The sequence below is a fragment of the Triticum urartu genome, chromosome 2A (genome assembly GCF_056163025.1).
Source record: "Triticum urartu cultivar PI428250 chromosome 2A, HENAU_Tu73, whole genome shotgun sequence".
Taxonomy (NCBI): Eukaryota; Viridiplantae; Streptophyta; class Magnoliopsida; order Poales; family Poaceae; genus Triticum; species Triticum urartu.
In genome coordinates this window covers 517,428,677-517,500,765 of record NC_141874.1, presented here as the reverse complement: position 1 = coordinate 517,500,765, position 72,089 = coordinate 517,428,677, and positions in this window count along the sequence as shown.

Sequence of the window (72,089 nt, the reverse complement as noted above, 5' to 3'; positions counted from 1 at the left end):
GCCAGCTGTCCCAAAATATCTACCCACCAAACGGTCATACCATTGAAGGGCATTTATGTCTTATCATGTTGGGCTGCTCCCTAGGCTATAAATAGCCGCCCCCTACTACCACTAGCTGGTTGGCTGCTCCGAGAGAAACTGACACTTGTCATTTGAGAGCATCCCATCCTCCGAGGAATTTGAGCGAAAATCATCAAGTGAGGAAACCCAAACCAAAACACCTACAAACCCCAAGTGATTACGCATCACTGAAGAGATTGATCCTGCGTGGATCCGACGCTTGTTACCTTCGAAGAATGTGCTTCTTCCAGACGGTTAGGCGTCAAGGTCTAGAGCATCCAAGAGAAATTGTGGATCGCCGAGTGACCAAGTTTGTGAAGGTTCGGAAGTCACCTGAAGACTTAACACGAGTGATTGGGCGAGGTCTGTGTGACCTTAGCTCAAGGAGAATACGGTGAGGATTGTGTGTCCAGGACTGTGTGTCCTCAGTTTTAAATACCTAGCTGCTCCAACCAGATGTACAACTGAGACAGCAGTTAGAATTGGTCTACGAAATCATTGTCTTCACCAAGCTCACTGGTTCTATTTCCTCAACTCTTTCATTTCCTCATAACTGTGTTGAGTGCTTGTTCATATCTGTGTTTGAAGACTTTGACTGAAGACTTTCTCAAATTCCTCAGTTCATTTCTTTAGTCTGTTTGTCTTCATCCTGTGTTATCATGTGCTTATGCTTACTGTTCTTTGTGCTTGTCTTCATTTCATCATGATGACTATGCTTGTGCTCTGTTATGTTTACTTTTGAGTACTTATTCCGCTGCTAGTAGTTCTTCGCTAAGGAATTTCCTCACCTGCAAATTCCTCGGTGAAGATTTCATAAAAATCGCCTATTCCCCCCCTCTAGTCGATATAACGCACTTTCACATCGGTCTCGGCAGCTTGAATTGGCTCCTCCTCCTCCTCTGACTCAGACCACTTGTAGCCCTACTTCGCTATCCAGGCAGCCTTAGGAGTGATAACCCTCTCGGACCCGCTCGACACGTGCTCGCCGAACATCCTCAAGATCATCTTGTCGCGTTGGCGACTCTGCTTCTGAGCAACATGAGTCATGTACTGTCCCTTAGCCTGCATGCAAAAAAGAGTCTTCATCTTGTCCTTAAGCTTCTTAGCCCAAGATGGCTCAGCAGAAGGAGGAGCAGACCCCTCAGCACGACCAGCAGCCACTTCCTCCTCAGCCTATTCCTCATCACCCTCCATCCTTGCAGCCTCAGCCCTGGTAATGGTATTGGCCCACTTGTTCTTCTGGCGTAGTCAGATGGGCTCATGACGAACCCAGTCTGGAGCATGAAACTCTTCTTGAGGAAAGAGCTTCTCCCAAGTCTGCTAGATCAGGAGCTGCAGGTATGGTCCATAGATAGGCACTTTGTGATTGAGGACTGCAAACTGGAGTTCACACCACATGATGTGAGAAACATCAAGAATACCAGGAACTTGGACACGAGCCTTCTCACAAAGAAGCATCATATCAACGAGATAAGAACGCACCTTGTCCTTGTCACCAATGCATGGAAAGAGGGTATTGCAGAAGATGTGGTACATGACATCAAGATAGGAGTTGAGCACCCATGTCTTCTTGTTGTTGGCCAACTTCTTCTCCACATAGTAGGGCTGAAGCTTGTTCTTGTTGTCGGACTCTGAGTTAGCATGAGGGCAGGCACCAACGGGCTCATTGAGCCCGTTATCAAGAATGTTCAGCATATTCATGAACTCCTTCCAAGTAGCAGACAACCTCTTCCCATTGGTCATCCAAGTCATGGTCCTTGCCTCATCCGTATGGAAGTGAACAGTGGCAAAGAATTGAGCCACGATCTCGGGGTCAAAATCCTTGTGGAACGAGATGAAGTCTTCAATGCCAAACTGCTCCACGGCATCCAATGCCTCACCAAAGTATGGTCAGTCCTACCTCATATGATTCAAGTCAATCCATTAAACAGGAACATAGATGTTCTGCTTGGACTTAATCACATCGAGGTAGATGAGAGCCTGCTGCTTGGTCCAGAAAAGATCATAGCCTCGAACATTCTCACGAGGTTGCACATAGGGGTTGATCCTCATCCGACGGATGAACTCAGAGAGAGGCAGCTCATCCATGTTCATAGTGGGCTCCTTCATCTTGGATGCGGTGGTCTTGGTGCGGTGTTGTGGGGCATTGGAGCCCTCCGAAGCCTCTCGGTTACGCAGACGCTTGGAGCCTATGTCACGACTGGGTTTCGAGCGCCGAGCCTGCGAACCGTAGCCACCACCTAAGACACACACAAGAACACATGAGATAAACGAGTAGAATCAAAACAAAGACCACAGCCAGGCGAGAAAAACATGTAGAAGAAGATTGGGTAGTTGCCACAAGGTAGTTTCGAAGTCAACGGTAGTACCGCACCCCTAAGCGGAAGTAAAATTTTACTGCTGCTCTAGCTACGGTAGTACCATGCTGGGATGGCATGTTAGTACCGCGCCTGGAGCGGAAGTAAAATTCTACTTCCGTTCCTCGGGCGGTAGTATCGCTCCAGAGGAGCAGTAGTACCGCACAAGGTAGTTGTCGAACCCGTAGGGTCCGCACGCTTAAAGTTCTGTGACGATTGATTTTATGAGTTTATATGTTTTGATGTACTGAAGGTAGTTCGGAGTCCCGGATGTGATCACGGACATGACGAGGAGTCTCGAAATGGTCGAGACATAAAGATTTATATATTGGAAGCCTATATTTGGATATCGGAAGTGTTTCGGGCGAAATCGGGATTTTACCGGAGTACCGGGGGTTACCGGGACCCCCCCTCGGGGGGGGGGGGGGGTTAATGGACCAAGATGGGCCTTAGTGGAAGAGAGAAGGGGCTGCCAGGGCAGGCCACGCGCCCCCTCTCCCTCTAGTCCGAATTGGACAAGGAGGGGGGCGGCGCCCCCCTTTCCATCCTCTCTCCCTCCTCCTTCCCCCTTCTCCTATTCCAACAAGGAAAGGAGGGAGTCCTACTCCCGGTAGGAGTAGGACTCCTCCTGGCGTGCCTCCTCCTGGTCGGCCGCCTCTCCCCCTTGCTCCTTTATATATGGGGGTAGGGGGCACCTCTAGACACATAAGTTGATCATTGAGATCTCTCCAGCCGTGTGCGGTTCACCCTCCACCATAATCCACCTCGGTCATATTGTAGCGGTCTTTAGGCGAAGCCCTACTGCGGTAGCTTCATCAACATCGTCACCATGCCGTCGTGCTGACGAAACTCTTCCCCGAGCTCTACTGGATCATGAGTTCGTGGGATGTCACCGAGGTGAACGTGTGCTGAACGTGGAGGTGCCGTACGTTCGGTACTGAGGATCGGTCGATCGTGAAGACGTGCGACAAAATCAACCACGTTTTCGTAACGCTTCCGCTTAACGGTCTACGAGGGTACGTGGACGACACTCTCCCCTCTCGTTGCTATGCATCACCATCATCCTGCGTGTGCGTAGGAATTTTTTTGAAATTACTATGTTCCCCAACAGTGGCATCCGAGCCAGGTTTTATGCGTTGATGTTATATGCACGAGTAGAACACAAGTGAGTTGTGGGTGATACAAGTCATACTGCTTACCAGCATGTCATACTTTGGTTCGGCGGTATTGTTGGATGAAGCGGCCCGGACCGACATTACGCGTACGCTTACGCGAGACTGGTTCTACCGACGTGCTTTGCACACAGGTGGCTGGCGGGTGTCAGTTTCTCCAACTTTAGTTGAACCGAGTGTGGCTACGCCTGTTCCTTGAGAAGGTTAAAACAACACCAACTTGACCAACTATCGTTGTGGTTTTGATGTGTAGGTAAGAACGGTTCTTGCTCAGCCTGTAGCAGCCACGCAAAACTTGCAACAACAAAGTAGAGGACGTCTAACTTGTTTTTGCAGGGCATGTTGTGATGTGATATGGTCAAGACATGATGCTATATTTATCGTATGAGATGATCATGTTTTGTAACAGAGTTATCGGCAACTGGCAGGAGCCATATGGTTGTCGCTTTATTGTATGCAATGCAATCGCCCTGTAATTGCTTTACTTTATCACTAAGCGGTAGCGATAGTCGTAGAAGCAATAGTTGGCGAGACGACAACGATGCTACGATGGAGATCAAGGTGTCGTGCCGGTGACAATAGTGATCATGACGGTGCTTCGGAGAGGGAGATCACAAGCACAAGATGATGATGGCCATATCATATCACTTATATTGATTGCATGTGATGTTTATCATTTATGCATCTTATTCTGCTTTGTTTGACGGTAGCATTATAAGATGATCTCTCACTAAATTTCAAGCTAAAAGTGTTCTCCCTGAGTATGCATCGTTGCCAAAGTTCGTCGTGCCGAGACACCACGTGTTTATCGGGTGTGATAAGCTCTATGTCCATCTACAACGGGTGCAAGCCAGTTTTGCACACGCAGAATACTCGAGTTAAACTTGAAGAGCCTAGCATATGCAGATATGGCCTCGGAACACCGAGACCGAAAGGTCGAGCGTGAATCATATAGTAGATATGATCAACATAGTGATGTTCACCATTGAAAACTACTCCATTTCACGTGATGATCGGTTATGGTTTAGTTGATATGGATCACGTGATCACTTAGATGATTAGAGGGATGTCTATCTAAGTGGGAGTTCTTAAGTAATATGATTAATTGAACTTAAATTTATCATTAACTTAGTACCTGATAGTATTTTTCTTATCTATGTTGTTGTAGATAGATGGCCTGTGCTATTGTTTCATTGAATTTTAATGCATTCCTTGAGAAAGCAAAGTTGAAAAATGATGATAGCAATTACACGGACTGGTTCCGTAACTTGAGGATTATCCTCAATGCTTTACAGAAGAATTACGTCCTAGAAGCACCGCTGGGTGCCAGGCCTGCTGCAGATGCTACTGACAACGTTAAGAAAATTTGGCAGAGTAAAGTTGGTGACTACTCGATAGTTCAGTATGCCATGCTTTACGGCTTAGAACCGGGACTTGAACGACGTTTTGAATGTCATGGGGCATATGAGATGTTCCAGGAGTTGAAGTTAATATTTCAAGCAAATGCCCGGATTGAGAGATATTATGTCTCCAATAAGTTCTATAGCTGCAAAATGGAGGAGAATAGTTCTGTCAGTGAGCATATACTCAAAATGTCTGGGTATCATAATCACTTGACTCAACTGGGAGTTAATCTTCCTGTTGATAGTGTCATTTACAGAGTTCTTCAATCACTGCCACCAAGCTACAAAAGCTTCATGATGAACTATAATATGCAAGGGATGAATAAGACTATTCCCGAGCTCTTCACGATGCTAAAGGCTGCGGAGGTAGAAATCAAGAAGGAGCATCAAGTGTTGATGGTCAATAAGACCACCAGTTTCAAGAAAAAGGGCAAAGGGAAGAAGAAGGGGAACTTCAAGAAGAACGACAAACAAGTTGATGCTCAGGAGAAGAAACCCAAGTCGGGACCTAAGCCTGAGACTAAGTGCTTCTACTGCAAACAGACTGGTCACTGGAAGCAGAACTGCCCCAAGTATTTGGCAGATAAGAATGATGGCAAGGTGAACAAAGGTATATGTGATATACATGTTATTGATGTGTACCTCACCAGAGCTCGCAGTAGCACCTGGGTATTTGATACTGGTTCTGTTGCTAATATTTGCAACTCGAAACAGGGACTATGGATTAAGCGAAGACTGGCTAAGGACGAGGTGACGATGCACATGGGAAATGGTTCCAAAGTCGATGTGATCGCCGTCAGCCCGCTACCTCTACATCTACCTTCGGGTTTAGTTTTAGACCTAAATAATTGTTATTTGGTGCCAGCATTAAGCATGAACATTATATCTGGATCTTGTTTGATACGAGACAGTTGTTCATTTAAATCAGAGAATAATGGTTGTTCTATTTATATGAGTAATATCTTTTATGGTCACGCACCCTTAAAGAGTGGTCTATTCTTGTTGAATCTCGATAGTAGTGATACACATATTCATAATGTTGAAGCCAAAAGATGCAGAGTTGATAATGATAGTGCAACTTATTTGTGGCACTGCCGTTTGGGTCATATTGGTATAAAACGCATGAAGAAACTCCATACTGATGGACTTTTGGAATCACTTGATTATGAATCACTTGGTACCTGCGAACCATCCTTATGGACAAGATGACTAAAACGCCGTTCTCCGGAACTATGGAGCGAGCAACAGATTTGTTGGAAATCATACATACTGATGTATGTGGTCCGATGAATATTGATGCTCGCGGCGGGTAACGTTATTTTCTCACCTTCACAGATGATTTGAGCATATATGGGTATATCTACTTAATGAAACATAAGTCTGAAACATTTGAAAAGTTCAAAGAATTTCAGAGTGATGTGGAAAATCATCGTAACAAGAAAATAAAGTTTCTGCGATCTGATCGTGGAGGAGAATATTTGAGTTACGAGTTTGGTCTACATTTGAAACAATGTGGAATAGTTTCACAACTCACACGCCACCCGGAACACCACAGCGTAATGGTGTGTCTGAACGCCGTAATCGTACTTTACTAGATATGGTACGATCTATGATGTCTCTTACTGATTTACCGCTATCGTTTTGGGGTTATGCTTTAAAGACGGTTGCATTCACGTTAAATAGGGCACCATCAAAATCCGTTGAAACGACGCCTTATGAACTATGGTTTGGCAAGAAACCAAAGTTGTCGTTTCTTAAAGTTTGGGGCTGCGATGCTTATGTGAAAAAACTTCAACCTGATAAGCTCGAACCCAGATTGGAGAAATGTGTCTTCATAGGATATCCAAAGGAAACTATTGGGTACACCTTCTATCACAGATCCAAAGGCAAGATATTAGTTGCTAAGAATGGATCCTTTCTAGAGAAGGAGTTTCTCTCAAAAGAAGTGAGTGGGAGGAAAGTAGAACTTGATGAGGCAACTGTACCTGCTCCCTTATTGGAAAGTAGTTCATCACAAAAACCGGTTGCTATGACATCTACACCAATTAGTGAGGAAGCTAATGATGATGATCATGAAACTTCAGATCAAGTTACTACCGAACCTCGTAGGTCAACCAGAGCAAGATCCGCGCCAGAGTGGTACGGTAATCCAGTTCTGGAGGTCATGTTACTTGACCATGACAAACCTACGAACTATGAAGAAGCGATGATGAGCCCATATTCCGCAAAATGGCTTGAGGCCACGAATTCTGAGATGGAATCCATGTATGAGAACAAAGTGTGGACTTTGGTTGACTTGCCCGATGATCGACAAACCATCGAGAATAAATGGATCTTCAAGAAGAAGACAGACGCTGACGGTAATGTTACCGTCTACAAAGCTCGACTTGTTGCAAAAGGTTTTCGATAAGTTCAAGGAGTTGACTAAGATGAGACCTTCTCACCCGTAGCGATGCTTAAGTCCATCTGAATCATGTTAGCAATTACCGCGTTTTATGATTATGAAATTTGGCAAATGGATGTAAAGACTGCATTCCTGAATGGATTTCTGGAAGAAGAGTTGTATATGATGCAACCTAAAGGTTTTATTGATCCAAAGGGAGCTAACAAAGTGTGCAAGCTCCAACGATCCATTTATGGACTGGTGTAAGCCTCTCGGAGTTGGAATAAACGTTTTGATAGTGTGATCAAAGCATATGGTTTTATATAGACTTTTGGAGAAGCCTGTATTTACAAGAAAGTGAGTGGGAGCTCTATAGCATTTCTAATATTATATGTGAATGACATATTGCTGATTGGAAATGATATAGAATTTCTGGATAGCATAAAAGGATACTTGAATAAGAGTTTTTCAATGAAAGACCTCGGTGAAGCTGCTTATATATTGGGCATCAAGATCTATAGAGATAGATCAAGACGCTTAATTAGACTTTCACAAAGCACATACCTTGATAAAGTTTTGAAGAAGTTCAAAATGGATCAAGCTAAGAAAGGGTTCTTGCCTGTATTACAAGGTGTGTAGTTGAGTAAGACTCAATGTCCGACCACTTCAGAAGATAGAGAGAAAATGAAAAGTGTTCCCTATGCTTCAGCCATAGGCTCTATCATGTATGCAATGCTGTGTACCAGACCTGATGTGTGCCTCGCTATTAGCTTAGCAGGGAGGTACCAAAGTAATCCAGGAGTGGATCACTGGACAGCGGTCAAGAACATCCTAAAGTACCTGAAAAGGACCAAGGATATGTTTCTCGTTTATGGAGGTGACAAAGAGCTCATCGTAAATGGTTACGTTGATGCAAGCTTTGACACTGATCCGGATGATTCTAAATCGCAAACCGGATACGTGTTTATATTAAACGGTGGAGCTGTCAGTTGGAGCAGTTCTAAATAGAGTGTCGTTGTGGGATCTACATGTGAAGCGGAGTACATTGCTACTTCAGAAGCAGCAAATGAAGGAGTCTGGATGAAGGAGTTCATATCCGATCTAGGTGTCATACCCAGTGCATCGGGTCCAATGAAATTCTTTTGTGACAATACTGGTGCAATTGCCTTGGCAAAGGAATCCAGATTTCACAAGAGAACCAAGCACATCAAGAGACGCTTCAACTCCATCCGGGATCAAGTCCAGGTGGGAGACATAGAGATTTGCAAGATACATATGGATCTGAATGTTGCAGACCCGTTGACTAAGCCTCTTCCACGAGCAAAACATGATCAACACCAAGGCTCCATGGGTGTTAAAATCATTATTGTGTAATCTAGATTATTGACTCTAGTGCAACTGGTAGACTGAAGGAAATATTCCCTAGAGGCAATAATAAAGTTATTATTTATTTCCTTATTTCATGATAAATGTTTATTGTTCATGCTAGAATTGTATTAACCGGAAACATAATACATGTGTGAATACATAGACAAACATAGTGTCACTAGTATGCCTCTACTTGACTAGCTCATTGATCAAAGATGGTTATGTTTCCTAACCATAGACATGAGTTGTTATTTGATCAATGGGATCACATCATTAGGAGAATGATGTGATTGACTTGACCCATTCCGTTAGCTTAGCACTTGATCGTTTGTTTACTGCTATTGCTTTCTTCATGACTTATACTTGTTCTTATGACTATGAGATTATGCAACTCCCGAATACCGGAGGAACACTTTGTGTGCTACCAAACGTCACAACGTAACTGGGTGATTATACAGGTGCTCTACAGGTGTCTCCGATGGTACTTGTTCAGTTGGCATAGATCACGATTAGGATTGGTCACTCCGATTGTCGGAGAGGTATCTCTGGGCCCTCTCGATAATACACATCACTATAAGCCTTGCAAGCATGATAACTAATGAATTAGTTACGGGGTGATGTATTACGGACCGAGTAAAGATACTTGCCGGTAACGAGATTGAACTAGGTATTGGATACCGATGATCGAATCTTGGGCAAGTAATATACCGATGACAAAGAGAACAACGTAGAATATGTAGAATATGTAGGAACCAATATGAGCATCCAGGTTCCGCTATTGGTTATTGACCGGAAACGTGTCTCGGTCATGTCTACATAGTTCTCGAACACGTAGGGTCTGCACGCTTAAAGTTCTGTGACAATCAGTTTTATGAGTTTACATGTTTTGATGTACCTAAGGTAGTTCGGAGTCCCGGATGTGATCACGGACATGACGAGGAGTCTCAAAATGGTCGAGACATAAAGATTTATATATTGGAAGCCTATATTTGGATATCGGAAGTGTTCCGGGCGAAATCGGGATTTTACCGGAGTACCGGGGGTTACCGGGACCCCCCCCGGGGGGGGGGGGTTAATGGGCCAAGATGGGCCTTAGTGGAAGAGAGAAGGGGCTGCCAGGGCAGGCCACGCGCCCCCTCTCCCTCTAGTCCAAATTGGACAAGGAGGGGGGCGGCGCCCCCCTTTCCTTCCTCTCTCCCTCCTCCTTCCCCCTTCTCCTATTCCAACTAGGAAAGGAGGGAGTCCTACTCCCGGTAGGAGGTTGACTCCTCCTGGCGCGCCTCCTCCTGGTCGGCCGCCTCTCCCCCTTGCTCCTTTATATACGGGGGTAGGGGGGCACCTCTAGACACATAAGTTGATCATTGAGATCTCTCCAGCCGTGTGCGCTTCCCCCTCCACCATAATCCACCTCGGTCATACTATAGCGGTGTTTAGGCGAAGCCCTGCTGCGGTAGCTTCATCAACATCGTCACCACGCTGTCGTGCTGACGAAACTCTTCCCTGAGCTCTACTAGATCATGAGTTCGCGGGACGTCACTGAGCTGAACGTGTGCTGAATGCGGAGGTGTCGTACGTTCGGTATTGAGGATCGGTCGATCGTGAAGACGTACGACTACATCAACCACGTTGTCATAACGCTTCCGCTTAATGGTCTATGAGGGTACATGGACGACACTCTCCCCTCTCATTGCTATGCATCACCATGATCCTGCGTGTGCGTAGGAATTTTTTTGAAATTACTACGTTCCCCAACAGCTCCTTAAACTTTGCATTCTCCTCAACAAGATGCACATGCTCACAACAAGGATTAGTAGCATTTGCGTTATCAATTAAAACCATATCAGGAAAAGTGGCTTTCTCCTTGGTTAGCCTCACTTGGAGTTGATAATGAGACTATTTAAGACTAGCATGAGTACTCTTCAAGGCCTTGTGAGCCTTGTCAAGTATATCAAACTCCTCCCTGAGTCTAGCAAGATCAACACCAAGTTTGGCCTTCTCGGAATTTAGCACACGAGACACAACAAGAGTATGATCAAGAGCTTTCTTTAATTTAGCATGGTCATCGTTGTGTGACTCCTCAAGAGCCAAGCGATGCCACACTCTTCCTCAAGAGCATTAGAAAGATCCGATATCTCATCGGCATAGTCACGACTATGCCCCTCCATCTTAGAGATGGTGTCTTCATGAGCCTCGATCATGTCATTGGCTTCACCAAGTTGTTCCAAGAGAGCAACGAAGTGCTTCTTGGATTTACCCTTAAGCTTACTCATAAAAGACTCAAACTCATTTTCCTCCACGTTGGACCCCCCACTTTCATCAATGCAATCCGTCAAAGAAGGATGAGTAATTATGGTAGTTTTGATGTTGGGTGTTTGAAAGTGCAACTATCCCTAGGTGGTTTTGGTAATTCCTAACAACATATAGCTCATTGAGCTAATGATATTCCAAGATTAATATTTCAGGAAAAGCTCAATGAATGGCATGGCATGGATGAGGAAAGTGGACCCCTCAAAATACTAAGGACAAAAAGATTGGCTCAAGCTCAAAGCTCAAGACTCTACATTTTATATTTTAGTGATCCAAGATCACATTGAGTCTATAGGAAAAGCCAATACTATCAAGGAGGGATGAGGTGTTGCTTGATGAGGTTCTTGCTTCATAGTGCTTAGTGATATGCTCCAAAACCCTCAACTACCTTCCCACATCCACATATGACCTACACCAAAAGTCAAACTCGGCCCCACCGATTCTTTCTATCCGGCGCCACCGAGTTTAGATGTCATAGCCACTCCCACAAACCCTAGGCAAATCGGTCTCACTGATAGGGATCTCGGTCACACCGAGATGGGGTTGTAATCTCTCTATTTCCCTTCGTAACATTTCGGTCCTACCGAAATGAGCGATTGGTCCCACTGAGATTGCAATGTAAACTCTCTGTTTATCTTCTGTAACATTTTGGTCCCACCGAAATGAGCGATCGGTCCCAACGAGTTTACCTAACCAACTCTCTGGTTAGCTTATTACCAAAATCGGTCCCACCGAGTTTGTGTAATCGGTCACACCAAGATTACGTTATGCCCTAACCCTAACCATATCGGTCCTACCGAGTTGCATCTCAGTCCCACCAAAAATCCTAACGGTCACTAGGTTTGCTAAATCGGTCTGACCGAGTTTCTCAATTCGGTCTCACCGAGATTGGTAAATTGTGTGTAACGGTTAGTTTTTGTGTGGAGGCTATATATACCCCTCCACCCACTCTTCATTCGTGGAGAGAGCCATCAGAACATACCTACACTTCCAATACACATTTTCTGAGAGAGAACCACCTACTCATGTGTTGAGGCCAAGATATTCCATTCCTACCATATGAATCTTGATCTCTAGCCTTCCCAAGTTGCTTTCCACTCAAATCTTCTTTCCACCAAATCCATATCCTATGAGAGAGAGTTGAGTGTTGGGGAGACTATCATTTGAAGCACAAGATGAAAATGCATATTCTTGGACATAACCCCGCCGTTTGGGCTACTGTGTGTGTTTTCTTGCAAGGTGAATTCTTTGATGGGAGAGAACCGAATCGTGAAGCTACCACGGATGATTTGAAGATGCTACAATACAATGCTCAAGCTTGTGATATCCTCTTCAACGGATTGTGCCCCGAAGAATTCAACAAAACCAGCCGTCTTGAGAATGCAAAGGAAATTTGGGATACTTTTATTGATATGCATGAAGGTACCGACTCCGTCAAGGAATCCAAGTTGGATGTGCTTCAAAGTCAACTTGACAAGTTCAAAATGAAGGATGGTGAAGGTGTCGCTAAAATGTACTCTAGGCTTGCTCTTATCACAAATGAGTTTGCCGGCTTAGGAAGTGAAGAGATGACCGACAAATTCATCATCAAGAAGATCCTAAGAGCCTTGGATGGAAAATACGATACCGTATGCACATTGACCCAAATGATCCAAATTACAAAGATCTCAAGTCAACGGAAGTCACTGGAAGAATTGTTGCTCATGATATGTCACTCAAGGATAAGGAGGAGCTCCATAACAAGTCAAGTGGTGCATACAAGGCCTCATGTGAAGCTCCCACATCATCAAGTGAGAAACAAACCTTCAATGAAGAATTGAGCCTAATGGTGAAGAACTTCAACAAGTTCTACAAGAATAGAAGCAAAGAGAGAAGTTCCAAATCAAGGTCCTACAATGAAAAAAGATCTTCTAGTCGAGAGCGAAACTGCTACAATTGTGGAAGACCCGAACACTACTCCAATGAGTGTACGGCTCCCCACAAGAGAAGAGAAGATTCTCCCAAAAGAAGAAGTAGAAGAGAAGAATCACCATCAAGGGAGAGAAGGAGTAGGGATGATCAATATGAACGAAGACCCTCTCGGAGAAGCAAGGATTCAGAAAGGAAGGACAAGTCATCAAGGAGCTACACAAAACGAAGACATCAAGCTCATGTTGGTGAATGGGTATCCGGCTCCGACTCCGACAATGACTCCGAGAGAAGCTATCACTCCGACTCTGAATATACTCAAGATGAAGGTGTTGCCGGTCTAGCACTTGTGTCAACCAACTCCTACGAAATATTTGATTCACCAAATGAAGGAATTGGAAGATGCTTCATGGCTAAAGGCCCAAAGGTATCACACCCCGAGTATGTTGATTTCAATAGTGATGAAGATGACTTGTTAGGTGATGATGATTTACTTGTTGACAACTATAGTGATGAATACAATGATGAAACGAATGACAATGATAAGGAGAAGATTGAGTCTCTAACTAAAGAACTAAACACTCTTAAGTTAGCTCATGAAACTATCTTAGGAGATCATCGAGAACTTTTAAGGACTCATGAGAAATTACCTTTTGATAAGCTCAACCTTGAGCAAGAGCATGAGTTCTTGAAGGCAATCAATGATGATCTTCGCAAGAAAAGTTCTTCTTACATTGCCAAGCGTTTACTCTTATCCACTTACATGCCTCAAGTCAAGTCTAGTAACAAGAACAAGAAATTCTTCTTGTAGTAGTAACAATAATCATGATAAATCCAATGTTGTTGCTTCTAGTAGTTCTCTTGATTCCACTAATGATTCTCTTAGTGTAGCGACCAGACCTCAAACAGTCTGATCTCTGTGCTCCGGTGTCATCCCTGGATCAGTAATGCTGACACCACACAGTACTCGGAGGATTTATAGCAGAGTAGCAATCACACACTTCTTACATCGAGTGTCTCAAAAGAGAACTTATTACAATAAATATGGCTTAAGGCCATCTAATAACGATAACAGCGTAAGGCTTGGAAGATAAGTGAGTCCATCAACTCCAATGGCATCACTGAGTATAGAACCACGACCTAAAAACTCCTTAATCGTCGTCTAAAAAGTCTGCAACATTAACGTTGCAGCCCGAAAACGGGTCAGCACATGGAATATGCTGGCAAGGTAACACATAGAGAGTAATGGAATGCAACAGCTATACTATATGCATATTTGGCTGGTGGAAAGCTCTATGGTTACAGTTTTTGCGTAAAGCCAATTTTTCCCTACTTCAAAGGAATAAATTTAATTACTATCATGGTGGTTGTTAAACATTGAGAATGGTTGACAGCATTCTCAATCCCAATTAAGCATCATTAAACCCAACAAAATTAATTTTAGAGTAACATGTTGAGATTCACATGATAATCCAGGTACTAGATACTCAAGATGTCCATAACCGGGGACACGGCTAACCATGATTAGTTTATTACACTCTGCGGAGGTTTGCGCACTTTTCCCCACAAGACTCGATCGCCTCCGTTTGGTTTCTCGCACTACAAGGTGTTTGAGAAGACGGATGACCGAGACATAGTCTTTTAGAAGTGCTAGGACCTTACGATCGGGTAGACCGTACCACCTACATCCCCTACATCTGCTATTCTACCACTATAAGAGTTCGCACAACTTAGTCAACTATGCCAGAGCCCATAATGGCTTGTGGCTGCACACGGAAGTTTCTAGTATGAATAATCTCATGATCCCTTTGAGCCTGGGTGGCGGTCCAAAAGAAAAACAGGCAAGTCCTGGAAACTCCAGGTGCCTCAATCCACCCAGATGTGTGTTTAGGTTGCCACCTTAGATAAACCATTAATTATCAATCTCACATCTGTCATGGATTTCACTCACCCAATCCACGTCTACTAGCATAGCATGGCATAATAAGCAAACATAGAAGTAACTCCCAAAGGTTTGATAATAAACAGGTAATAGGTACTACCTCATCTACTTCCCATCCCACAATTTAATTAGATCCTAATCATGCAATGTGTGAGGATTGATCTAATGCAATAAAACTGGGTTGTAGAAAAAGGTATGATCAAAGTGTTACTTGCCTTGCTGATGATCCGCGAAACCTAGAGATTCAACGTAATAGGCGGCGCACTCCGGGTATTCTATCGCAGACAAACAAACAAGTATACAATAAGTACTCATCTAATGCACAGGTAAAACTCAAATAGAAGATCTAACCAGAAAGTTCAACTTAAGAACCCTGGTTGGCAAAAAGAATCAAATCGAACGAAGCAAAAGAAATCAAAAGGCGAAAGAAACAACTTCGTTCTAGTAATATGGATCTAAGTCAAATTTTATAGTAGCAAAAACATGTTTAAGTTGATTATTCGGAAAGAGGGTTTCGAGACGAAACTCCAGGCGCTTGAATCGCCTGATTCCGATAAACGAGCGAAAAGTTATACTAAAACGAAAATCGGATCAGAAATCGCGATCAGAAAATAACCGTGAAAAATCCGACGAAAAAGAAAAACGACGAACAAAATTTTTTTTAGAATGGCACGGAAAACAAGGCGGTGGTGAACCTCGGGCGGCGCGCTGCTCCGGCGAGTCGGCGGCGGCGGCGGCTGGGACGGCGACTGGCTAGGGTTAGGGTTTCGGGGCTGGCGGCTGGGCTCTCTCTCTCGGGCCGGGGCGGCGGCTTATAAAGCCTCGACCGGCGGTGTCCTGGCCGAGTACGGCCCAAAGTCAGTTTCGCGGTTTTTTTAATAATTCCGCTCGGAAGAAAAATAAAAAGAAATACTAAACGGACTCCAAAATTCACAAAATAAATTTTCCTGGGTTTCTAAAATCAAGCCCGAAAAAGTGAACATTTTTCTAGGCCCAAACTATGACTTTGAAAAACGCGCATTTTTCCTAAATTCAAATAAAATACCGAAAAACTCTGAAATAAATCTTATTTGATTTTTTATTAAATCCTCAATATTTCTATATTTTGGGAAAGTCATTTTATTCCCGCTCTCATATTTTTGTAATAGAAATAATTGATGATAAAATAAATAAAATCAAATGATCCTGTTTACATAATTTTGAGAAAACTCAAATATGTAAATAACGAAATCCCCAACTCTCTCCGTGGGTCCTTGAGTTGCTTAGGATTTTCTAGGATCAAAACCAAAAGCAAAATAAAATATGATATGCATGATGACCTAATGTATAACATTCCAAATTGAAAATTTGGGATGTTACACTTAGCCAAGTTACACTTGAGCAAGAAAATAGCTTATTGAAGGGAATTATAGAGAAAGGTGTTTACAAGAGCCTTGCTGAGAGTAAGCAATTCGAGGAAATTGTACGCAAGCAAGGAAGGCACCGGAAGAATCAAGATATTGGTTTTGAACGAAAGTTCAATGCCAATGGAGTTGAGTGAGAAGAAGATCAATACCCCAAGACGAAGTTTGTTCCTCAACAAGAGAAGTGTGATCCTACTTCTTCCAAAGGGACACAAGCTCAAGATGATCTTCCACCACAAGAACACAAGCAAAGAGGCAAGGACAAGCTTCAAGAGGAAATTGATGCATTTAAAGAAGCTCCTAAGGCCTTGGTCAAGTGGGTTTCCAAGACTACATCAAGTTCCACTTAATCAAGTACAACTAAAACTCCGAGGATTCCCATCAAGATGGTGTGGATCCCGAAGAAGAAGGACTAGAGAGTTCTTGAGGGTGACTCCGCCAACATACTTCACTCTTATCATTTTGGCAAGAACAAGTGCAATCAACTTCCACATCTTGCACTAGTTCAAGGAGTCACAAACCCTCTTGTTGGTAAGACAAGGGACAAGGTAACTTAAAGCTTTCATAGACATCATCGTGTGTGTGTATCACTCTATGTCTATGGATATCCTTGTTTGTTCCTTGTGGGACTAACCCGTGTAGGTATTGAAAGTGCAAATCACTCCAAAGGATAGCCCCGAATGATCTACATCAACTTAGAGCATCCACATCTTCAACACCTACATGAAGTCATCATCGACAAAACCCAAGGTTAGTTCATCCCTCTTAGGGGGGATCTCACATCTAGGGGGAGATTTACTCTAAGAATTGAGCTAAAGCAACTCTAATGGTGTGAACACAACAACGCTTTATGTAAAAGTGGTAACCCCACTTGTGCTTAAACGATGAGTATGACCTATGATCAAATGTTCTCATTTGACTCCGAAGTCAATATACTCATATATAGATGACCTAGTCATCGCCAATTGCTTGATAGATGCTAGGATTGTTTGTGCATGCTTTGCCACATATTTCAATTGCCATTTTATTGTGTGAGCATGTTGATTGCATAATTTACTCATTCGAGGACATCCACTTGTTGTTTTGATTGATTGCTTTCCTTTTCTTTTGGCCAAGTGGATGGACAAGAATGCCTAAGAACCTTCTCTAGCTATCTATGCTTTTCTCGTCTCAAACTCTATTCATGCTACATCACAAAATTTGATCAAGTCAGATTCGAACCACTCTATGTGAGGAGCACTTGGAGTCCCCGATTCGTCATAGACTTAAACTTCCAAAACTTCTTTATGTGTTTTGGTCTGACCGATTCAACCATTTCGGTCATACCGAGATCACTAAGTCGATCTAGGTTTTCAATCTCGGTGCAACCGATTCGAACTTTTCGGTCACACCGAGTTTCAGTAACTGCTTGCAGTTATGAATCTCGGTGCCACCGAGTTGTTCCACTCGGTCACACCGACAAGGTCGGGCTATATATACCCATGGGCAAAATTTTGGAAATTTTCTCCGAACTCTTTCGCTCGCGCTTAGCCCGCTCTGCCTCCAGGGTCTCCGGATCATCCTCCTCGTCGCCAGTTGCCTCCTGCCGCTGGTGTCTGCCGCCGTCAACGGGAATCATCCCCGCCGTTGCCACCGTAGCGAGTTCATCGCCGAACTAGGGTATGAACTCGATCACTGTGCTATCCTTATCTAATTCCTAGCACATTGTGTTCTCCATGTATCTTGCCATGATTGAGATCATTCTATCCATCGAAAACACTCCGTAGTTTAGTCATGAATTAAGAATTTAGGGTTAGGTTTCCGCCGAAACCATCTCGGACCCATCGAGTTGTGGAACTCGGTACCACCGATTCAGCTCAGGCCATTGCACATGTGATTCTCGGTCTAACCGAGAATTGCAAATCGGTGTGACCGAGTTCAGGACTTTGTGAAACCCTAGCAGTCTCGGTGCCACCGAACTGTGACTCGGTCTGACCGAGTTCACTAGTTTAGGTTCCAACAGCTGCTTCGGTATCACCGAGTTTACAAATCGGTTGATCCGAAATGTTTCTGTGGAAAACTAAAACTAAGTTTTTGACTCATTCTTCTGCAAAAAACCTCTGTATTTTGTGATGCTCATCCACTCTACCTCATCTATAATCTATTCACAGGGTTAGCTGTCAGTGTTTGCATTATGTCTGATCAAAGTGACAGTCAGAACAAGTCAGAGGAGCAGGTTCACTTGAGTGAGGGCACTAGTCCCTCTAGCAGCTCATATGATGGCGGCAGGAGCACACCAAGCAATCTACCAAAGGCTGCCACCAGGGCCAGGAAGAAAAGAACCTCAGAGTCAGAGGATGAGGACTATGTGGCTGAGGAAGAAGAAACCACCTCAAAGAGGAAAGTCCTGAAGAAGGAATATGGCACAGCTGCTGCCACCAAGCCAGGCATGAAGCAAAAGGTTCCTGCCAAGAGAATTCCAATGTCTAAGGCCAGAGCATCTACTCAAGAGACTTTGGGATCTGCACCCAAAGAGCAGGTTGTGGCAGAGAAGAAGAGGAAAGAGAGGGTCAAAAACACCACTGCCAGAGTGCTTGGGAGATCTTCAATCATGAGAGATTCTAAAGAGGAAGAGGAAGAAGATGCTGCACCAGCACCCAAAGCTCAGAAGCTTATGGGTGATGCCATCAGGGCAGGGGCTATTCCATCTAAACCTAAGACAGCTCCTAAGGCTGCTGCTCCAGCTCCAAAGCCAAAGCCAAAGAGGAGCACCAGGAACATCCTTGCTGAGGAGAAGAACAAGGCCCCAGTGCCTGAAGCTAAAATGGAAAAGGAAGATGATGAGTCACATGTCTTGAGGAAGTTGAAGCCAAAAAATCCAGATCACAATGATGCTCATCCAGTAGCTAAGAACATGAAGATAAGGAAGGATTCAGGATTGAGGCTATGGAGAGAGTCTGATCCATATGCCACCAGGAGAAGGACTACTGTGGACTACAGGTTCCATACAAAGGAACAACAGGACTTCTATGAGACCATCTTGCTTGACAAGAAGCCCATAGTGTGTGACATGAGATGGGTCGATTGGACATTCATTGATGAAAACGAGGATCACTTCCCTAGTGTATATGACAGTTTCAAGGCTTGTGGAGTTGATGAGTTTGTGGCTCAGAAGCTCACAAAATGGAATGATGAGCTCATCATGCAGTTCTACTCCATAGCTCACTTCTACCCAGATGGAAGGATTGTCTGGATGTCTGAAGGCACTAGGTACCAGTCAACGGTTGCTGAATGGGCGAAATTGATCAATGCTCCAGAAGAGAGTGAAGATGACTTGGATGTCTATGCCAAGAAGAAGAAGGATCACAAAACCATGGCACACATGTACAAGGAGATCCCAGATGCTGCTCTTGAGACACACAAGTTTGGATCTGTACATTACCTTCTGTCAGGCTTGCCAACTATCAACTGGATCCTCAGGCACACTCTCCTGCCAAATTCAGGTGATCACAGGATGATCAAAGGTCACTCCATCAACTTGTTGCACATCTTTGATGTCCCACAGAAGTTCAAAGTCATGAGCCTAATAGTGGAAACTATCAAGAGGACAGCTGCAGATTAGAAGAGGATTTGTGGGTATGCCCCACAGATCCAGGAGCTGATTAACTCCAAGATGGGCACTGGCACATATCTGCTAGACAAGGAGCACCTGTCCATCTACCCAGAATTTGAGGACAACACTGTGGTGATGGATGAAAATGAACCATCTTCTATGCACGCACAAGCCAAGAGGGAGAAGACAAAGGCTGAAAAGGCTGCAAGGATGCCAACTACTGAAGAAGCATCTTAGTATCTTTTGAAGAGCAAGCAAGATCAGCTTGGCTACTTGATTGCCTCCACTCTGAGGATTGAGAAGGGACTGGCCACCCTGACTCAAAACTAGGAGAGCATGGAAAGGATCATGGAGCAGAAGTTCTATGACTTGGATGTGAAGGTAACTAAGATCCAGTCTGTTGTGGAGCAACTTCAGGATGATATGCAGGAGAGGAAGGGCAAGACAACCACTGATGCATTTGCCAGAGTGCCTAGAGCTCAGAGGTCTGCTGCAGTGCCTGTTCCAGACACCAGAGCAACTTCATCTGCACCAGCTACAGCTTCAGTTCCACCAGCTCCAGCACCTACTCCATCAGCTCCATCTATATCGACTAAAGCCTTCGTTCTTGGAGTTATCCGGACACCACCACCTGAAGACCAAGCCTGAGAAACGATTTAGTGCTATGCATTTTCTAGGAACTTTTTGGTAAATTGTTGCCAAAGGGGGAGAAAAATGTATAGATCATAGGCTTCGAGAGAGAGCGTTGCTTTTTATTCTCTCTTGCTTTGGTGGTTGAACTTTATTTGCTTGTTTGAGATACTTTCTGTCTGCGTGATACTTGGATGATCATGTGTGTTTGATCATATGCTACATTAATGCTTGTTGGATGACATTATCATTCTAGCCCTATATGATCATTCACTTTGCTTGGTGATGAGTGCATGTATTTGATTATTATCATTTTGAGGCTCCACCAAGATGTATGTGACATGGAAGAGTAACCCATGAGCCTAACTCTCCTATGCATTTGCAGTGCAAAGCAAATCATAAACTATGCACAAATTTAGGGGGAGCTCTTGCTTTTTACATACTTCTCAAAGCGACAATGTTTTTCACTCTTATTATCATTTGTCGAAGCTTTGATCTATATGTTGTCATCAATTACCAAAAAGGGGGAGATTGAAAGTGCAACTATCCCTAGGTGGTTTTGGTAATTCCTAACAACATATAGCTCATTGAGCTAATGATATTCCAAGATTAATATTTCAGGAAAAGCTCAATGAATGGCATGGCATGGATGAGGAAAGTGGACCCCTGAAAATACTAAGGACAAAAAGATTGGCTCAAGCTCAAAGCTCAAGACTCTACATTTTATATTTTAGTGATCCACGGTCTATAGGAAAAGCCAATACTATCAAGGAGGGATGAGGTGTTGCTTGATGAGGTTCTTGCTTCATAGTGCTTAGTGATATGCTCCAAAACCCTCAACTACCTTCCCACATCCACATATGACCTAAACCAAAAGTCAAACTCAGCCCCACCGATTCTTTCTATCCGGCGCCACCGAGTTCAGATGTCATAGCAACTGCCACAAACCCTAGGCAAATCGGTCTCACCAATAGGGATCTCGGTCACACCGAGATGGGGTTGTAATCTCTTTGTTTCCCTTCGTAACATTTCGATCCTACCGAAATGAGTGATTGGTCCCACCGAGATTGCAATGTAAACTCTCTGTTTCTCTTTTGTAACATTTCGGTCCCACCGAAATGAGCGATCGGTCCCACCGAGTTTACCTGACCAACTCTTTGGTTAGCAAATTACCAAAATCGGTCCCACGGAGTTTGTGCAATTGGTCACACCGACATTACATTATGCCCTAACCCTAACCATATCGGTCCTACCGAGTTGCATCTCAGTCCCACCGAAAATCCTAACGGTCACTAGGTTTGCTAAATCGGTCCGACCGAATTTCTCAATTCGGTCTCACCGAGATTGGTAAATTGTGTGTAACGTTATTTTTTGTGTGGAGTCTATATATACCCCTCCACCCACTCTTCATTCGTGGAGAGAGCCATCAGAACATACCTACACTTCTAATACACATTTTCTGAGAGAGAACCACCTACTCATGTGTTGAGGCCAAGATATTCCATTCCTACCATATGAATCTTGATCTCTAGCCTTGCCAAGTTGCTTTCCACTCAAATCTTCTTTCCACCAAATCCATATCCTGTGAGAGAGAGTTGAGTGTTGGGGAGACTATCATTTGAAGCACAAGAGCAAGGAGTTCATCATCAACACACCATTTGTTACTTCTTGGAGAGTGGTGTCTCCTAGATTGGCTAGGTGTCACTTGGGAGCCTCCGACAAAGATTGTGGAGTTGAACCAAGGAGTTTGTAAGGGCAAGGAGATCGCCTACTTCGTGAAGATATACCGCTAGTGAGGCAAGTCCTTCGTGGGCGATGGCCATGATGGGATAGACAAGGCTGCTTCTTCGTGGACCCTTCGTGGGTGGAGCCCTCCGTGGACTCGCGCAACCGTTACCCTCCATGGGGTGAAGTCTCCATCAACGTGGATGTACGATAGCACCACCTATCGGAACCACGACAAAAACATCCGTGTCTCCAATTGTGTTTGAATTCTCCAAACCCTTCCCTTTACATTCTTGCAACTTGCATGCTTTACTTTCCGCTGCTCATAGACTCTTTGCATGCTTGCTTGAATTGTGTTAAGATTGATTGACTTGTGCTAAGATAGCTAAAATCTGCAAAATACTAAAATTGGGAAAAGGATAGATTTTTAATTGGTCAAGTAGTCTAATCACCCCCCCCTCTAGACATACTTTCGATCCTACATTGTTGCTGGCTTTAGCCATGCGTCACCTGGCGGTGATGTTCTCATTGGGTGAGTCGAAGAGGGACGCCCGTGGGGTTGTCACAATGGCCACGGAGGCCATGGCAACCATCTCACCGTCTTCATCATCATCATCCTCATTGTACTCTTCTTGTGCCACCAATCCCTTGGGAGGAGCCTTCTTGGTGAAGTGGTTCTTGTTGGGGAAAGACCTGGCCTTGTCCTTCCAGATGAGCTTGCCACCATTGTCTTCCCTCTTCTCATAGGGGCACTCCGCAACAAAGTGGCTCACATTGCCAATAGCAAGTCCTCACACGTTGCTTGCCCTTGGCGCCACTTGAGTTGCTCTTGTTGAAGTTGGGCCTTGAGTTCTTATTGATCCAAAATTGTCTCGAAGCGGGAGCCATGTGCTCATGACAATCATATTTTGTATCCTCGGGGTTACTCTCACCTTCTTCCTCTTCCTCCTCTTCTTCCACACTAGCCTTGGCTTACAAAGCAAGGTTGAGTTCTTTGCTCTTTGATAACGCAATACCGCATTGTCGGCGGTCTTGTCCAAGATACTCATTGCCACAAACTCATCCAACACTTCACTTGAGAACAAGGTGTGGAAGTCCGGCCTTTGACGGATGACGGAGGACATGGCCTTATGGTAAGGCATCATGGCTTTAAGAAATTTCTGCTTGATCCAATTGTCATTTGTATCCTTGCTCCCATGATCTCGGAGTGAGAGCGAGAGTGTGGTTAGTCTCCGGTAGAGATCACGAGGTTCTTCACCTTCATTCATAGCAAATTCATCGACTTCATCTTGCACCGCTTCATAGTTGGACCGTTGAATGCTTGCTCTTCCCTTGTAAAGGGAAACAACATGTGTCATGCTTCCTTTGCCACGGTGAATGGTCGGAGATGCGCAATATCTTCGGGAGGGATTGCATCTTGGATGATGAAGAGAGCATTCTCGTTGAATTGATGATCCGCGGCTTCTCTTGGGGTGAAGTTACTTGGGTCATGCGGATAGAAACCTTGCTCAATGATTCTCCAAAGGTTAGTATTAACATGATTTAAATGACGTTTAAAGCGATAGACCCAAGCGTTAAAATCCTCATTTTTCACAATCTTAGGAGGAGAACCGGCATGGTTTAAATGAGTGGAGGGAATCGGTCCTCCATAGGTAAGTGGAGGTTCCACATGGGCAAAGATGCCATTTCCACTTTTACCACTAGACAAAGGAACTTTATCACTAGAAGCTTCCCCCTTGTCGAAGTTAGCAACCATCACCTTGTTAGTGGGATCAACCACTTCCAATGGTGCGGTGGACAAGTTAAGACCATCAAGAAAATCCTTAATCACGCCTTTGACCTCGGCCATCAGGGATGTTTTAAATGTGTCCAAGGCCACATTGAGCTCCTCGCGTGAGACCGAGGTTCCCCCATCAGCCGTAGACGAGGACGGAATCACACCGGGGTGCTCCTCCTCACCATCTACGGTGTCAACCATACTCTTCGAACGGCAAAGTCCTTAATAAAGAGACGAGGCTCTGATACCAATTGAAAAGATCGATATAGTTGACTAGAGGGGGGTGAATATGCAACTAACATTTTTTAGCTTTCCTTCACCAATTTAAACTTTGAATCAAAGTAGGTTGTCTAGATATGCAACTAGGTGAGCAACCTATATGATGCAACAACAATAAGTACACAAGCAAGCAAGGGATGTAACACAAGATAAGCTTGCACGAGTAAAGGGATGAGATAACCAAGAGTGGAGTCGGTGAAGACGAGGATGTGTTACCGAAGTTCCTTCCCTTGGAGAGGAAGTATGTCTCTGTTGGAGCGGTGTGGAGGCACAATGCTCCCCAAGAATCCATTAGGGCCACCGTATTCTCCTCACACCCTCACACAATGCGACATGTCGTGATTCTACTATTGGTGCCCTTGAAGGCGGCGACCGAACCTTTACAAACAAGGTTGGGGCTATCTCCACAACTTAATTGGAGGCTCCCAACAACACCATGAAGCTTCACCACAATGGAGTATGGCTCCGCGATGACCTCAACCGTCTAGGATGCTCAAACACCCAAGAGTAACAAGATCCGCGAGGGATTAGTGGGGGGAATCAAATATCTCTTGGTGGGTGTGTAGATCTAGGACTTGTCAACCAATCCCTAGGAGATCAACAAGTTTGATTGGCTAGGGAGAGAGATCGGGCGAAAATGGAGCTTAGAGCAACAATGGAGCTTGGGGCTGGAAGAGGTAAGTCAACTCGGAGAAGAAGACTCCCTTTTATAGTGGAAGAACAAATCCAACCATTATCCACCAACTCAGCTTGTGACGCACGGTACTACCGCACCGGAGACGCGGTACTACCGCCCGGGCCCACGATACTACCGCAGGGCACTGCAGTACTACCGCCCACACATCAGTATCCAAAACAGCCCTGATGCGATGAAGGAGAGGGCTGTAGAACCGCTGGCGCGGTACTACCGCTCCCCCTTGCGGTACTACCGCAAGGCAGGGATAGTTCAGATTTGGGAAGGCACGGATATATAAAAATACATCCATGGCAACTTCCGCTGAGATAAGATATGTGCTAAAATCCAACATGGTAGTACCGCAAAACTGGAGCGGTACTACTGCGTAGGTCGTGGATGTAAAAAATTACATCCGCCCCTACTTCCGCTCATGCTGCTGAGCCTGCCTGAGGCCACGGTACTACCGCACACTAGGAGTGGTACTACCGTGGGCACCTGCGGTACTACCGCACCCGCGACCGGTACTACCGCAGGGGCCTGCAGTACTACCGCTTTGAAGAGCAGTACTACCGCCTGCCCCAATTCAGCCACACTAGGAGTCCTTCATTTTGCAAAGACAAGGAGAAACGGAGGATGCTCCAAAGAGCCAAAGGAAAGGTGGTGCAAAAGGAACAGACGTGTACGTGTTGATTCCACTCAAACCTTTCCAACGCGCACCCCCTCTTAATAGTACGGCTTTCCTATGACTCAAACCGCCGAAAAGAAACGTAGAGAAACACCGTCTTCAATATTCTTCGAGGGGCACCCAAATCGTCTTATGCCTAGACATGATATATCTGAAATGCTCAATGCACATGATTAGTCCGCAAAAGCATTGTCATCAATCACCAAAACTACTAAGGGATAAATATGCCCTTACACACTTGCACTAGAGTCAATAATCTAGTTCACATCGTCATGTGATTTAACACCAATATACACATGTTTATGTGATTAGTTCACATCTCTATGTGACTAATACCCAAAGGGTTTAGTAGAGTCAATAATCTAGTTCACATCGCTATGTGATTAACACCCAAAGAGTGATCATGTTTGTCTTGTGAGAGAAGTTTAGTCAACAGGTCTGCCATATTTAGAGTCATATGTATTTTGCAAATTTTCTATGTCTACAATGCTCTGCACGGATCTACTCTAGCTAATCGCTCCCACTTTCAATATGTATCCAGATTGAGACTTAGAGTCATCCGGATCAGTGTCAAAGCTTGCATCGACATAACCCTTTACGACGAACTTTTTGTCACGTCCATAAGCGAGAAACATGTCCTTATTCCACTAAGGATAATTTTGACCGATGCCTAGTGATCCACCCCTGGATCACTATTGTACCCTCTTGCCAAACTCATGGTGAGGTACACAATAGGTCTGGTACACAGCATAGCATACTTTATAGATACTATGACTGAGGCATAGGGAATGACTTTTCATTCTCTTTCTATTTTCTGCTGTGGTTGGGTTTTGAGTCTTTACTCAACTTCACACCTTACAACTCAGGCAAGAACTCCTTCTTTGACTGATCCATTTTGAACTCCTCAAAATCTTATCAAGGTATGTACTCATCGAAATTCTTATCAAGCATCTTGATCTATCTTTATAGATCTTGATGCCCAATATGTAAGTAGCTTCACTGAGGTCTTTCGTTGAAAAATTCTTATTCAAGTATCCTTTTATGCTATCCAAAAATTCTGTATTATTTCCAATCAACAATATGTCATCCACATATAATATCGAAAATGTTACAGAGCTCCCACTCACTTTCTTGTAAATACATGCTTCTCCAAAAGTCTGTATAAAACTATATGCTTTGATCAACTCATCAAAGCGTATATTCCAACTACGACATGCTTGCACCAGTCCATAGATGGATCGCTGGAGCTTGCACACTTTGTTAGCACCTTTAGGATTGAGAAAACCTTCTGGTTGCATCATATACAACTCTTCTTTAATCAATCCATTAAGGAATACAGTTTTGACATCCATTTGCCAGATTTCATAAAATGCGGCAATTGCTAACACAATCCAGACAGACTTTACGCATCGATACGAGTGAGAAAAACCCATCGTAGTCAACACCATGAACTTGTCGAAATCCTTTTGCGACAATTCGAGCTTTGTAGATAGTAACACTACTATCAGTGCCCGTCTTCCTCTTGAAGATCCATTTATTCTCAATGGCTCGCTGATCATCGGGCAACTCAACCAAAGTCCATACATTGTTCTCATACATGGATCCCATCTCATATTTCAAGGCCTCAAGCCATTTCGCAGAATCTGGGCTCATCATCGCTTCCTCATAGTTCGTAGGTTCGTCATGGTCTAGTAACATGACTTCTAGGACAGGATTACCATACCACTCTGGTGCGGACCGTACTCTGGTTGACCTACGAGGTTCGGTAGTAACTTGATCTGAAGTTTCATGATCATCATCATTAGCTTCCTCACTAATTGGTATAGGAATCACTGGAACTGATTTCTATGATGAACTACTTTCCAATTCGGGAGAAGGTACAATTACCTCATCAAGTTCTACTTTCCTCCCACTCACTTCTTTCGAGAGAAACTCCTTCTCTAGAAAGGATCCATTCTTAGCAACAAATATCTTGCCTTTGGATCTGTCATAGAAGGTGTACCCAGCAATTTCTTTTGGGTATCCTAAGAAGACGCACTTCTCCGATTTGGGCTCGAGCTTATCAGTTTGAAACTTTTTCACATAAGCATCGCAACCCCAAACTTTAAGAAACAACACTTTGGTTTCTTGCCAAACCATAGTTCATACGGTGTCGTCTTAACAGATTTAGATGGTGCCCTATTTAACATGAATGCAGCTGTCTCTAATGCATAACCCCAAAACAATAGTGGTAAATCGGTAAGAGACATCATAGATCGCACCATATCTAATAAAGTACAGTTACGACGTTCGGACACACCATTATGATGTGGTGTTCCAGGTGGCATGAGTTGTGAAACTATTCCACATTGTTTTTAAATGAAGGCCAAACTTGTAACTCAAATATTTGCCTTCGTGATCAGATCGTAGAAACTTTTATTTTCTTGTTACGATGATTCTCCACTTTACTCTATAATTCTTTGAACTTTTCAAATCTTTCAGACTTGTGTTTCATTAAGTATATATACTCATATCTACTCAAATCATCTGTGAAGGTTAGAAAATAATGATACCCGCCGCGAGCCTCAACACTCATCAGTCCGCATACATCGATATGTATTATTTCCAATAAGTCAGTGGCTCGCTCCATTGTTCTGGAGAACGGAGTCTTAGTCATCTTGCCCATGAGGCATGGTTCGCAAGCATCAAATGATTCATAATCAAGTGATTCCAAAAGTCCATCCACATGGAGTTTCTTCATGCGCTTTACACCAATATGACCTAAACGGCAGTGCCACAAATATGTTGCACTATCATTATCAACTTTGCATCTTTTGGCATCAATATTATGAATATGTGTATCACTACGATCGAGATTCAATAAACCACTTATATTGAGTGTATGACCATAGAAGGTTTTATTCATGTAAACAAAATAACAATTATTCTTTGACTTAAATGTATAACTGTATTGCAATAAACACGATCCAATCATATTCATGCTCAACGCAAACACCAAATAAGATTTATTTTAGGTTCAACACTAATCCTGAAGGTAGAGGGAGTGTGCGATGGTGATCGTGTCAACCTTGGAATCACTTCCAACACACATCGTCACTTCGCTCTTAACTAGTCTCTGTTCATTCTTCAACTCCTCTTTTGAGTTACTAATCTTAGCAACTAAACCGGTATCAAATATCGAGGGGCTACTATGAACACTAGTAAAGTACACATCAATAACCTGTATATCAAACATTCCTTTGTTCACTTTGCCATCCTTCTTATCCGCCAAGTATTTGAGGTAGTTCCTCTTCTAGTGACCATTCCCTTTGCAGTAGAAGCACTCAGTTTCAGGCTTAGGTCTAGCTTTGGGCTTCTTCAAGGGAGTGGAAACTTGCTTGCGATTCTTTTTGAAGTTCCCCTTCTTTCCCTTGCCCTTTTTCTTGAAACTAGTGGTCTTGTTAACCATCAACACTTTATGCTATTTCTTGATTTCTATCTTCGCTGATTTCAGCATTGCGGAGAGCTTGGGAATCATTTCCGCCATCCCTTGCATATTATAGTTCATCACGGAGTTCTAGTAACTTGGTGATAGTGACTAGAGAACTCTGTCAATCACTATCTTATCTGGAAGATTAACTCTCACTTGATTCAAGCAGTTGTAGTACCCAGACATTCGGATCACATGCTCACTAGCTGAGCTATTCTCCTCCATCTTGTAGGCAAAGTACTTATCAGAGGTCTCATACCTCTTAACACGGGCATGAGCCTGAAATATCATTTTCAGCTCCTGAAATATCTCATATGCTCCATGGCGTTCAAAACATTTTTGAAGTCCCGGTTCTAAGCCGTAAATCATGGTGCACTAAACTATCAAGTAGTCATCATATCGAGCTTGTCAAATGTTCATAACGTCTGCATCTGCTCCTGCAATAGATCTGTCACCTAGCGATGCATCAAGGACATAATTCTTCTATGCAACAATGAGGATAATCCTCAAATCACGGACCCAGTCTGCATCATTGCTACTATAATCTTTCAACATAGTTTTTCTCTAGGAACATATCAAAAATAAAACAGGGGAGCTATACGCGAGCTACTGATCTACAACATAAATATGCAAATACTATCAGGACTAAGTTCATGATAAATTAAGTTTAATTAATCATATTACTTAAGAACTCCCACTTAGATAGACACCCCTCGAGTCATCTAAATGATCACGTGATCCATATCAACTAAACCATGTCCGATCATCACGTGAGATAGAGTAGTTTTCACTGGTGAACATCTCTATGTTGATAATATCTACTATATGATTCACGTTCAAACATTTGGTCTCCAGTGTTCTGAGGCCATGTCTGCACATGCTAGGCTCGCCAAGTATAACCCGACTATTCTGCACGTGCAAAACTGGCTTCCACCCATTGTATGTGAACGTAGGGCCTATCACACCCGATCATCACGTGGTGTCTCGGCACGAAGAACTGTCACAACGGTGCATACTCTGGGAGAACACTTATACCTTGAATTTTTTAGTAAGGGATCATCTCATAATGCTACCGTCGTACTAAGCAAAATAAGATGCATAAAAGATAGACATCACATGCAATCAAAATATGCGACATGATATGGCCATCATCATCTTGTGCCTTTGATCTCCATCTCCAAAGTACCGTCGTGATCTCCATCGTCACCGGCATGACACCATGATCTCTGTCGGTGTCAAAACCGACGGATCTCGGGTAGGGGGTCCCGAACTGTGCGTCTAGGCCGGATGGTAACAGGAGGCAGGGGACACAATATTTTACCCAGGTTCGGGCCCTCTTGATGGAGGTAAAACCCTACGTCCTGCTTGATTAATATTGATGATATGGGTAGTACAAGAGTAGATCTACCACGAGATCAGAGAGGCTAAACCCTAGAAGCTAGCCTATGGTATGATTGTATGTTGTGGTTGTTGTCCTACAGACTAAAACCCTTCGGTTTATATAGACACCGGAGAGGGTTAGGGTTACACAAGGTCAGTTACAAAGGAGGAGATATCCATATCTGTATTACCTAGCTTGTCTTCCACGCCAAGTAGAGTCCCATCCGGACACGAGACGAAGTCTTCAATCTTGTATCTTCATAGTCCAGCAGTCCGGCCAAAGGATATAGTCCGGCTGTCCGGAGACCCCCTAATCCAGGACTCCCTCAGTAGCCCCTGAACCAGGCTTCAATGACGATGAGTCCGGCGCGCAGTATTGTCTTCGGCATTGCAAGGCGGGTTCCTCTCCAAATTCCGTGTACCTGTCGAAATAGTGCCCGGCCTCTTGTGAATGTTGCACTCCTTGGCTTCCACGCCAATAATGGCCACTTTCCACGTGTCGAGCGAATGTGAAGAGCCAGGGTGTTTTTACATTTACCCCCCTAGTTGTGTGAATGACCTGCCTATTAAAAAGACGAGGATTCAAATCCGAATCACACCATCCTCCCTTGGCGAGCCTTCATCGGAGCGCATTCGACAGAGATCCATTCCATCATGGCCGGTCGACGCAGCTCCTCCTCTCGCTCCCCTAGCCCCAAGCCTGGAGATTGGGAGAGATGTTCCGTCCCGCGCAGCAAATTAGTGATGCTTCAGACTAAGGGATTTCTTCCCCCAGCGTACATGGTCCTGGTTCGAGCCGGGCTTGCCACCTATAATGGCGGAGAGCAAGCGGAGAGCCTTCCCAATCCCTCCAAGGGAGAGCGGGTATGCCTTGTCCCTTATTTGGTAAGAGGGCTAGGATTTCCAATTCATCCGTTTCTCCGGGGGCTCCTGGAGTTCTACGGCCTCCAGTTGCATAACCTTACGCCTGCCTCCATGCTGCATATCATGGGATTCGTAGCCCTTTGCGAGTTGTTTTTGGGCTGTGAGACTCATTTTGCTCTGTGGAGGAAGCTGTTCTGCCTTGTGCCCCGTTCTCAGAAGAGTTCAATATATCAAGTGGGCGGAGCCGAAGTGTGGCGTATTGCCGGGACCGGATACCTATCCGGAACCCCAAAGAAGACGTCGGAAGACTGGCCTTCATAATGGTTTTATATAGAAGACGTCCCCCTCCCAGATCCTATTAGAATCGGCCTTCCCGAGTTCGACAACGCCCCTTTGAAGAAGCGCCGGAGCTGGCGTCCATGGAGCTCCCTGGAGGAAGATGATAGGGACGTTCTTTACCTGATGAGTCGGATAAGTTTTTTAGCTCGATCCGGATTGACCATGATTGAGGTCATGGCCATATGTATTATGCGGGGGGTGCAGCCGCTTCAATATAGAGGCCACCCCATGTGGGATTTCAATGGGGAGGATGACGCCACCCGCCACGGCCGCAAAGGGCCGGGATCGGCTGCTGATCTAATAAAGATCTTATCCACTTTGTACAAGGGAGAAGAGGAGGAATTCCTTCGTGTCAACCCACAGGGCGGATTTTCTATGTACAATCCTCCGAGCTAGGTAAGCGGAGACTTTTTCTCGCCCGTCCGTTTCATATTCCCGTAGTTAAGTATTCAGTCTAGCGATTTCCTCATAGGAGCTGCGCCAGGCTGTAAAGGAGATAAACAGCCCTCCTCCACAACCCGAGGACCCTGGACGGTCCCTTGACCCGGCCTCCCAGGAGGATCCGGACATGTCTGTGGAGCTGTTCGATGGGGTATTTTACCAATCGAGTAATGGCAACGCTTTGGTGGCCATTACGGCCGATTACCCTGGGCTACTTCCAGCCTCACAAGTGACTGAGACCGAAGTCCCAGCACTTCAAAAGGGGATCCGTCCTTGCATTTTTTTGATTGTCGTATAACAGCCGTGTTTTGCAGGGGAGGTCCTCGAGGTGGAAGGCCAAGCCTGCGGCGACTAGCCAACAAGGGGCCGCGAGGCCAGGCAGGCTGACAAGACCCGCAGTCCGGATTGAGACACCAGCGCAGCGGTACGGCGCGCCGTCTTTATTGCAAGACATTATTCTCAGAGGCATATTAACGCCCATGCCTTCTTTTCAGGAAAAAGAGCGCTCGCCGGACTATACCCGGAGAGGCTACCAATCGCGCCTCCACCAGCCAGGCTCCAAGGCCGGATTCGGAAGCGGGAACGAATACGAGGCGTGCGCCGGGCACTCCTCCGACAGAGGATGCGGATAAACTATCCGCCACCAATTCCGAGGTGGAAAGTGCCATGAACCACAGGCGTCGCCGGACTGTTCTTCGTGACGCTTGTTTCTCCCAAGAGGCATTGGATGCCTTCAACTCGAGAGATGCGTACCTCCATGCCGCTCAAAATGGTCTAGCCAGAGCCACGGAGCAGTATGTAAAAGACATACGGGTGAGAAAATTTGGTGATTATATATATCAGTAGCCCCTGAGACTTGAAACAGTTAGGATAATTGATTTAAGGATCATTTGTTATGCAGCTTCTTACAGAAAAGAATACTCAACTGTCCCAGGAGCAGGAAGAGTGCAAAGCCCAACTTCCGGCCGCACTGGCCGCAGCAGGGGAGCCCAAAGAGACCCCCTCTGGTAACATATCCTTCGAATGATGAGTATCATATAGAATGCGGCGTATATGCAGATCTGACGATAAAATTGCAGATGACGCTGGAGTAAATCCGGGTAAGCAACAGCTCCTACGCCAGCTAAAGGCCGGTGAGAGCGTGCTTATGAGGGTGAGGCAGGAGAAGAATGATCTCCTAGATGCCAACACCAAGCTGGGCATGGAACTAAAAGATGTTCGTGCCCAACTGTCGGACTCTGTTAAGGAGAATCGGCGGCTTCGACGCGGCATATTTAGTAAGTGCTTGAACGAACTTTGAAAAAGAGTTCGGCGAGGAAGCTGGCTGACAGAGTTATGTCTGTAGGTATGCTAACAGGTCGTCCTGCCGAGGAAATGTCCGGTTCAATGGGTGACCTTCTTCCCGAGCTCTCACAGCTGCATGAACGAGTTCGGCAGGTGATGCAAGGCGTCGCCCAGGCCTTGTGGCCATCCGTCTCCATACCCGAAGGCCTTGGAGAGCTTGCAGAAAAGCTGAAGGGAGCGCGGCGGCGCTTCCGATTATGGAAGATATCGGCCTGCCCTCAGGGTGCCAGGGAAGCCTGGGCAATGGTGAAGACACGGTACACGAAGGCTGACCCGAACCACATGGCCGATGTTGGACCTATGGGGCCCGATGGGAAGGAGATCCCTGTGAGCTTCGTGTACGGCCAAGTAGAATTGGCCGCAAAGTATTCCCAATAGGACTGTAGACTAGACAGCCTATTGGATGGTATTGAAGAGGAATTCAACCAGTCAAATTGACTATGTAATTTTAAAGTGGCATGTATAATGCCTTCTAGCCGGATTGTAGATCGTTTGTCGTGGCGGACCTTTTCGCTTCAACCTCGGGACCCGACGGTCCGGAGTGTATCCGAATACCCTCTCGGTTATGTAAGAACCGGGGCATGCGTGGAGACCAGGCGTAGGGGTCATTAGTGCTTTATCAGACAAGTGCCCAACTAGTTATGTTATATTACATGGGTAGTAAGAAACATCTTCCAGGGAGAATAGTTCCATTAAGGGTTCCTTTCCCTGGGTAAGCATGCCCTAAAGTGCATGTCCGGACTGCGATAAGAAGCGCAGAAAAACCATCTGGGGGCAGATATGGATAATAAATAAAAGTCATCTTTTGTTCACCGACTGAATATTCCCTTAAGAACGCTAGCTTTCGGCTTCACCCAGTCTGAGGTACACGTCCGGCTGACCCGGCGATAACAATCGCAGAGGTGCTCCCCTTATGCCCTAGCCGAATTAACGGGAACGTAGGGCATATATACAAGAGCCAGGCAACCCAGCTTGGCCAAAACTTAAGTCATATCGATGCATATAATGGTGAAAAAAGGTACATGCGGAAGTATAACACATGTGTTGGGCGTGAGGCCGAGGTAAATAATTTAAGCTTCTGTGAAAGAAGCCCCCAGGTATGAAGAGTGTGGCTTGTTGGGTTTCGTAGTAATTTTAAAAAAAATTCCTACGCACACGCAAGATCATGGTGATGCATAGCAACAAGAGGGGAGAGTGTTGTCTACGTACCCTTGTAGACCGCAACGGAAGCGTTGACGCAACGTAGAGGAAGTAGTCGTACGTCTTCCCGATCCGACCGATCCAAGCACCGTTACTCCAGCACCTCCGAGTTCTTAGCACACGTACAGCTCGATGACGCTCCCCGGGCTTCGATCCAGCAAAGCATCGGGGAGGAGTTCCGTCAGCACGACGTAGTGGTGACGATCTTGATGTTCTACCGTCACAGGGCTTCGCCTAAGCACCGCTACAATATGACCGAGGTGGAATATGGTGGAAGGGGGCACCGCACACGGCTAAGAAACGATCACGAAGATCAACTTGTGTGTCTATGGGGTGCCCCCTGCCCCTGTATATAAAGGATGGAGGAGGCGGAGGCCGGCCAAGGCTAGGTGCGGCCAGGATGTGGAGTCCTACTAGGACTCCAAGTCCTAGTAGGAGTCCACCAAGAGGGGAGGAAGGGAGAAGGAAGTGGAGGAGAAGGAAAGGTGGCCGGCCCCCTTTTCCCTAGTCCAATTCGGACTAGAGGGGAGGGGGGGCGCAGTAGGCCCTTTCTCCTCTTCCCACTAAAACCCATCAAGGCCCATTGCTTCTCCTGTAACTACCCGGTACTCCGAAAAATACCCGAATCACTCAGAACCTTTCCGATGTCCGAATATAGTCGTCCAATATATCGATCATTATGTCTCGACCATTTCGAGACTCCTCGTCATGTCCCCGATCTCATCCGGGACTCCGAACTCCTTCGGTACATCAAAACTCATAAACTCATAATATAACTGTCATCGAAACCTTAAGCGTGCGGACCCTACGGTTCGAGAACAATGTAGACATGACTGAGACACGTCTCCGGTCAATAACCAATAGCGGGACCTGGATGCCCATATTGGCTCCTAAATATTCTACGAAGATCTTTATCGGTCAGACCGCATAACAACATACGTTGTTCCCTTTGTCATCGGTATGTTACTTGCCCGGGATTCGATCGTCGGTATCCAATACCTAGTTCAATCTCGTTACCGGCAAGTCTCTTTACTCGTTCCGTAATACATCATCTCGCAACTAACTCATTAGTTGCAATGCTTGCAAGGCTTAAGTGATGTGCATTACCGAGAGGGCCCAGAGATACCTCTCCGACAATCGGAGTGAAAAATCCTAATCTCGAAATACGCCAACCCAACATCTACCTTTGGAGACACCTGTAGAGCTCCTTTATAATCACCCATTTACGTTGTGATGTTTGGTAGCACACAAAGTGTTCCTCCGGCAAACGGGAGTTGCATAATCTCATAGTCATAGGAACATGTATAAGTCATGAAGAAAGCAATAGCAACATACTAAACGATCGGGTGCTAAGCTAATGGAATGGGTCATGTCAATCAGATCATTCACCTAATGATGTGATCCCGTTAATCAAATAACAACTCTTTGTCCATGGTTAGGAAACATAACCATCTTTGATTAACGAGCTAGTCAAGTAGAGGCATACTAGTGACACTCTGTTTGTCTATGTATTCACACATGTATTATGTTTCCGGTTAATACAATTCTAGCATGAATAATAAACATTTATCATGAAATAAGGAAATAAATAATAACTTTATTATTGCCTCTAGGGCATATTTCCTTCAGTCTCCCACTTGCACTAGAGTCAATAATCTAGTTCACATCGCTATGTGATTAACACCAATAGTTCACATCTTTATGTGATTGGTTCACATCTCCATGTGACTAACACCCAAAGGGTTTACTAGATTCAATAATCTAGTTTACATCACTGTGTGATTAACACCCAAAGAGTGATCATGTTTTGCTTGTGAGAGAAATTTAGTCAACGGGCCTGCCAAAGTCAGATCTGTATGTATTTTGCAAAATTCTATGTCTACAATGCTCTGCACGGAGCTACTCTAGCTAATTGCTCCCAATTTCAATATGTATCCAGATTGAGACTTAGAATCATCTGGATCAGTGTCAAAAACTTGCATCGACGCAAACCTTTACGACGAACCCTTTTTGTCACGTCCATAATCGAGAAACATATCCTTATTTCACTAAGGATAATTCTGACCGCTGTCCAGTGATCTACTCCTAGATCACTATTGTACTCCCTTGCCAAATCAGTGCAGGGTATACAATAGATCTGGTACACAGCTTGACATACTTTATAGAACCTATGGCCAAGGCATAGGGAATGACTTTCATTCTCTTTCTATCTTCTGCCGTGGTCGGGCTTTGAGTCTTACTCAAATTCACACCTTGTAATACAGGCAAGAACTCTTTCTTTGACTGCTCCATTTTGAACTACTTCAAAATCTTGTCAAGGTATGTACTCATTGAAAAAACTTATCAAGCGTCTTGATCTATCTCTATAGATCTTGGAGCTCAATATGTAAGCAGCTTCACCGAAGTCTTTCTTTGAAAAACTCCTTTCAAACACTCCTTTATGCTTTACAGAATAATTCCACATTATTTCCAATCAACAATATGTCATTCACATATACTTATCAGAAATGTTGTAGTGCTCCCACTCACTTTCTTGTAAATACAGGCTTCACCACAAGTCTGTATAAAACTATATGCTTTGATCAACTCATCAAAGCGTATATTCCAACTCCGAGATGCTTGTACCAGTCCACAGATGGATCGCTGAAGCTTGCACATTTTGTTAGCACCTTTCGGATTGACAAAACCTTCTAGTTGCATCGTATACAACTCTTCTTTAATAAATCCATTAAGGAATTCAGTTTTGTTTATCCGTTTGCCAAATTTCATAAAATGCGGCAATTGCTAACATGATTCGGACAGACTTAAGCATAGATACGAGTGAGAATCTCTCATCGTAGTCAACACCATGAACTTGTCGAAAACCTTTTGCAACAATTCTAGCTTTGTAGATAATAACACTACTATCAGCGTCCGTCTTCCTCTTGAAGATCCATTTATTTTTATGGCTTGCCGATCATCGGGCAAATCCATCAAAGTCCATACTTTGTTCTCATACATGGATCATATCTCAGATTTCATGGCCTCAAACCATTTCACGGAATCTGGGCTCATCATCGCTTCCTCATAGTTCGTAGGTTCGTCATGGTCAAGTAACATGACCTCCAGAACAGGATTACCGTACCACTCTGGTGCGGATCTCACTCTGGTTTACCTACGAGATTCGGTAGTAACTTGATCTGAAGTTACATGATCATCATCATTAGCTTCCTCACTAATTGGTGTAGTAGTCACAAGAACAGATTTTTGTGATGAACTACTTTCCAATAAGGGAGAAGGTACAATTACCTTATCAAGTTTTCTACTTTCCTCCCACTCACTTCTTTCGAGAGAAACTCCTTCTCTAGAAAGTTTCCGAATTTAGCAACAAAAGTCTTGCCTTCGGATCTGTGATAGAAGGTGTATCCAATAGTTTCCTTTGGATATCCTATGAAGACACATTTCTCCGATTTGGGTTTGAGCTTATCAGGTTGAAACTTTTTCACATAAGCATTGCAACCTCAAACTTTAAGAAACGACAGCTTAGGTTTCTTGCCAAACCATAGTTCATACGGTGTCGTCTCAATGGATTTAGATGGTGCCCTATTTAACGTGAATGCAGCTGTCTCTAATGCATAACCCAAAACGATAGTGGTAGATCGGTAAGAGACATCATAGATCGCACCATATCTAATAAAGTACGGTTATGACGTTCGGACACACCATTACATTGTGGTGTTCCGGGTGGCGTGAGTAGTGAAACTATTTCACATTGTTTTTAACTGAAGGACAAACTCGTAACTCAAATACTCTTCTCTACGATCAGATCGTAGAAACTTTATTTTCTTGTTATGATGATTTTTCACTTCACTCTGAAATTCTTTGAACTTTTCAGATGTTTCAGACTTATGTTTCATCAAGTAGATATACCCATATCTGCTCAAATCATCTGTGAAGTTCAGAAAATAACGATACTTGCCGTGAGCCTTAACACTCATCGGACCGAATACATCAGTATGTATTATTTCCAATAAGTCAGTTGCTCGCTCCGGAGAACAGAGTCTTAGTCATCTTGCCCATGAGGCATGGTTCGCAAGCATCAACTGATTCATAATCAAGTGATTCCGAAAGCCCATCAGCATGGAGTTCTTCATGCGCTTTACACCAATATGACCTAAACGGCAGTGCCACAAATAAGTTGCACTATCATTATTAACTTTGCATCTTTTGGTTTCAATATTATGATTATGTGTATCACTATGATCGAGATCCAACGAACTATTTTCATTGGGTGTGTAACCATATAAGGTTTTATTCATGTAAACAGAACAACAATTTATTCTCTTACTTAAATGAATAACCGTATTACAATAAACATGATCAAATCATATTCATGCTGAACGCAAACACCAAATAACACTTATTTAGGTTCAACACTAATCCCGAAATTATAGGGAGTGTGTGATGATGATCATATCAATCTTGGAACCACTTCCAACACACATCGTCACTTCACCCTTAACTAGTCTCTATTTATGCTGCAACTCCCGTTTCGAGTTACTAATATTAGTAACTGAACTAGTATCAAATACTGAGGGGTTGCTATAAACACTAGTAAAGTACACATCAATAACATGTATATCAATTATACTTATGTTCACTTTGCCATCCTTCTTATCCGCCAATCACTTGGGGTAGTTCCGCTTCTAGTGACCAGTCCCTTTGCAGTAGAAGCACTTAGTCTCAGGCTTAGGACTAGACTTGGGCTTCTTCACATGAGCAGCAACTTGCTTGCTGTTTTTCTTGAAGTTCCCTTTTTTTCCTTTGCCCTTTTCTTGAAACTAGTGATCTTGTCAACCATCAACACTTGATGCTCTTTCTTGATTTCTACCTTCATCGATTTCATCATCATGAAAAGCTCGGGAGTCATTTTCGTCATCCCTTGCATACTATAGTTCATCACAAAGTTCTACTAACTTGGTGATGGTGACTAGAGAATTCTGTCAATCACTATCTTATCTGGAAGATTAACTCCCACTTGATTCAAGCGATTGTAGTACCCAGACAATCTGAGCATATGCTCACTAGTTGAGCGATTCTCCTCCATCTTTTAGCTATAGAACTTGTTGGAGACTTCATATCTCTCAACTCGGGTATTTGCTTGAAATATTAACTTCAACTCCTGGAACATCTCATATGGTCCATGACGTTCAAAACGTCTTTGAAGTCCCGATTCTAAGCCATTAAGCATGGTGCATTAAACTATCAAGTAGTCATCATATTGAGCTAGCCAAACGTTCATAACGTCTGCATCTGCTCCTGCAATAGGTCTGTCACCTAGCGGTGCATCAAGGACATAATTCCTCTGTGCAGCAATGAGGATAAACCTCAGATCACGGATCCAATCCGCATCATTGCTACTAACATCTTTCAACACAATTTTCTCTAAGAACATATCAAAATAAACACAGGGAAGCAACAACGCGAGCTATTGATCTACAACATAATTTGCAAAATACTACCAGGAATAAGTTCATGATAAATTTAAGTTCAATTTAATCATATTACTTAAGAACTCCCACTTAGATAGACATCCCTCTAATCCTCTAAGTGATCACGTGATCCAAATCAACTAAACCATGTCCGATCATCACGTGAGATGGAGTAGTTTCAATGGTGAACATCACTATGTTGATCATATCTACTATATGATTCACGCTCGACCTTTCGGTCTCCGTGTTCCGAGGCCATATCTGTATATGCTTGGCTCGTCAAGTATAACCTGAGTATTCCGCGTGTGCAACTGTTTTGCACCCGTTGTATTTGAACGTAGAGCCTATCACACCCGATCATCACGTGGTGTCTCAGCACGAAGAACTTTCGCAATGGTGCATACTCAGGGACAACACTTCTTGATAATTTAGTGAGAGATCATCTTATAATACTACCGTCAATCAAAGCAAGATCAGATGCATAAAAGATAAACATCACATGCAATCAATATAAGTGATATGATATAGCCATCATCATCTTGTGCCTGTGATCTCCATCTCCGAAGCACCGTCATGATCACCATCGTCACCGACGCGACACCTTGATCTCCATCGTAGCATCGTTGTCGTCTCGCCAATCTTATGCTTCCACGACTATCACTACCGCTTAGTGATAAAGTAAAGCATTACATCGCGATTGCATTGCATACAATAAAGCGACAACCATATGGCTCCTGCCAGTTGCCGATAACTTGGTTACAAAACATGATCATCTCATACAATAAAATTTAGCATCATGTCTTGACCATATCACATCACAACATGCCCTACAAAAACAAGTTAGACGTCCTCTACTTTGTTTGTTGCAAGTTTTACGTGGCTGCTACGGGCTTAAGCAAGAACCAATCTCACCTACGCATCAAAACCACAACGATAGTTTGTCAAGTTGATGCCGTTTTAACCTTCGCAAGGACCGGGCGTAGCCACACTCGGTTCAACTAAAGTTGGAGAAACAGTCACCCGCAAGCCACCTTTGTGCAAAGCACGTCGGGAGAACCGGTCTCGCGTAAGCGTACGCGTAATGTCGGTCCGGGCCGCTTCATCCAACAATACCGCCAAACCAAAGTATGACATGCTGGTAGGCAGTATGACTTATATCGCCCACAACTCACTTGTGTTCTACTTGTGCATATAACATCAAACCATAAAACCTAGGCTCGGATGCCACTGTCGGGTTTCATAGTAATTTCAAAAAAAAATCCTACGCACACGCAAGATCATGGTGATGCATAGCAATGAGAGGGGAGAGTGTTGTCTACGTACCCTTGTAGACCGCAACGGAAGCGTTGACGCAACGTAGAGGAAGTAGTCGTACGTCTTCCCGATCCGACCGATCCAAGCACCGTTACTCCGGCACCTCCGAGTTCTTAGCACACGTACAACTTGATGACGCTCCCCGGGCTCCGATCCAGCAAAGCGTCGGGGAGGAGTTCCGTCAGCACGACGTCGTGGTGACGATCTTGATGTTCTACCGTCGCAGGGCTTCGCCTAAGCACCGCTACAATATGACCGAGGTGGAATATGGTGGAAGGGGGCACCGCACACGGCTAAGGAACGATCACGAAGATCAACTTGTGTGTCTATGGGGTGCCCCCTGCCCCTGTATATAAAGGATGGAGGAGGAGGAGGCCGGCCAAGGCTAGGTGCGGCCAGGATGTGGAGTCCTACTAGGACTCCAAGTCCTAGTAGGAGTCCACCAAGAGGGGAGGAAGGGAGAAGGAAGTGGAGGAGAAGGAAAGGTGGCCGGCCCCCTTTTCCCTAGTCCAATTCGGACTAGAGGGGAGGGGGGCGCAGCAGGCCCTTTCTCCTCTTCCCACTAAAACCCATCAAGGCCCATTGCTTCTCCCGTAACTACCCGGTACTCCGAAAAATACCCGAATCACTCAGAACCTTTCCGATGTCCGAATATAGTCGTCCAATATATCGATCTTTACGTCTCGACCATTTCGAGACTCCTCGTCATGTCCCCGATCTCATCCGGGACTCCGAACTCCTTCGGTACATCAAAACTCATAAACTCATAATATAACTGTCATCGAAACCTTAAGCGTGCGGACCCTACGGTTCGAGAACAATGTAGACATGACCGAGACACGTCTCCGGTCAATAACCAATAGCGCGACCTGGATGCCCATATTGACTCCTACATATTCTACGAAGATCTCTATCGGTCAGACCGCATAACAACATACGTTGTTCCCTTTATCATCGGTATGTTACTTGCCCGGGATTCGATCGTCGGTATCCAATACCTAGTTCAATCTCGTTACCGGCAAGTCTCTTTACTCGTTCCGTAATACATCATCTCGCAACTAACTCATTAGTTGCAATGCTTGCAAGGCTTAAGTGATGTGCATTACCGAGAGGGCCCAGAGATACCTCTCCGACAATCGGAGTGACAAATCCTAATCTCGAAATACGCCAACCCAACATCTACCTTTGGAGACACCTGTAGAGCTCCTTTATAATCACCCATTTACGTTGTGATGTTTGGTAGCACACAAAGTGTTCCTCCGGCAAACGGGAGTTGCATAATCTCATAGTCATAGGAACATGTATAAGTCATGAAGAAAGCAATAGCAACATACTAAACGATCGGGTGCTAAGCTAATGGAATGGGTCATGTCAATCAGATCATTCACCTAATGATGTGATCCCGTTAATCAAATAACAACTCTTTGTCCATGGTTAGGAAACATAACCATCTTTGATTAACGAGCTAGTCAAGTAGAGGCATACTAGTGACACTCTGTTTGTCTATGTATTCACATATGTATTATGTTTCCGGTTAATACAATTCTAGCATGAATAATAAACATTTATCATGAAATAAGGAAATAAATAATAACTTTATTATTGCCTCTAGGGCATATTTCCTTCACGGCTAGCGCATCTGTAATGTACGAGTGAGGCACAAGGTGACCCTTGAAGGCCTAGAGAAATAAAAGAAAGAAAGGGAAACAAGACAGATGATGCATATGCAGAAAATGGACAAAGGGAGGGGACTAACATAGAGTCCGGTGCTAGGCGTAGAATCTTCGAAGCCTGGCTGCGTTCCATGGGTTCGGCTCGAATCGACTAGTCGATTCATCCCGCAGTCGGTACGCTCCACCGGTCAGAACTTGGTCGACAATGAAGGGACCTTCCCATTTGGGCTCGAGCTTGTTCTTTTTCTTATCTGGCAGTTGTAGAACTAGTTCGCCAATGTTATAAGTTTTGGCCCGTACTTCTCTGCTTTGGTATCTGCGAGCCTGTTTCTGGTAAAATGCAGAACGGGCTTTGGCTACGCCGCGCTCTTCCTCCAAGGTGTCCAGACTATCCTGCCGATCGAGCTCGGCTTCTCTTTCTTCGTACATGCGCACTCGAGGTGAGTCATGAATTATGTCATAGGGCAGGACTGCCTCTGCGCCGTACACCATAAAAAACGGTGTATATCCGGTACTACGATTCGGCGTGGTCCGCAGCCCCCAGAGTACGGAGTCGAGCTCCTCTACCCAGTGCGTGTCAGACTCCGTTAAGGAGCGCACTAATCTGGGTTTAATGCCGCTCATTATAAGACCATTTGCTCGTTTGACTTGACCGTTGGTTTGTGGGTGATAGACTGAAGCATAATCGAGCTTGATGCCCATTTTGCTGCACCAGAGTTTTACCTCATCGGCCGTGAAGTTCGTGCCGTTATCAGTGATGATGCTGTGGGGGACGCCGTAACGGTGTACAACCCCGGATATGAAATCTATCACCGGTCCGGATTCGGCTGTTTTAACCGGTTTAGCCTCTATCCATTTGGTGAATTTATCCACCATGACCAATAAGTATTTTTTTCTTGTGGGTTCCCCCTTTAAGGGGTCCAACCATGTCAAGCCCCCAGACCGCGAAGGGCCATGTAATGGGGATTGTTTGGAGGGCGGTGGGTGGCATGTGGCTTTGATTTGCAAAGAGCTGGCAAGCGGCGCAACGTTGGACCAAGTCCTGTGCATCTGCCCGGGCCGTTGGCCAATAGAATCCTGTACGGAAGGCCTTGCTTACAAGAGCCCGGGCTGCGGCGTGATGACCGCCGAGTCCGGCGTGAATTTCTGCCAAAAGCTTCCGCCCTTCCTCTTCGAAGATGCACCTTTGAAGGACTCCGGTAGCGCTTTTTTTGTACAATTCTCCCTCATGGACCCTGTAGGCCTTGGATCGCCGCACTATGCAACGTGCCTCATTTTGGTCCTCCGGAAGTTCATGTCTAGTTAGGTAGGTCAGGAATGGTTCTGTCCATGGGGCAATAATGGCCATTATTTCGTGGGTTGAATGTGTTATTTCGGTGGCGGAGCCTCCGATTGTGTCAGAGAGTTCGGTATCGGGTATTTTGGCCGGGTCCGGACTGTTGTTACCGGTGTCCCCTTCCCATGCTACGGATGGCTTGAAGAGCCTTTCCAGGAATATGTTGGGAGGGACCGTGTCGCGTTTTGCGCCGATGCGGGCGAGGATATCTGCCGCCTGATTGTTTTCCCGAGCCACATGGTGAAATTCGAGCCCCTCGAACCGAGCTGACATCTTTAGGACGGCATTGCGATAAGCTGCCATTTTCGGATCCTTGGCATCAAAGTCTCCATTTATTTGGGATATCGCGAGGTTCGAATCCCTGCGCACCTCTAGGCGTTGAATGCCCATGGATACTGCCATCTGGAGACCATGTAGAAGGGCCTCATATTCGGCTGCATTGTTGGAGTCCGTATACATTATCTGTAGTACGTATTGAACTGAATCTCCTATTGGGGACGTCAAAACGACGCCAGCCCCCAGACCAGCCAACATTTTGGAGCCATCGAAGTGCATGATCCAGTTTGAATATGTGCCATACTCCTTAGGGAGCTCGGCTTCCGTCCACTTGGCGACGAAGTCAGCCAAAACTTGCGATTTAATAGCTCGCCATGGCTTGTAAGTTATGTCGAATGGGAGAAGCTCAATGGCCCATTTGGCAATCCGGCCCGTCGCGTCGTGGTTGTTTATAATATCGTTAAGTGGTACTTCCGTGGCTACCGTTATCGAACACTCTTGAAAGTAGTGTCGCAGCTTCCGGGATGCCATAAATACCGTGTACGCTATCTTTTGATAATGTGGGTACCGTGATTTGCATGGAGTAAGGACAGTGGACACATAGTAAACCGGCTTTTGAAGGGGGAATTTGTGTCCGTCCGCTTCTCGTTCGACGACGAGCACTGCGCTTACTACTTGATGAGTTGCCGCAATGTATAATAGCATTGGTTCGCCAATGTTTGGCGCGGCCAGGACTGGGTTTGTTGCCAATATGGCTTTTATTTCGTTGAGTCCGGCCGTGGCAGCATCTGTCCACTCGAAGTGTTCGGTGCGCTGGAGGAGGCGATAAAGGGGTAATGCCTTTTCTCCCAAGCGGGAGATAAAGCGGCTTAGAGCCGCCACGCATCCAGTCAATTTTTGTATTTGTTTGAGGTCTGTTGGGGTAGCCAATTGTGACAACGCTCGGATTTTGGCCGGATTAGCTTCAATACCTCTACTGGAGACAATGAATCCCAAGAGCTTTTCGGCTGGTACGCCGAAAACGCATTTTTCCGGATTGAGCTTGATGTCATATGTTCGGAGGTTATCGAATGTGAGCCTCAAGTCGTCTACTAGAGTTTTGACATGCTTGGTTTTAACGACCATGTCATCTACGTATGCCTCCACTGTTTTGCCGATCTGGTTTGCCAGACATGTCTGAATCATGCGCTGATATGTTGCGCCGGCGTTTTTGAGCCCGAAGGGCATTGTGTTGAAGTAGAATGGGCCGTATGGTGTGATGAATGCCGTTGCGGCTTGGTCTGGCTCTGCCATTTTAATTTGATGGTAGCCGGAGTATGCGTCGAGGAAACACAGTGAATCGTGTCCTGCGGTGGCGTCGATGATTTGATCGATGCGGGGGAGGGGGAAAGGATCCTTTGGGCAGGCCTTGTTAAGGTCCTTAAAATCGACGCACAAGCGCCAGTATTTGTCCTTCTTTGGTACCATCACCAGGTTTGCTAGCCAGTCCGGATGTTTTATGTCTCTGATGAATCTGGCCTCCAATAGCTTGGCTAGTTCCTCTCCCATGGCTTGTCTCTTAGGTTCGGAGAAACACCGAAGAGCCTGCTTGACTGGCTTGAATCCTTTTAGGATATTTAGGCTGTGCTCGGCCAGCCTGCATGGGATTCCTGGCATGTCTGAAGGGTGCCAGGCAAAAATGTCCCAGTTCTCGTGTAGGAACTCTCGAAGTGCGGCGTCGACATCAAGGTTTAATTGCGCCCCAACGGAAGCTGTTTTTGTAGGGTCCGTTGGATGGACTTGGAATTTGACTATATCGTCCGCCGGTTTAAAGGAGGTGGACTTGGATCTTTTATCGAGTATCACATCGTCCCTGTTCACCGTGGAGCGCAGCGCAGTTAGTTCCTCGGCCACTAAGGCTTCGGATAGTGCCTCGAGGGCCAGTGCAGCTGTCTTATTTTCGGCGCAGAGTGCTATGTCCGGATCACTAGTAAGAGTGATGATTCCGGTGGGCCCGGGCATTTTGAGCTTCATGTACCCATAATGGGGTATGGCTTGGAAGATTGTAAACGCCTCCCGCCCTAATAGAGCGTGGTATCCGCTGCTGAACGGGGTCACTTGGAATGTAATTTCTTCGGACCTATAATTATTCGGCATGCCGAATACCACATCTAGTGTGATTTTCCCAGCACAGCGTGCTTCCCGACTGGGGATGATTCCTCTAAAGGTTGTGCTACTTTGCTCAATGCGGCTCCAGTCTATTTCCATCTTTTGAATAGTTTCCTCATAGATGAGGTTTAATCCGCTGCCGCCGTCCATGAGTACCTTGGTGAGTCGAAAGTCGTCCACGATTGGACTGAGGACCAGTGAGGCTGGTGCTCGGGCTGTTCAGAATTTGGGTTCGTCAATGGCATTGAAGGTAATAGCCGTGTCACTCCAAGGATTTATTTCTGCTACGTGGCAGATTTTGGCCATGCTGCGGAGTGTTCGCTTGTGTCTATTATTTGACGCGAAGGTCTCAAAGACCGTTAACACCGTATTGTTGTCCACGGGATGGTGCTCTGCGGTATTTGGGAGGAGTAGATCCTCACCACTTTTGGCCACCTGCCGGAGTATCCAACATGCTCTAAGGTTGTGCATTGGTATTGCATCCGCTGTACTATGAATTTTGCAGGGTCCGTTGAGCCATCCCTCCAGTATGGTTCCTTGCCCCGTAGAGGGCTTTTTCTTTTTGGTAGTTAACCCAGGTGTATTGTGATAATGTACCCTTTTATTTCGGACTGGGTTTGTATTCAGGGCCGGATTATCCCAACATTTTATTTCGGTTTTCCAGGCGCTTTCCATCGCACAGTACTTTCGTACTATGGACACCAAGTTGGCAAAGCATGTAATTTCACGGCGACTTATGGCGTTGAGGATTCCCTTGTCCGTGCAATTATTGCAGAACAATGAAATTCCATCTTCCTCGTGGCAGTCCTTTATCCTGTTCATGACCAGGAGGAATCTAGCCCAGTAATGGTGTACTGTTTCTTCGGGCTCTTGCCTAATTTGGGATAGATCGCTTATGTTTGGGTGGGTGGGTGGAATTGAACCCGAATCCTCACCCAATCTGAGACTCGGGGGCCAAGGAGTTTCCGAACTCGGAAGTTTGGATTCTTGGATGTTTTCCGATAAATCTAGCCCGCTGCCTGACTCTAGGTTCAGGCCTTGAGTGACGTCCTCCCCTCCGCGGGTATCCGGCTTGGAGGGATCAGGAATCCGGACATAGCTAGTCCTTAAGATAGATGAAGGGTTGCCGCATTGTTCCTCCACCACTGCAACGTGATGGGTGACCTGGGGAGAGTTGATCTCTCTCAGATCGGGTTTAGGCCCAATCTGATCGTAGTCTGTAGCGACTCCCAGGGCGGCGATGCGATCCAAGAGCTCATTCAGGGAAGAGAGCTCCATTGGATCTAACTGCTCGGCGAGTTCCGAGTTGACGTGAAGATTGCTTTCGATGACCCGAGAAGTCATCGTCGGCGCAGCGGCCGAACAGGCGGTCATAAGAAAACCACCTAGCCAGAGAGTTTGGCCGATAGCCAAAGCTCCCTCAGCAACAGTGCCATCTTTAAAGACGGGATGAGACATCCTTCCTGGTGGCGACGGCACGGCGGAACTCTCAATGAAAGCACCAATGTCGGTGTCAAAACCGGCGGATCTCGGGTAGGGGGTCCCGAACTGTGCGTCTAGGCCGGATGGTAACAGGAGGCAGGGGACACAATGTTTTACCCAGGTTCGCGCCCTCTTGATGGAGGTAAAAACCTACGTCCTGCTTGATTAATATTGATGATATGGGTAGTACAAGAGTAGATCTACCACAAGATCGGAGAGGCTAAACCCTAGAAGCTAGCCTATGGTATGATTGTATGTTGTGGTTGTTGTTCTACGGACTAAAACCCTTCGGTTTATATAGACACTGGAGAGGGTTAGGGTTACACAAGGTCGGTTACAAAGGAGGAGATATCCATATCCGTATTGCCTAGCTTGTCTTCCACGCCAAGTAGAGTCCCATCCGGACACGAGACGAAGTCTTCAATCTTGTATCTTCATAGTCCAACAGTCCGGCCAAAGGATATAGTCCGGCTGTCCGGAGACCCCCTAATCCAGGACTCCCTCAATCTCCATCCTCTTGATCTCTATTAACATGTCGTCACATGGTTGTCTCACCAACTATTGCTTTTTGCAACTATTGCTATCGCATAGTGATAAAGTAAAGCAATTATATGGCGCTAGCATCTTATGCAATAAAGAGACAACCATAAGGCTCCTACTAGTTGCCGATAACTTTAACAAAACATGATCATCTCATACAACAAATTATATCACATCATGTCTTGACCATATCACATCACAACATGCCCTGCAAAAACAAGTTAGACGTCCTCTACTTTGTTGTTGCAAATTTTACATGGCTGCTACGTGCTTCTAACAAGAACCGTTCTTACCTACACATCAAAACCACAGTGATTTTTTGTCAAGTGTGTTGTTTTAACCTTCAACAAGGACTGGCCGTAGTCAAACTCGATTCAACTAAAGTTGGAGAATCAGACACCCGCCAGCCACCTTTATGCAAAACAAGTTGCATGTCTGTCGGTGGAACCGGTCTCATGAACGTGGTCATGTAAGTATGGTCCGGGCCGCTTCATCCAACAATATCGCCGAATCAAAGTAAGGCGTTGCTGTTAAGCAGTATGATTATTATCACTGACAACTCATTGTGTTCTACTCGTGCATATAACATCTACGCATAGACCTGGCTCGGATGCCATTGTTGGGGAACATAGTAATTCAAAAAAATACCTACGATCATGCAAGATCCATCTGGGAGAATCATGGCAACGAGACGGGAGAGTGTGTCCATGTACCCTCGTAGACCAAAAGCGGAAGCATTTAGTAACGCGGTTGATGTAGTCGAACATCTTCGCGATCCAACCGATCCAAGCACCGAGCGTACGGCACCTCCGTGTTCAGCACACGTTCAGCTCGATGACGTCCCTCGAGCTCTTGATCCAGTTGAGAACGAGGGAGAGTTTCGTCAGGACGACGGCGTGTTGATGGTGATGATGAAGTTGCCGGCGCAGGGCTTCGCCTAAGCACTACAACGATATGACCGAGGTGTGTAACTGTGGAGGGGGGCACCGCACACGGCTAAGAGAAGACTTGGTGTGCCTTTGGGGTGCCCCCTGCCCACATATATAAAGGAGGGAGGGAGAGAGGCCAGCCCTCCTAGGGGCGCACCAAGTGTAGGGAGTCCTACTAGGACTCCCAAGTCCTAGTAGGATTCCCTTTCCTTTTCGGAGTAGGAAAGAAGGAAAGGAGGGAGAGGGAGAAGGAAATGGGGGCCGCGCCCCCACCCTTGTCCAATTCGGTTTGGGCAGGGGGGAGGCGTGCGCCACCTTGTGGCCTTTCTTCCCTCTCTCCACTAAAGCCCAATAAGGCTCATTAACTTCCCCGGCGAATTCTCGTAACTCTTCGGTACTCCGAAAAATACCCGAATCACTCGGAACCATTCCGATGTCCGAATATAACCTTCCAATATATCGATCTTTACCTCTCGACCATTAAGAGACTCCTCGTCATGTCCGTGATCTCATCCGGGACTCCAAACAAACTTCGGTCATCAAATCACATAATTCATAATATAAATTGTCATCGAACGTTAAGCATGCGGACCCTACGGGTTCGAGAACTATGTAGACATGACCGAGACACATCTTCGGTAAATAACCAATAGCGGAACCTGGATGCTCATATTGGCTCCTACATATTCTATGAAGATCTTTATCGGTCAAACCGCATAACAACATACGTTATTCCCTTTGTCATCGGTGTGTTACTTGCCCGAGATTCGATCATCGGTATCATCATACCTAGTTCAATCTCATTATCGAAAAGTCTCTTTACTCATTCTGTAATGCATCATCCCGCAACTAACTCATTAGTCACATTGTTTGCAAGGCTTATAGTGATGTGCATTACCGAGAGGGCCCAGAGATACCTCTCCGATACTCGGAGTGACAAATCCTAATCTCGATCTATGTCAACCCAACAAACACCTTTGGAGACACCTGTAGAGCATCTTTATAATCACACAGTTACATTGTGGCATTTGATAGCACACAAGGTGTTCCTCCGGTATTCGGGAGTTGGATAATCTCATAGTCAGAGGAACATGTATAAGTCATGAAGAAAGCAATAGCAATAAAACTAAATGATCATTATGCTAAGCTAAGGGATGGGTCTTGTCCATCACATCATTCTCCTAATGATGTGATCCCATTAATAAAATGACAACACATGTCCATGGTCAGGAAACTTAACCATCTTTGATTAATGAGCTAGTCAAGTAGAGGCATACTAGGGACACTATGTTTTGTCTATGTATTCACACGTGTATTAATTTTCCGGCTAATGCAATTCTAGCATGAATAATAAACATTTATCATGATATAAGGAAATATAAATAACAACTTTATTATCGCCTCTAGGGCATATTTCCTTCAGATGTGTCCCCGGCAACGGCGCCAGGAATTCTTCCTGATTGCTTGTATCTGTGTTGGTAATTCCCCGAAGAGGAGAGGATGATGCAGGACAGTTCCCTTAGTTATGAAACCAAGGTTATCAATCCAATAGGAGAACCAAGAAACACTATGTAAACAACACCTGCACACAAACCACAAAAACTTGCAACCCAACGCGTAAGAGAGGTTGTCAATCCCTCCTCGGTATTGAGATAGATTAAATTGTATGAGATTGGATAAATAGATCTAGCGAAAAAAAATATAATAAATAAAGAAAAAGTGCAGCAAGGAATTTTTTATGAATAGATCTGAAAATAATATTATAGGAAATAGACCCGGGGTCATAGATTTCACTAGAGTCTTCTCTCGAGAAAATAGCATACAGTGGGTAAACAAATTATTGTTGGGCAATTGATAGAAAAGTAAACAATCATGACTATATCCAAGGCAATGATCATGTATATAGGCATCACGTCTAAGATTAGTAGACCGACTCCTGCCTGCATCTACTACTATTACTCCACACATCGACCGCTATCCAGCATGCATCTAGTGTATTAAGTTCATGGAAAAATGGAGTAATGTAATAAGAATGATGACGTGATGTAGACAAGATCATTCATGTAGGAATAGACCCCATCTTTTATCCTTAATGGCAATGATACATGTGTGTCATGTCTCCTTCTATCACTGAAATTGAGTACCGCAAGATCGAACCCATCACAAATCACTCTTCCCATGGCAAGAAAAATCAATCTAGTTGGCCAAACCAAACCAAAGTTTCAGAGAAGAAATACGAGGCTATAAAGATCATGCATAAAAGAGTTCAAAGAAGACTCAAATAATATTCATAGATAGACTGATCACAAACTCACAATTCATCGGATCCCAAGAAACACACCGCAAAAAGTCATTATATCAAATAGATTTCTAAGAACATCGAGGAGAACATTGTATTGAAGATCAAAAAGAGAGAAGAAGCCATCTAGCTACTGCCTACGGACCCATAGGACTATGGTTAAACTACTCATGCATCATCGGAGGGCAAGGGTGATCATGAAGAACCACTCCGTGATTGTTGACCCCTCCGGCAGAGTGACGGAAAAGGCCTCTAGATTAGATCTCGTGGTTCTGGAAATTGCGGTGGCGGAAACTGTTTTCTCTCGACTCCCCTAGGGTTTTGGGGTTTTTTGATTATTTATAGAGCTGATAGTCGGTGGAGAAGCCTCCCATGGTCTCCACTACCCACCAGGGCGCGCCAAGGGCCTTTGGCGCACCCTGGTGCCCAGTGGGCCCCACGGGCCTCCTTTGGTGCACTTCCTTGCCCCCTAGGTATCTTCTGTCTAGAAAAAAATCTCCAAAAAGTTTCGTGGAATTTGGACTTCGTTTGGTATTGATATTCCGCAAAGTAAAGAACAAGCAGAAAACAACAACTGGCACTGGGCACTATGTCAATAGGTTAGTCCCAAAAAATGAGATAAAGTTGCTAGTGCTTGAGTATGAAACATCCAAGAATGATACTTTAATAGCGTGGAACAATCAAAAATTATAGATACATTGGAGACGTATCAAGGAGTAGTTCTTTGTGGTGGGTTCAATCTTGCGGTGCTTTCACTCAGTGACAATAAAGGCCAAGACAAGAATTGTATGGTTGCCACTAAGGATAAAATGTTGTGTTTTTGACATATTGATTAACTTCTTCCTGTCTACATTATGTCATCTTGCTTATTGCGATACTCTGTTTCTTACAAACTTAATACCTTGAGATGCATGCTGGATAGTGGTTTTGAGGTGGAGTATTAGTAGTAGACGCGGTAGGATTGACGTCTAGTTTATGCCATGAATAGATCATAGTCATGAATATTCCAAATCGGTCAATTGCCCAACTATAAGTTTTTTACCATGCTACTAGTTGTTTTTGAGAGAGATGCCACTAGTGAAACTATGCCCCCTCTGTCTATTCTCCACTACTGAATTCTTCTACATAAATTCTCCTTTTATTTCCCATGCTAATTTGCAACTATGTATCTGTATCATTTGCATTTAATCTAGTAACTAGCAATACAAGGGGCTTCACAACCCTCTTGAAGTGTTGCATGCAAGTTTGTAGTGGTTTGTGCGCAGGTGCTACTCACGTTGCTACATTGGGAGACTCCTACTGGATTGATAACCTTGATTCTTAACTAAGGGAAATGCTTTGTTGTTGTTGTACTTCACCCTTCCTCTCTAGGGAATCCCAACTACTCCTATAGGAGTAAGCAATGATTTGTTGTTTTAGTGGAAGTGTTCCAAGAATAAATACTTTCAAGAGAAATCGGAAGCGTTTTGGGGTTATCGGAAGTGCTTTGGGGAATACCGGGAATTGATATATAGGCAGAAAAAATTTCGAGGACCTAATATAAATAATAAATGGCTCCAATGTTAAATGGGAGGCCCCTGGGATTTTTTAGAGTCAATGGGCTAAAAAAATAAAAAAAGCCTAGTAGTGGAGACTGGAGAGATAATGGGCCCTAAGACCCATATAGAGGTGACGCCCCCTATAGCTTGTTGGACAAGGTAAGGGAACAAACGAGTTGAAGGAGGACTCCTCCTCCCTGGTTGGCGCACCAAGGGGGGAGTCCTCCTCCTCAAGTCGGCCAAGCCCCCTCCCTCCACCTATATACATTATATGAGAGAGTGGGCATCCCCAAGAGACACACAAGTTCTAGTCTTGTCTATATTTGTTCTAGATTAGATCTAGTTCTAGTTTTCTCTAATCCACAGAATAGAGAAGCCCCGTGAGGTTCTCTTCTCCCTCCTCTAGTCCTCCGGCGACATCAAGCTCCAGACTGTTAAGCGCCGCTGGATCATGAAGCCCGAACGTGTGCAATCCATAGAGAGGACATGCTTTCGGTCTTTGGTTCGAGGGACTTCATCGATGATCTTCACCAACTCTTCTTTCACTACAACTCGAAGTTGGTAATGATCCGATCTAAACCTCTAATGCATCTTCATAGTGATTCAGTATTCTTAATCATTGGGCGATTTCTTTTGTTTTCTACTATGTTTCTTAACACTACCGCCAGCGTTGCCACATGTTGGAACCGCTACGGGAGATGCTGGAACCAGCAAATGCGTAGAGCTGTGATTGGCCACTCGCAGTGGCTTTTTGCTGTGATCGATTTGTATTTGCTAGGACTGGCATTTTTGTTGCTGGGACTAGGCAGTGATTTGTTTGCTGTGAGCTCAACTGGTGGATTTTTATGCGATCGGTTCCATTTTTAGCTGAAACTGATGAATGTTTTTGCTGGAATAGACAATTTTGTGGTGCTAGGAATGAGAGATAATTCTTTTGTTGTCACCGGCGCTAGTGGAATTTTGTGCGATTTGGCGTTGTTTCTGTTGAAACAGAAGAATGTTTTTGTTGAATTTTGCTGGGATTGAGAAGGAAATTGTTACCTGCGGCGAGGCGAGCAGCAATGGCAAAGCGGCTAGCGGCAACATTGAGGCAAGCGTGCAAGGGCAGCCGGTGAGCTCACTAGCATCTGGAGGAACGCGTGATGCATGCAAGGGACATGCGCCATGGCTTCCCTGTTTTTTTTGAATGAAGTGGTTTGGGAAAGGACAAGGTGTTGTAAAGAGTGGCTACAATCGGGCCAATCGGACAATGCGCGGTGCAACTGGTGAACCGGCGCCTAGCAGTGGTCCTTTTCTTTCCTCTCTGTGTGTAGCATGCTCATTTTTATCATACGGCTTCGTGGCGTGAGCAGTCTAAATTCTCAATGTTGAATCTTTTTTTAGAATAGTCCCTAAGCTTTAGACTTTTTACTACCTGCAACAACCATGAATAAATTACATTTTTAGAAATAAACATGAATAAGAGGTCATTATTTTTCTAACACAGTACAATCGTAGATGCATGGATGCACGCATGCTCACCTCTATGAAGCGCACTCACACCTTACTCCTATGAGCATATCCGAAATATTGAGCCGACACAATATCTTGAGATTGACAAAGTCATCACAGACGCCTCGTAGTCAACAAGAACATCCACTTCCACTGTACGGACATCGCAAAGAGGCTGAAATAAATCCAAAACAATATGAGCAGGAATGCCAAGTCTAAAACTTACAGTTCACAGATCACAATAAGGGACCATTGTTGATTGTGCCTTACAGCGCTAGCAACTTAGTGTTGGAAATATGAGCAATTTACCAAATGATTTTATTAACAGAAATACTAGATAAAGCATGACTAATATAGTAGAGATAAAACAAGTCATGCGTTCTGAGAGAGAGAAGGTAAATAGCTTCTGCATATATGAACCGTATCCTATCATATCTAAAGCAGACAGTATAGCAAGTAGCATATATGAAGTAGAACCTATCATGTGTAGGACAAGGACTAGAACAAGGAACTATGGCAGAACCTTTAACAGGAAAGACAAGAACACGTACGGGACAGCAGCAGCAGAAGTGCTGGACTTGGGGTCGGTGTCCTCGCCTGCCATGTCGTCGAGGAGGTCGTGGACATCGGGGAAGAAGTCGTCGTCGGGGAAGTAGTCGTCGGCGACCGGATCGTCCGTGATGAAGCAGTCAGTAGTCGCGTTGAGCGCTCCCCAAAAACCTCATCACCCTTCTCCCGTACAGGACTCAAAAGGTGCGGTCTCGGAGGCCTACTGTCCCGACCTGCGGTGCACGCCGCAAGACGGGATGGGGAAGAACGTAGCAGCAGCGCAGTGGTCGGAACTTTGTGGCGAGAGGAAGAGGAGCTTCTGTTGTTTCTCTCTGGAGAGGAGCGACCTCTCTTATATAGGCACAGGAGAAGGACGCGAAGAGGCTGCGGCAGGAGGTGAAGCAATGAAGGGAGACAAAGCGAACAGGCAGCGGCCGAAGAGGCGCTTCGTTCGAATTCAGTGTCCACTACAGAAAATGTTTCAACTCCCACATGACCTTTCGTATACCCTCGTGCGTGGCAAAAATTTAGATATCGGCTCGGCTCATTCTCGCAACCCGCGGCGCGTCGTGACGAGGCGTGGCGTGGCGAGGCGGGCGGCGGAGGAGGAGCGCGCGTGGATATCCCTCTTGTTCTCATGCTCGTACAAGTGGGGAAAGAACCTCCCTTATAAGGAGGTCCAACTCCCACTAAACTAGCAATGTGGGACTAAACTTTAGTAGTATCTCTTGCCTTGCACAAATGGGCTAAGTGGGCCTCTAGGATTTATTAGGAATTTCTGAAATAGTTATTGGGCTGCCCAAAATAGCAAAATAGACTAAATTCCAGCAATCCCCCACCAGATCCTAGAGGCACACAGAAAATTGCCTTTGGTTCTAAAACACTGTTTTATATACCGGTACTGCAGTGGAGACTGTTAAGTTGAACTTCCACCTAGAACTCTATGCTACACTAGTAAGCAACTTGAATAGTGGACTGGGCCTTGAACTGCAAGTTTTCTGCGAATCTAGCTTCACATAAAGCCTTGACCGATACGTGGCTACCGTGGATCTTCCCCACGGGTGGAGCTTATGCGTCATACTCCGTGACCTTTCATGAGTTTACTAGAGAGAACCCTACTCTCATAGATTGCGACGTTTGACAATCAAACTCATATAGGTGTGTTCTTCAAAAGATGTTCTGCAGGATAACATATGTGCTTAAATAAGGCACTTAGAACACATTAAGATATACATCAACCTGCCATGCAGATTAGGAGAGTATTGCATCTTCATGGAGTGGTATTGTGAATAGTAAGGATACTCTTCTCTCAGTTGACCAACAGCTTGTCTTCCACATCTAATTCACGGGATCTCCGATCACAAAGAATAGGTTACCACTATGAACAACTCGTATTGTGGGTCTCATACCCATCTCCCTCGATGCATTATCTATCACATTACATGATAGACCCTTGGTAAAAGGATCTGCCAGATTTTTAGACGTTTGGATATAATCCAACGCAATAACTCTAGAGTTTTTCATTTTCCTGACAGACTTTAACCTTCTCTGAACGTGTCTTGATGACTTCATGTTATCCTTTGAGCTGCTCACTTTCGTGATCACAGTTTGATTGTCGCAGTTCATAAGGACACCCGGTACAGGTTTCTCAACAACCGGCAAGTCATTCAAGAGCCTGTGAAGCCAATCTGCTTCAACCGTAGATGTATCTAGTGTTGTGAGTTCTGCTTCCATTGTTGACCTCGTTAAGATGGTCTGCTTGCAAGACTTCCAAGAAACAGCGCCACCTCCATGAGTGACTACATAACCGCTCGTGGCCTTTATCTCATCAGCATCTGAGATCTAGTTTGAGTCACTATACCCTTCAAGCACCTTTGGGTGCCCGGTGTAGTGAATTCCATAATTTGCAGTGCGTTTCAAATAACACAAAACTCTCTCTAGAGCTTTCCAATGCACATCTCCTGGTTTTGAGACAAACCGACTCAGTTTGCTAACAGCAAAAGAGATGTCAGGTCTTGTAGCACTTGCTAAGTACATAAGCGAGCCAATAATCTGAGAATATTTCAATTGATCTTTAGCAATTCTTCGATTCTTTCGAAGTAACACACTCGCATCATATGGTGTTGGAGAGGGCTTGCAGTCACTATAGCCAAAGCGACTCAAGATCTTTTCCACATAGTGAGATTGAAGCAATGTAATCCCACCATCATCGTCTCTCAACAACTTGATGTTCAGAATGACATCAGCCACTCCTAAATCATTCATCTCGAAACAACGAGATAGGAAATCCTTGACCTCCTTAATAACATTCAAATTTGTTCCGAAAATCAGTATGTCATCAACATACAAGCACAGGATAACTCCCTCGCCCCCACCATGGCGATAGTACACACATTTGTCAGCTTCGTTCACAACAAAGCCTACAGCTGTTAAAGTTCTTTCAAACTTCTCATGCCACTATTTGGGTGCTTGCTTAAGTCTGTACAAAGACTTCAGCAACTTGCACACTTTCCCTTCCTGACCATCTAGTACAAACCCATCTGGTTGTTCCATATAAATTTCCTCGTCCAACTCTCCATTTAGGAAAGCAGTCTTAACATCCATTTGATGAACGAGAAGACCATGTGAGGCAGCTAGTGAAAGTAGAACTCGAATAGTGGTCAGTCGAGCCACAGGTGAGCAAGTATCAAAGAAGTCTTCACCTTCCTTTTGGGTATAACCCTTAGCCACGAGCCGAGCCTTGTACTTCTCAATAGTACCATCAGGCCTAAGCTTCTTCTTGAATACCCATTTGCATCCTATAGGTTTGCACCCATAAGGACGATCAGTTATCTCCCAGGTTTCATTCGCCAAGATGGAATCCATCTCGCTACGAACCGCTTCCTTCCAGTAGTCAGCATCTTCAGATGCATAGGCCTCTGAAATAGAACTGGGAGTGTCATCTATGAGATACACAAGAAAATCATCACCAAAGGACTTTGCAATCCTTTGTATCTTGCTCCTAGTAGGAACTTCATTGTTCTACTCCACAGGACTTTCAAAGTGTTCTATCAAAATGGCAGGTTTGGTAATTGTAACTGGTTCCTGATTCGATGAACTATGCATCTCCTGATTAGATGAGGTAGCCATATCCTTCATGGGAAAGATATCTTCAAAGAAAGTCGCATCATTCGACTCCATGATCGTAGCGACATGCATGTCAGGTACCTCAGATTTTACAACCAAGAATCTATAGCCAATGCTATGAAAAGCATATCCTAGGAAAACACAATCCACAGTCTTTGGTCCAAGCTTCCGCTTCTTTGAAATTGGAGCATTGACTTTCGCCAAACAACCCCATGTTCACAGATAAGAGAGTTTTAACCTTTTCTTCGCCCATTCCTCGAATGGAGTTATCTCTTTGTTCTTTGTGGGGACTCGGTTCAGGACATGACATGCTGTCAATATCGCCTCCCCCCACCATGCCTTGGAGAGACCCGATGTATCTAACATGGCGTTAACCAAATCAGTTAGAGTACGGTTCTTTCTTTCGGCCACCCCATTTGACTGAGGTGAGTAGGGAGGAGTCCTCTCATGGATTATACCATGTTCTGCACAAAAAGCATCAAAATCATTGGAAAAATACTCTCCACCACGGTCGGACCTAAGCCTCTTGATTTTTCGATCAAGTTGGTTTTCCACTTCAGCTTTATAGATCTTGAAAAAGTTCAAAGCCTCATCCTTAGATTTCAGAAGATACACACGGCAGTATCTAGTGGAGTCATCAATTAACGTCATGAAATATTTCTTTCCACCTTTTGCCAACACACCATTCATTTCACATAGATCTGAATGTATGAGCTCTAGTGGTGCAAGATTTCTTATTTCCGCAGTCATGTGAGACTTACGAGGTTGCTTAGCTTGCACACACACTTGACACTTAGATCCCTTGACGGTGGTGAAACTAGGGATTAAGTTCAACTTCGCTAGTCGCGACATGCAACCAAAGTTAACATGACAAAGACGTGAATGCCACACATTGGATTCACTATTGTTGCAAATATGATTAACAACTTTATTGCAAACGTCTGATAAGGATAAACGAAACAAGCCTCCTGACTCATAGCCTTTACCAACAAAGGTTCCATACTTGGATACTACAAATTTATTTGACTCAAAGACAAGCTTGTAGCCATCTCTACACAGAAGAGATCCGCTAACAAGATTTTTATTGACGGAGAGGACATAATGCACATTCTTCAGCTGCACGATCTTCCCTGAAGTAAACTTCAGATCGACTGTGCCAACACCACGAACAGAAGCACTTGAACTGTTGCCCATCAGCATGGTTGAAGTCCTTGCGGTCTGATAAGACGAAAATATGGAAATATCACCGCATACATGCACATTAGCACCCGTGTCAATCAACCAGTCAGGAGAATGACATACTGAAAGAATAGTGGGAAATATACCATACCCAGCATCCTTCATGTCAGTGTCTCCAATGACAACATTAGCGGTCTTGTCGCCTTTCCCAGGAATACGCTTGTCATAGCGATTAGGGCAACTAGGAGCCCAATGATCAGGATCCCCACACACATGACAAGCACCTTTCTTCTTGCCATTCTTCTTCTTGAAGTTCGTGTGTTGCACAGCCTTGTTCTTCCCATCAAACTTTGCTTTTCCATCAAACTTGCCCTTGTTCTTGAACTTGTGGGGCTGGAAGTTCTGCTTCTGTACCACATTGGCACTAGATCCTTCCTCAATACCTCGAGCACGTGTGTCCTTTGCTCTCGCCTTTTCTTCCACATCAAGAGTGCCAAAGAGATCCGGGGCGGAAAACTCCTGCCTCTTATACTTCAGCAAGGTAGCAAAGTTCCTCCATGAAGGAGGAAGCTTAGTGATGATACCTCCGGCAACAAACTTGTCCGGTAGCATACAACTGAAGTGCTCAAGTTCTCTAGCAAATGACTGTATCTCATGAGCTTGCTCAACCACGGAGCGCTCTTCAGTCATCCTGTAATCATAGAATTGCTCCATGATGTACAGCTCAGTGCCAGCATCCGAGACCCCAAACTTGGCCTCGAGTGCATCCCACATATCTTCTCCATTATCAATTGACGCATAAGCATCAACTATGTTCTCACCAAGAACACTCAAGAGAGCAGCCTTAAACAGAGTATCCATTTTCTGAAAAGCTTGTGCCTGTTGAGCATCAAGCTCTCCTTCAGGTTTGCCGAGAGTGGCGTCATAGCAACTCATGGTTTGAAACCACAAGACTGCTCTCACGCGCCACCTCTTATAGTGGATACCCTCAAACATAGGAGGTCTCATGGAAGCAGCAAAACCACTTGGGATAAATTGCCTATAATAAGGTTTTTGGATTGTTGGAAATATGAGCAATTTACCAAATGATTTTATTAACAGAAATACTAGATAAAGCATGACTAATATAGTAGAGATAAAACAAGTCATGCGTTATGACAGAGAGAAGGTAAATAGCTTCTGCATATATGAACCGTATCCTATCATATATAAAGCAGACAGTATAGCAAGTAGCATATATGAAGTAGAACCTATCATGTGTAGGACAAGGACTAGAACAAGGAACTGTGGCAGAACCTTTAACAGGAAAGACAAGAACACGTACGGGACAGCAGCAGCAGAAGCGTTGGACTTGGGGTCGGTGTCCTCGCCTGCCATGTCGTCGAGGAGGTCATGGACGTCGGGGAAGAAGTCGTCGTCGGGGAAGTAGTCGTCGGCGACCGGATCGTCCGTGATGAAGCAGCCAATAGTCGCGCTGAGCGCTCCCCAAAAACCTTATCACCCTTCTCCCGTACAGGACTCAAAAGGTGCGGTCTAGCGCAGTGGTCGGAACTTTGTGGCGAGAGGAAGAGGAGCTTCTGTTGTGTCTCTCTAGAGAGGAGCGACCTCTCTTATATAGGCACAGGAGAAGGACGCGAAGAGGCTGCGGCAGGAGGTGAAGCAATGAAGGGAGACGAAGCGAACAGGCAGCGGCCGAAGAGGCGCTTCGTTCGAATTCAGTGTCCACTACAGAAAATGTTTCAACTCCCACATGACCTTTCGTATACCCGTCGTGCGTGGCAAAAATTTAGATATCGGCTCGGCTCATTCCCGCAACCCGCGGCGCGTCGTGCCGAGGCGGGCGGAGGAGGAGGAGCGCGCGTGGATATCTCTCTTGTTCTCATGCTCGTACAAGTGGGGAAAGAACCTCCCTTATAAGGAGGTCCAACTCCCACTAAACTAACAATGTGGGACTAAACTTTAGTAGTATCTCTTGCCTTGCACAAATGGGCTAAGTGGGCCTCTAGAATTTATTAGAAATTTCTGAAATAGTTATTGAGCTGCCCAAAATAGCAAAATAGACTAAATTCCAGCACTTAGCACTAAGCAAAGTGTTCTTTTAAGGTACTCATTGCGTTGGATTACATCCAATTGAATCATCTCTCTCTCTCTCTCCATCTGCTTTTTTTGTTGCTTTTATCTCTCTCTCCTTTTGCCTTTTTGTTCTCTTTTATGTGGACATGGTAGAACCACCGATGATAACAAACCTTAAAATTGCCAATAAAGTAATAATTTTTAGGGCGTGCAAATATATCACTAAGTAACCCCCTTGGTGGCAAACCAGCAGCACTGAACTGATCAAGAGGTCAAAAATGTCGCTCTAGTTTTGTACATTCTGAAAGGTAAAGGTGAATGCTGTCTGTTGTACTAATAACCAGAGTATTATCATCTTCGCCCAAAAAACAGAGCATTATCAAGCAAATACCCCCAATAAGCACATCCCTTTGAAGTGAGCTATTTTGACGCGGTATGCCATCTCTTTTTTCAAGAGACCACAGCTTCTTTTGACAAAAGTAAACACTGTCGGCAAGTGCAGCGATGACTCTGCAATGCAAAATTGGAAGCCTTTTTCACCTTGCTCGTGCACAATGTTTTCTACCCCTTTCCTGGAGGAGTCAAACTTCTTGCACCCCCCAAATGCGGTGGTTTTTGTCTCTGCTTTTGCTCGACATCTCAGTCAAACGGGAGTGCTCGTGCGTGCGGCTCCCAAAAGCATGCGGCCCCCTACCTAAGTGTGAGTTGCTTGCCGATTAGCCTTTGCCTTTTGCCACCGTCTGGAAAGGCCTTGCAGGGTAATTCACCGCCTGATCAGTAGTAATCACGAAGGCAAATGGAGAAACCACGCGGTAAATGTCTGATAGCAACACAACAGCTACTGCACTAGATGTGAAGATGAATTTTACTTTTTTTTTACCTGTAACTCTTTACTTGAAAGCAAATGAGAAGTTGGAGCAAGATCAGCACCAACCAATGAGCATATAGTGCAAGAACGCGATTACGATGCTGCACTGAAGATGCTTATGTAAGAAACAGCGCTCGTGCCGAACAAACACGGGGTACTGTTCCCTGTGTTTTCCGCCGTAATCATCTGCAGTGGCGCACACTATTGTCCAAGCCCGGGGCATGATTACCACTGACCGCATCCTCATGCTTGAGCTTGACTCAATCCCGGCGACGCACGCATTCCGATCCGGGGCCCGGGCACTGATCGAGCTCCCAGCTCGGCTCTGGGTTCACGACACTGTTGGCCGCTCGCTCTCATGCTCGTTTGACCTGCCGTTCGCGGTGCTTCCATTATTACCACGACCGAGCGGAGGGACGGGCGGAAGGAGAAGAAGGGATCCATGATCGGTCGCCGGTAATCACTCGCGGTGCACGCAGCCTGCGCATCTTCCACGACCTAACCTAGCACGTAGGGGTACTCCATGGTAGCCTTTCCCCGCCTCCGACTCAGATGGATGCAGCTTCGCGCAAGAAGCGATGGAGCATGGACGGAGCACGTACTGGGTGTGGGTGGGAGTGGAACCGCGGGAGTGGAGGCCAGCGGTGCTGCCCTGGGAGCCCGTGTCTGGCTTCCACTTGTCGAGGGGATGGTGACCCTGGTGAGGCCCCGGCATGCGTGGGCCGAAAATGACACGACTTTTGTGTGGAGTTTGATCCATCGGTCGTCGCCTCCATTCGGTTTATAAACAAAAACTGTCGGAAAGCCGCAATCCCTGGCGGTGTGGGTTAGATAATTCTCTGCTGCAGCTGACACGATCACAACGTGTTGCTTCATCGACATACTACAGGTTTATTGCATTGTGCTAGGATGGTGCCATGGTGGTTTGATTTTCAGGTTAGCCAATCTGAAGCCGGAACAACCCTGATTCAGCGTAGGAAATATTGTTGAAGCAGATTAAAGCTCAATACAAAGTCTCCATCCAAGAGTTGTGAAGAATTCAATGATGACCCACAAAATCTACCTACTCACATACATCATGCTCTGACAAAATGGAGTTCACATATAACTGCTACTGTAATATGTGATTCAGTGGAAAACTCATACGCATATGTGAAATGATATACGGTAAAACCTGATTCTAGTCTTGCCTCTAGGACTAACTTAAGTGTTGTAAGCGATCACGATTTTCGGATCTTGTGATATCGTTAAGTGTAACAATAGTCCCAAAACAATTTTGAGAATATGACGTTGGAAGAACGATCATATTGAATTGACCCAACTTGTTTGTTATATTTTGACATACTACCATCACAAGTCAATCGTTATAACACAGAGAGTTAACGAATGATTTAATTTCTTAGACCATGAGAGTACCGTAGTCACTTTTTACCGCACGACGGACTTTGGAGTTGCTCAGACGTCATAACGACAACTTGCATATTCATCGGAAAGTTTGACAATGGGCTATATAGCTTAAGAGTGAGATTTGCTCCTCCAATGATTGAGAGATATTCTTAGGGCCCTCTCGGTGTGACGGCATCCATCATCGTCTGGCCAGACATAGGTGACTAGGTCACAAGGATGCCGGAACATGTCAACAAGAAAAAAGAACAAAACCGGTAACGACGAGACCGGCATAGTGTTGGAAAACTTAGTAGAAAACAAAAAAAAGTCGTGCCCACGCACACCCAAGATCAATATGAAGATGCATAATGGGTTGTGATCACGATCATTATCGTCATCGAGTTGCAGCGGAAAAAGAACGTGTCGGTGCAGATCGTACTTGAAGTCCCTTGAACTGTCAATGAACGATCCTGCAAACCGCCCACGAACAACCTCTCGAACAAAGACCGGAAGCACGGACTCTCTACTTGCTTGCAAGCGTACAACCTTCACGATCTGGCGACGCTTCATCGTCCAAAGCTAATCGTCGCTGAAGAATTAGAGGGAAGAGATTATAACCACACTGGAATTCTAATTGTGAGGATTAGAGGATAGGTCTAGCTCTAATTAGATCAACTAGGATCAACTAGAACTAGAACTAGAAGGACTAGAGAAGGCTCCAAACTTGTGTGTCTCCATAGAACTAGAACTAGAGGGACTAGAGAAGGTTAGAGGAGAGTGAGAAGGCAACCACTAAGGAGGGAAAGTCCCTCCTTGGGGCGCCGACCAAGGGGGAGGAGGATTACTCTTCCCCTAGACCAATTCGGACTCCCCCTTCCAATAAGTGGGGGCGGGGCGCCTCCTCCACTTGGGCCAAGTTTCCTTCTCCGCTTTGGCCTTTTAATGACCGTTTGTATCAAACTAAATATTAAAGTGTTCTAAATATTTTTAGACCCAGAAACATTTACCACCTATATATTAATTATCTGTAATACCCGGTATTACCCCCATACTCTCCGAAACCCTTCTGGTGGCCCCGAAACGCTTCCGGATTCTTTTGGAACTATTCCGAATATTAATGAAACAATTACACAAATATATTATCATCAATTCTGTCCTACTAACACTGATCAGAACGTTATTGCCTTAAGCTCTTGAACCCGTTGATTCGGTAACTCATAGACATGAGCAAAACCCCTTCGTTCAATGGCCAGCAGCGAAGCCGTGGACGTCGTCCATATCGATCCCTATGAGCACATGAATGATATTCAAGTGAACCTTTGGTTATCATGTGATGTTCCCTTTGCTTCGCGATACTTCACGAAACAGAAGGAAATATGTCCTAGAGGCAATAATAAAGTTATTATTTATTTCCTCATATCATGATAAATGTTTATTATTCATGCTAGAATTGTATTAACCGGAAACATAATACATGTCTGAATACATAGACAAACATAGTGTCACTAGTGTGTCTCTACTTGACTAGCTCGTTGATCAAAGATGGTTGAGTTTCCTAGCCATAGACATGAGTTGTCATTTGATTAACAGGATCACATCATTAGTAGAATGATGTGATTGACTTGACCCATTTCGTTAGCTTAGCACTTGATCGTTTAAGTTTACTGCTATTGCTTTCTTCATGACTTATACATGTTCCTATGACTATGAGATTATGCAACTCCCGAATACCGGAGGAACACTTTGTGTGCTACCAAACGTCACAACGTAACTGGGTGATTATAAAGGTGCTTTATAGGTGTCTCCGATGGTGTTCGTGGAGTTGGCATAGATCAAGAATAGGATTTGTCACTCTGATTGTCGGAGAGGTATCTCTGGGCCCTCTCGGTAATGCACATCACTATAAGCCTTGCAAGCAATGTGACTAATGAGTTAGTTATGGGATGATGCACTACGGAAACAAGTAAAGAGACTTGCCGGTGACGATATTGAGCTAGGTATTAAGATACTGACGATCGAATCTCGGGCAGGTAACTTACCGATGACAAAGGGAACAACGTATATCGTTATGCGGTTTGACCGATAAAGATCTTCGTAGAATGTAGGAACAAATATGAGCATCCAGGTTCCGCTATTAGTTGTTGACCGGAGATGTGTCTCGGTCATGTCTACATAGTTCTCGAACCCGTAGAGTTCGCACGCTTAAAGTTCTGTGACGATCGATATTATGAGCTTATATGTTTTGATGTACTGAAGGTAGTTCGGAGTCCCAGATATGATCGTGGACATGACGAGGAGTCTGGAAATGGTCTAGACATAAAGATTGATATATTGGAAGCCTACATTTGGACATCGGAAGAGTTCCAGGTGAAATCGGGATTTTACCGGAGTGCCGGAGGGGTTACCGGAACCCCCCGGGGGTTAATGGGCCTTGTTGGGCCCTAGTGGAGAGAGAGAGGGGCCGGCCAGGGCAGACCGCGCGGCCCCTCCCCCTCTGGTCCGAATTGGACTAGGAAGGGGGGGCAGCGCCCCCTTTCCTTCTTCTCCCCCTTCCTTTCCCCCTCCTAGTAGGAGTAGGAAAGAGGGGAGTCCTACTCCTACTAGGAGGAGGACTCCTCCTCCTGGCGCGCCCTATAGGGCCAGCCGGCCTCCCCCTTGATCCTTTATATACGGGGGCAGGGGGTACCCTAGAATACACGAGTTGATCATTGATCTCTCCCAGCCGTGTGCGGTGCCCCCCTCCACCATAATCCACCTCGGTCATACTATAGCGGTGCTTAGACGAAGCCCTGCGACGGTAGCTTCATCAACATCGTCACCACGCCGTCGTGTTGACGAAACTCCCCCTCGATCTCTACTAGACCGTGAGTTCGCGGGACGTCACTGAGCTGAACGTGTGCTGAAAGCGGAGGTGTCGTACGTTCAGTACTGAGGATCGGTCGATCGTGAAGACGTACGACTACATCAACCGCGTTTTCATAACGCTTCTGCTTAACGGTCTACGAGGGTACGTGGACGACACTCCCCCCTCTCGTTGATATGCATCACCATGATCTTGCGTGTGCGTAGGAATTTTTTTGAAATTACTACGTTCCCCAACAGTGGCATCCGAGCCAGGTTTATGCATAGATGTTATATGCACGAGTAGAACACAAGTGAGTTGTGGACGATACAAGTCATACTGCTTACCAGCATGTCATACTTTGGTTCGGCGGTATTGTTGGATGAAGCGGCCAGGACCGACATTACGCGTACGCCTACGTGAGACTGGTTCTACCGACGTGCTTTGCACACAGGTGGCTGGCGGGTGTCAGTTTCTCCAACTTTAGTTGAACCAAGTGTGGCTACGCCCGGTCCTTGAGAATGTTAAAACATCACTAACTTGACGAACTATCGTTGTGGTTTTTATGCGTAGGTGATACGTCTCCAATGTATCTACTTTTCCAAACACTTTTGCCCTTGTTTTGGACTCTAACTTGCATGATTTGAATGGAACTAACCCGGACTGACGCTGTTTTTAGCAGAATTACCATGGTGTTATTTATGTGCAGGAGCAAACGTTCTCGGAATGACCTGAAACTTCACGGAGAAACTTTTTAGAAAATAAGAAAAATACCTGCCAAAGATGAAGGCCAGGGGGCCACCATCTTGCCACAAGGGTGGGGGCGCGCCCCCCTACCTCATGGGCCCCCTGTTGCCTCTCCGACTCCAACTCCACCTCCATATATTGAGTTTCGATGAGAAAAATTCAGAGAGAAGAAATCATCACGTTTTACGATACGGAGCCGCCGCCAAGCCCTAAAACCTCTCGGGAGGGCTGATCTGGAGTCCGTTCGGGGCTCCGGAGAGGGGAATCCGTCGCCATCATCATCATCGACCATCCTCCATCACCAATTTCATGATGCTCACCGCCGGGCATGAGTAATTCCATCGTAGGCTTGCTGGACGGTGATGGGTTGGATGGGATCTATCACGTAATCGAGGGTTTGATCCCTAGTGTCCACTATGTTCTGAGATTGATGTTGCTATGACTTTGCTATGCTTAATGCTTGCCACTAGGGTCCGAGTGCCATGATTTCAAATCTGAACCTATTATGTTTTCATCAATATATGAGTGTTCTTGATCCTATCTTGCAAGTCTATAGTCACCTATTATGTGTTATGATCCGTTAACCCCGAAGTGACAATAATCGGGATACTTACCGGTGATGGCCGTAGTTTGAGGAGTTCATGCATTCACTATGTGTTAATGCTTTGTTCCGGTTCTCTATTAAAAGGAGGCCTTAATATCCCTTAGTTTCCATAAGGACCCCGCTGTCACGGGAGGGTAGGACAAAAGATTGTTGGGTTTCGTAGTAATTTCAAAAAAAATCCTACGCACACGCAAGATCATGGTGATGCATAGCAACGAGAGGGGGAGAGTGTGATCTACGTACCCTTGTAGATCGACAACGGAAGCGTTAACTTGGTTGATGTAGTCGTACGTCTCCACGGCCCGACCGATCAAGCACCAAAACTACGGCACCTCCGAGTTCTAGCACACGTTCAGCTCGATGACGATCCCCGGACTCCGATCCAACAAAGTGTCGGGGAAGAGTTCTGTCAGCACGACGGCGTGGTGACGATCTTGATGTACTACCGTCGCAGGGCTTCGCCTAAGCACTGCTACAATATTATCGAGGACTATGGTGGAAGGGGGCACCGCACACGGCTAAGAATATGATCACGTGGATCAACTTGTGTGTCTATGGGGTGCCCCCTGCCCCCGTATATAAAGGAGTGGAGGAGGGGAGGGCCGGCCCTCTCTATGGCGCGCCCTAGGGGAGTCCTACTCCCACCGGGAGTAGGATTCCCCCTTTCCTAGTCCAACTAGGAATCCTTCCATGTAGTAGGAGTAGGAGACAAGGAAGGGGAAGAGGGAAGAGAAGGAAGGAGGGGGCACAGCCCCTCCCCCTAGTCCAATTCGGACTAGGCCTTGGGGGGCGCGCGGCCTGCCTCTCCCTCTCCCCTAAAGCGCAATAAGGCCCATATACTTCTTCTCCCGTATTCCCGTAACTCCCCGGTACTCCGAAAAATACCCGAACCACTCGGAACCTTTTCGATATCCGAATATAGTCGTCCAATATATCGATCTTTACGTCTCGACCATTTCGAGACTCCTCGTCATGTCCCCGATCTCATCCGGAACTCCGAACTCCTTCGGTACATCAAAACTCATAAACTCACAATATAACTGTCATCGAAACCTTAAGCGTGCGGACCCTACGGGTTCGAGAACAATGTAGACATGACCGAGACACGTCTCCGGTCAATAACCAATAGCGGAACCTGGATGCTCATATTGGCTCCCACATATTCTATGAAGATCTTTATCGGTCAGACCGCATAACAACATACGTTGTTCCCTTTGTCATCGGTATGTTACTTGCCCGAGATTCGATCGTCGGTATCTCAATACCTAGTTCAATCTCGTTACCGGCAAGTCTCTTTACTCGTTTCGTAATACATCATCTCGCAACTAACTCATTAGTTGCAATGCTTGCAAGGCTTATGTGATGTGCATTACCGAGAGGGCCCAGAGATACCTCTCCGACAATCGGAGTGACAAATCCTAATCTCGAAATATGCCAACCCAACATGTACCTTGGGAGACACCTGTAGAGCTCCTTTATAATCACCCAGTTACGTTGTGACGTTTGGTAGCACACAAAGTGTTCCTCTGGTAAACGGTAGTTGCATAATCTCATAGTCATAGGAACATGTACAAGTCATGAAGAAAGCAATAGCAACAAACTAAATGATCGAGTGCTAGGCTAACGGAATGGGTCAAGTCAATCACATCATTCTCCTAATGATGTGATCCCGTTAATCAAATAACAACTCTTTGTCTATGATTAGGAAACATAACCATCTTTGATTAACGATCTAGTCAAGTAGAGGCATACTAGTGACACTTTGTTTGTCTATGTATTCACACATGTATTATGTTTCTGGTTAATACAATTCTAGAATGAATAATAAACATTTATCATGAAATAAGGAAATAAATAATAACTTTATTATTGCCTCTAGGGCATATTTCCTTCAGTCTCCCACTTGCACTAGAGTCAATGATCTAGTTCACATCGCCATGTGATCTAACATCAATAGTTCACATCTTTATGTGGTTAACACCCATAGTTCACATCGATATGTGACCAACACCCAAAGGGTTTACTAGAGTCAGTAATCTAGTTCACATTGCTATGTGATTAACACCCAAAGAGTACTAAGGTGTGATCATGTTTTGCCTGTGAGAGAAGTTTAGTCAACGGGTCTGCCATATTCAGATCCATAAGTATTTTGCAATTTTCTATGTCTACAATGCTCTACACAGAGCTACTTTAGCTAATTGCTCCCACTTTCAATATGTATCCAGATGAAGACTAAGAGTCATCCGGATTAGTGCCAAAACTTGTATCGACGTAACCCTTTTACGACGAACCTTTTGTCACCTCCATAATCGAGAAACATATCCTTAGTCCTTTTTAGGTATTTCAGGATGTTCTTGACTGTTGTCCAGTGATCCACTCCTGGATCACTTTGGTACCTTCCTGCTATACTTATAGCAAGGCACACATCAGGTCTGGTACACAGCATTGCATACATGATAGAGCCTATGGCTGAAGCATAGGGAACATCTTTCATTTTCTCTCTATCTTCTGCAGTGGTCGGCCATTGAGTCTTACTCAACTTCACACCTTGTAACACAGGCAAGAACCCTTTCTTTGCTTGATCCATTTTGAACTTCTTCAAAACTTTATCAAGGTATGTGCTTTGTGAAAGTCCAATTAAGCGTTTTGATCTATCTCTATAGATCTTAATGCCTAATATGTAAGCAGCTTCACCGAGGTCTTTCATTGAAAAACTTTTATTCAAGTATCCCTTTATGCTATCCAGAAATTCTATATCATTTCCAATTAGTAATATGTCATCCACATATAATATCAGAAATGCTACAGAGCTCCCACTCACTTTCTTGTAAATACAGGCTTCTCCAAAAGTCTGTATAAAACCAAATGCTTTGATCACACTATCAAAGCGTTTATTCCAACTCCGAGAGGCTTGCACCAGTCCATAAATGGATCACTGGAGCTTGCACACTTTGTTAGCTCCCTTTGGATCGAAAAAACCTTCTGGTTGCATCATATACAACTCTTCTTCCAGAAATCCATTCAGGAATGCAGTTTTGACATCCATCTGCCAAATTTCATAATCATAAAATGCGGCAATTGCTAACATGATTCGGATAGACTTAAGCATCGCTACGGGTGAGAAGGTCTCATCATAGTCAATCCCTTGAACTTGCCGAAAACCTTTTGCGACAAGTCGAGCTTTGTAGACAGTAATATTACCGTCAGCGTCAGTCTTCTTCTTGAAGATCCATTTATTCTCAATTGCTTTCCGGTCATCGGGCAAGTCAACCAAAGTCCATACTTTGTTCTCATACATGGATCCCATCTCAGATTTCATGGCTTCAAGCCATTTTGCGGAATCTGGGCTCACCATCGCTTCTTCATAGTTCGCAGGTTCATCATGATCTAGTAGCATGACTTCCAGAACAGGATTACCGTACCACTCTGGCGTGGATCTCACTCTGGTTGATCTACGAGGTTCAGTAGTATCTTGTTCTGAAGTTTCATGATCATCATTATTAGCTTCCTCACT